The sequence below is a fragment of the Triticum aestivum genome, chromosome 2B (assembly GCF_018294505.1).
Source record: "Triticum aestivum cultivar Chinese Spring chromosome 2B, IWGSC CS RefSeq v2.1, whole genome shotgun sequence".
Taxonomy (NCBI): Eukaryota; Viridiplantae; Streptophyta; class Magnoliopsida; order Poales; family Poaceae; genus Triticum; species Triticum aestivum.
The window spans coordinates 772,557,157-772,628,269 of record NC_057798.1 but is presented as its reverse complement, the minus strand read 5'-3'; the positions used below and the strand labels follow the sequence as shown (position 1 = coordinate 772,628,269).

The 71,113-nt window shown below is 48.1% G+C and overlaps 4 protein-coding genes, 1 long non-coding RNA gene and 1 pseudogene across 5 annotated transcripts; 4 read left to right on the top strand and 2 right to left on the bottom strand.

Moving 5' to 3' along the window:
- The first annotated feature begins 2,002 nt into the window (after positions 1–2,002).
- On the top strand, positions 2,003–3,601 carry LOC123042643 (BTB/POZ and MATH domain-containing protein 1-like; annotated as a pseudogene).
- A 15,939-nt stretch (positions 3,602–19,540) lies between these two features.
- On the bottom strand, positions 19,541–21,148 carry LOC123042642 (ervatamin-C). The gene is made up of 2 exons (XM_044465061.1): positions 20,627–21,148; positions 19,541–20,283 (listed from the first exon to the last, which is right to left on the bottom strand). The coding sequence occupies exons 1-2, from the start codon at positions 21,108–21,110 to the stop codon at positions 19,712–19,714; spliced, it is 1,056 nt and encodes a 351-aa protein (XP_044320996.1). The 5' UTR covers positions 21,111–21,148; the 3' UTR covers positions 19,541–19,711.
- Positions 21,149–38,392: 17,244 nt separating this feature from the next.
- LOC123042641 (uncharacterized) lies at positions 38,393–41,837 on the top strand. Its single transcript, XR_006418852.1, has 9 exons — positions 38,393–38,737; positions 38,807–38,866; positions 39,462–39,553; positions 39,882–39,962; positions 40,059–40,256; positions 40,338–40,511; positions 40,584–40,949; positions 41,033–41,438; positions 41,527–41,837. It is a non-coding gene; the product is annotated as an uncharacterized lncRNA (long non-coding RNA).
- Positions 41,838–44,461: 2,624 nt separating this feature from the next.
- On the top strand, positions 44,462–45,495 carry LOC123042640 (BTB/POZ and MATH domain-containing protein 1-like). Its single transcript, XM_044465060.1, has one exon. It carries the CDS (start codon positions 44,512–44,514, stop codon positions 45,493–45,495), a length of 984 nt encoding a protein of 327 aa, XP_044320995.1. The 5' UTR covers positions 44,462–44,511.
- Positions 45,496–47,755: 2,260 nt separating this feature from the next.
- On the top strand, positions 47,756–49,110 carry LOC123042639 (probable inactive carboxylesterase Os04g0669700). The gene is made up of 4 exons (XM_044465059.1): positions 47,756–47,961; positions 48,062–48,114; positions 48,202–48,325; positions 48,412–49,110. The coding sequence occupies exons 1-4, from the start codon at positions 47,799–47,801 to the stop codon at positions 48,819–48,821; spliced, it is 750 nt and encodes a 249-aa protein (XP_044320994.1). The 5' UTR covers positions 47,756–47,798; the 3' UTR covers positions 48,822–49,110.
- A 14,065-nt stretch (positions 49,111–63,175) lies between these two features.
- On the bottom strand, positions 63,176–65,418 carry LOC123039618 (uncharacterized). The gene is made up of 4 exons (XM_044462703.1): positions 65,325–65,418; positions 65,135–65,210; positions 63,969–64,575; positions 63,176–63,908 (listed from the first exon to the last, which is right to left on the bottom strand). The coding sequence occupies exons 1-4, from the start codon at positions 65,416–65,418 to the stop codon at positions 63,771–63,773; spliced, it is 915 nt and encodes a 304-aa protein (XP_044318638.1). The 3' UTR covers positions 63,176–63,770.
- Between the last annotated feature and the right edge of the window lie 5,695 nt (positions 65,419–71,113).

Below are 71,113 nucleotides of genomic sequence, written 5' to 3'. Positions count from 1 at the left end.
ACATCTATCAAGGGCCTCGTCCCAAGCCTGGCAACGGAGGCATAGGTCCAGCCTGGTCTCTCTAGGATGGATGCAAAGTAAGTAACTGAGCCTTGTATACTAAGCAAAGCACACATGTCACTTGTCAGCACAAAACAATGGACAGTAGGATATGAGTTTTCCATGGCACACTCTCTCGGACACACAAAGGTGTACATTGCAGCGTGAGTTTTTGTCAAGAGGGGGGATTTGAAGAGCATCGTGGATCACATCTCTCGGGCAGGCAGGTGCAGCGTGAGTGTGTTGGCAAGAATGGCACGAGGCCCTTGACAGAGATGCGTTATCAGAGAGTGCACTTTCTTGTATACGGTAATGGTATATGTATAATTTAGGATACTATTATAGTTGTCAAACACAGATTTGGGATTAGTCTAACCTAACAGGGTTTAACAAGATTAGCTAACATATGTATTTGAATCTAAACTAACACAACCTTAGAGTTGAATAGTTCACACTTCATTAGTTCTCTAATCTCAATAATAATAATGCTCTCTTTTGACTTTAAATGACACATCCCTTTCCACATTTTTTTATTACAAGGTATCTTAAACTACCAGGTTACCTGGTCAATTCGTTTTATTGGTCCCTTCAAAAAATCCCGCTCGTCCTCCCATGTCGCTCTCAGGGCGGCCCCGGAGGCCCCCAATCCTAGGTCTCGAGCACCTCCCTCCAATCTCTCTCCAAAGGAACCCATTTTCCGCCTCGTAGCTAGATCAGGGCTACCACATTCTCCGACGGAATTGACTAGTGAAGCGCGTCCCTCTGTATCGATGGACCTTCGCTTAACAAAGGAGGGCCAAGGGCGAAGGTCAATAAATGACATCGTAGAAGGAGTCAAAATAAAGATGAAACTAGATACATTAAGTGTTGATCATGTTTCCTTGTCTCCCCCTTTGAAAGGAAGACTTGGGCGGCGACCGTTCTGCCACATCTCCGTCGGCATGGTTGTGTGTCCTCTACCCCTATGGCTGTCGCTCTGGCGATGGAAGGGGACCCCCGACATTGCTACTCTGATGTGTAGTTGGCTTTGGAATTCGCAGAGGCATAGCGCTGGTGGCGGGATCTTCACCGTGTCAGAATAATTTGGCCGGCCCTGTTTCTTGCCCACTCCGGCGGCTCCAATGAACGATACTGGAAAGCAAGTGGCCTTTTCGTCTCGTCGGGCATCGGATTTGGCGGAGTTAGGCTGTGTCAGCTCCCGTTCGGCTAGCTTTGCCGCTGGTGGAGCTGGGGGCATGGCAGCGTCTGTGGGGTTTTCGAAGCGGGATGTGCGGATGCCAGTGCGCGGCAACATCCATTTCTCCAATCGCATTGGTTGAAGTCGACGCCGTTAGGATCAGACAGACACGGGGATAATCCCCGGCTGTCATACCACAAAGACTCGGCAGAAAAGGCAGCTTTGTTTGCGATGGTGGCGGTAGTTCTCATTTCTCTTTGGAGAAGCAACAACGGCGGCAAAGTCCAATTTTGTGACGAGGGTAGGCAAGGATAGATGCCCAAGGACTGTGCTAGAAAATTTCTTGTTTTTGGATCATTCCTGCAAATCTTTCGATCCTTTTTTGTTTTTGTTTTGTGAGGTTGCTTTTACAATTTTCATGTCTCGGCATCTGTTTGTGTGTAAGGGTGTATGCGTATGTATTATGTGTACCAAGTTTGTTCCATGAAGTACACGTGGCAACTTCTTAAAAAAAAGCAGGAATTACAAGCTATGATTGTTTTGGATCAAGAAACTGAACTCTTTTTTTTAAGTTGATCAATCAAGAAACTAAACAATAGCCTTATTTTTTTAGTATCAAGAAACTAAACAATAGCTAATCGTTCGTTCGTGGCAGCCTCCGGTAAGCCCATCGTCCAGGCCCAGTGGTAGCAGCCCATCGTCCAGGCCAGCCAGAGGCCGAGGAGATTTCATCTTCTAATAAAACAGAGGAGAGTCGCTGAACAAACCCTATTCGCCGTCGTCGCCCTAATTTCCCCTCCGCAAAAGAATAGGCAATGGCGGCGGCACTGCAGATGCCTAGTACGACGACTACGGCGTCGGCTTGCGTCCCAGATACGGCGCGGGGCACGCACGTGTTCACGATCGCCAGCTACAGGCTGCACAAGGGCCTCGGCGCCGGCAAATTCATCCGATCCGCCACCTTTGCCGTCGGCGGCTATGACTGGTGCATCCGGTACTACCCAGACGGAGACCTAAACCAGAAGGACCACGTCTCGGTCTGCGTCGAGCTCCAGAGCAAGAACTCCGTGGTGAGGGCGCTCTACGACCTGAGGCTGATCAACCGGGCCACCGGGCTGTCGTCATTGATCTTCTCCCGGCCATCGTCCCTCCCGGCGTTCGACTCCTTGAAGAACGATCATGTCAGGGGTGCTTACAAGTTCATGAAGATCGACCTCCTGGAGGCATCCCCGTACCTGCAGGATGACTGCCTTGTGATCCAGTGCGACATTACCGTTCTCCTCAAGGAAATACCGGCCGTGGCGACGGTTGCCAAGCCACCTGAGATTCAGGTAACACCGTCAGACTTGTCGAACAATCTTGCAAAACTGCTGGAGGGCAACAAAGGAGCGGACATGACGATCAAGGTTAACGGTGAGGTCTTCCATGCGCATAAGATTGTGCTCGCGATGCGGTCTCCCGTCTTCGACGCTCAGCTCTACGCCAATGGGGGACAGCGAGAAACAGTGCATACAGATTGAGGACATGCAGCCAGCTGTTTTCAAAGCATTGCTTCACTTCATGTATACAGATTCATTGCCTGTCATGCACGACCTTGACAACCATGACAACAAGGAGATGATTAAGCACTTGATCGTGGCTGCAGATAGGTATGCCATGGAAAGGATGAAGTTGATCTGTGAGAGTATGCTATGCAAGAGTCTCGATGCTAAGAGCGTTGGGGCCACATTGGCTCTAGCTGACCAGCATCATTGCAGCATCTCAGAGAAGCATGCGTTGAGTATATCAAACTCTTCTCTTAGCTAGAACAGAGGATATATGTACGTGATGGCAAGCAAAGAGTCTGATCGCCTGACTATAGATGATATACTCAAGAATCTGATCGCATGTTAGGGGTGCAATAAAGTTTCGCTAGGTTTAGAGTGCGGATCCGCGCGTACTAGTTGATTTGTGAACATTTAGTTTGATGGTCATTTGCAACATAACACCTTTGATCATGTTGCCTAGTCCTGAAGTTTCCGCAGATAATTGGCAGATGAGTAGGTTTATCAGAAGAAGTGACCACCTTAGACCAGGTTGTCTTGTCATATTTAGTCCTTTTAGAGGTATTTTGGTGGAGTTTGGTTGATTTATCAGAAAATATGTTTGCTAAACCTATATATGAATCCATGCTAGCTCACTAGTTTTCTTGTAAATGTGTTGATATTCTGTCTAAACAATATATTTACCATCATAATTTCCCCTTTTGGTGCATCTTTTTATTTCTAATTATCAATGAGCAGCACTGCCAAAACCATCTCCATTGTGAATTGTATTACTGTACAATAGTGTAAGTAGTAACATTGCATTAGTATGTTGTGTCATGCAAACAATTATCGAATTTCAGTCTATGCAAAGTGCTAACTATACCTCACCAAAAATAGTGCAAATTATACACTATTATAAGCAAATAGAACATTTATGTCAGAGTGCCCAAGATGGTGCTCGCAGCTTTGTTGTACAAATAGGGGTATCTAGTTTGAATGTTGTTACCGGGGTTTTCCTTTCTTTGTAGATTTGACGCAGCAAGAACTTTGGATCCTGGGTTAATTTTGGAGGAATATGAGCTTTGGGCAACCAAAACATGTGAACTCAAAATGCAGCTCATAAATTACTAGTACTTGTTTGTAGATAGCCTATTGTTGCTAGCTAGCTGCATTGCGTACCTGCACCATCAGGTGTTGTGGTGTTGTACCACAACACCTGTTGATCCTCGGGAATTTGGGCAAATATCTATCGAAGCTGAGTTCCGTTCTCTCAAAGTTTCTCTGTTCCAGTGTTAAATGACATTGACCAGATGGACGCTCTGGCGACTGGCGACGCCCCCGACGCGCGGGCGCCGTGGCCGCCCGGCCGCCCCCTCCGCCGCCCCGCCCTCGAGCCCCGCCGCCCCCCCCCCCCCCCCCGCCGGCGTCCGCCCAGTGGCGGAGCCAGGGGTATTCCTGGGCATTCCATGGAATACCAAAGAATCTGGCCCAAAAAAAATTGAGTATACATGTTATACACCGAAGCCCACTAGAGCAGCCCATCCAGCCACGCACCAAACGCCAACAACAGAGCAGGTCTCCGTCTCCCACTCTTCCTCTCTCGATATGCAAATCTCCAAACCTAGCTGACCGTTGACGGCGCCGGCGCCATCGCCAGCAAGCGAGGTCCGACGAACGAGGTGGGCCCTCTGCCCCTCTGGCCGTCTCCCTTCCCTCCCCTCCGGCCTCCATGGCTGTGGTCCATGCGGGGCAGCGCCGCTGCGGGCTTCCTCCGGCCTCCGTCGCCGTCGGCAGTCACCGCTTCAGTCCTCCAGCCGACAGGCTAGAAGGAGAAGCCACCCAATGTCCAATCCATCTAGTACTGCATCCATCTACAAATTACCAAGGTAAATTTCCTCTGTCTTTTAAACAAATCTGAAGCTTTTTTGATAAATTTCCACTGCTAGAAGCCACTGATCTGCCACGGATTGATTGCTACTTTGTTGATTTGTTCTTGTATAAATTGTAATTGTTTGTACAATTGTCCATCAGTTCATACCACTGATTGCTACTTTGTTTGTCCATTCAGTCCATGCCACATTGCAACTGCCACTTATTTCTACTTTGTTTGTGTGATGTAGATGAAGAAGTATGTTGGCATATTTGAATTGTGGGACATATCTTCAAACTAAGGCAAGGAAAACAATTTCTACGTCCACATTTGTTGTCTGTTCTATTATATTGCTTTGGTCCATTTTTTTTTGCTAGTATTATTGATGTATGGTCATCGAGTCATTGATATTGTCACAATGTTATTTTGTGGCATCGATGTATGGTCATCGAGTCATACCTATTATATTGTTGTTAGAGATATTGTCACAATGATATTTTGCTACTATTATAAATGTATGGTCATCGAGTCACTGATGTTACCATCTTAACTATATATTTGTCGTTCTATTATATTGCTTAGGCAAAAAAAAAAATTACAAGAATACCCACAAGCAAATTCCTGGCTCCGCCACTGGTCCGCCCCCTCCTCGCCGGCCCCTCCCGGTTCGCCACGGCTGCTGTGGGCCGACATCGCCGAGGCCGACGACTTGGCTGCCGGCCGCCCCGTCGTTTGCCGGGACCGGGTCCCCCCCAAGGCCCAGCCACGGCCGCCACCTGACCTTGCCGGCGGCCCTTCTCCCAGGGGTGGGAGATCGGCCGCCCGCGGGTCGGATCGGCGCCGGCATCTCTCCCTGGCCGCCTCCCCGGATCGGGTGACGAAAGGCACTGCCTTTGGGTCTGGGCTGCCCCCCCGGCGGCGTCGCGCTAGCAGCTGGGGAGTTGCCGGCCGCGCTGACCGGGGCCCGGCGCTAGCCTCCTGGAAGCCCCCGCCCGTTGCCGGCCTCCCCTCGGCTCCGACCTCGCCTGCACCGGCCGGCCCGTCCCCGGCGTCCCCGCCTGCGCTCGCTCCGGCACCTCCTTGCCGGAACCCCTTCCGCCCCTTCCTCCCCTCCGGTCGGCCCGCCGGACCCCTTCCCCACTGCCGTCCCTCCGGCCCGCCTCCCCCTCGCCGCCCCCGTGCACCCCCGCCGGCGGCCACCGCGGTGGTGCTCGGGGAAACCCTAGCGCCCCGCTTGGTCACTCCGGGGCGGTCGTTTCGGGCTGCGGTGATATTGGGCCGGCCCACGGACCTAGTTCCTGGGCCCCCTCTCGGGACGGCGACTGCGGGTGCGGCCCATGGGCGACCGTCCTCGGTGGTTCGGTGGGCCGGCTTGGCAGGCCGGATGGGCCCCGCCTGGCCCGTTCTCGCCCCAAGGCGTCCGCAGGCCCACCGACGCGGTCCATTTGGCCGCCGGTAGGGTTCCCTCGCCCTCCACTCCTCCCCACCCCCGCGCCGCCTGCTCCCTGCCTCGCCCCCTCGGCCGCTGCCGTCCCGCCTCGTCTTCCCCTCGCCGGCGCTGCCGGCCTTCCCTCGCCTCCTTCCCCCTCCGCGCCACCCATGCCTCGGGAATGGGGGGACGACGCGGGGCGCCCCAAGCGTCGGGCGGACGACCGCCGCGACCCCCCACGCCCCTCCCCCGACGGCCGCCGGCGCGAGGACGACCTGCGGCAGCAGCTCTCCTCCCGGCCGGCGCGGTCCTCTCCGGCGCGCGAGACCCGCCTCTCGCCTTCTCGCCCCTCGCGCCGCTCCCCGGCCCGCGGCGACCGATGCTCCCGCTCGCCCTCCCGCCGTTCTTCACCGCGGGGGGAGTCGCGTGACCGTGGCCGGTCTTCGGCTCGGGAGGCTCGGCCGCCCCCTCGGCGTCGGTCCCCCTCGCCGACCCGTCGCCGGGTCCGGTCCCCTTCTCCGCCCCGCCCACTCCCCACCAACAACGGCGCTGACGCCCCTCCCTCTAGCCGCTACCAGCCCCCCCACTCCCAGGCTGCGTTTCCGCCATCCAACGGCGGCAACGGCAACCGGGGACGCCCGGGATCCAAGAAGAAGAAGAAGAAGGGCCCTCCGCGCCCCCAAGCCGCCGCCTCCACCGCAATCGCGGCTCCTCCTCCGGGTACCACTGCCTCAGCCGTGGTCCAGCCGTGCTTCAACTGCGGCTTGACCGGACACTTCTAGGTGGCGTGCCCCAACCCACCGACATGCTACCTGTGCAAGGATACCGGGCACCCCGCGATTCTCTGTCCGGACCGCCCGGTGACTGAGGAGCTCATGATGTATGGGCACGGCATCGAGGACTTGGCCTTCTTCCACATCGAGGTGCCCGAGCTCGCCCCGCCATCCCCCTCGCTGCTGGCTTTGGTGACGGTTGTGGGTGATGCCGTCGCCACCCCGGAGCTGATTGAGGCTGAGCTCAACCACTTGTGCAGATGCACGTGGGACTGGCAGGTGACCCCCACGGCTCCCAGCGCCTTCTCAGTGGTCTTCCCTGACGCGATGAGCATGGGATTCTGCACGCGCAGCAACAACATCACCCTGGCTCTCAACGACATCGTGGTGAACATCTCTGAGCCGCAGTGGGATCCCAGAGCCGTCGCTACCCTGGACACGGCTTGGCTCCTCATCTCCGGCCTCCCTGATGTTGCCCGGTCCGAGCGGGTCATCCGCAGTATGTCCAAGATCCTGGGCAGGGTGGTGGTGGTTGACGAGATCTCCCTGCGCAAGGAGGAGGAGGTCCGGGTTAAGGTGAAATGCCTGGACTCCTCCAAGCTCCTCGTCACGATCCGTGTCTTCTTCAACGATGACGGCTACGACCTCAAGATCCGCCCCGAGCCTCCGTCCCACGTCGGCCGCCCCCGCCTCTCTGCTGGCAGCCTCATGGGGGGGCCCGCTGATGCTGACGACTCCCACCACCGCCGCTCGCGCTCCTCCCGCTTCGACGACCCTGCCGAGGACGAGGATGAGTCGGAGCACTCTCGCTCCCCGTCTCGGGACCCCCCAACCCTCCAGCGGGTCGGGGCGGGTCGGGGTCGGGGCGTACCCGGGTGTCGGCCGCCGATCTCGCGGTGGCCCTCCGCCTGGCCACCCCGCTGGCTTCCTCCCCGTCTCCGTCGGCGTCGACCGGCGACATCTCCAGCGTGAGCCTCCTCGTCGCCCCTCCATCGTCGCCCCGCTCCCCCGGCGCCGCCTCTGCCCGCCGCCTCGCGCCGCCGGGGGCTGAGCCCACGCCCTCCGCCGGCTCGCCTTCTCCGGTTTCTTCGGGGTTGGCGGTGTCGGGGCGTCTCTGGGGCCGTCTGATCCACCCCCCGCGCCGGTGCCGTCGGCTACCACCTCGCCTCGCCGGCTTCCCCCGACGCCTCGGTGGCGGTGGACGTCTCCTCCCCGGCCTCCGCGCACCCCCCTCCGACGGTGGCGTACGCCAGGAGGCCCCGCTCCACCTCGACGCCGGTGACGTCCTCTCGCCGCAGCGCCCGCCTGGAGGCGGCGCGGCCGGGCGACTCCCCTGCGCCTTCCGTCGCCGAGCGGGCGGAGCTCCGCGCCGCGGTCCGGAACCTCGAGTCAGGTGCGGACCCTGCCCCTCCCGGTTCTTCTCGTTGCTCCTTTTCTGCTCTCGAGGCCGCTCCTCTCGGCCACCTCGCTAAGGTGGCCAATGACTCGGCCATTGTCTTCAGGGGGGAGGTCGGTCCCCCCTTAGATCAGATCGCGGCCATTAGGGCCCGGGAGATCCTCGACGGCAGGCTGGCTGAGACTCGTGCCCGCCTGCTTCGGCCCCCGGAGGGCCCGCCCTCCACCCCCGCGGCTCCGGCTCCTCCGGTGGCCGACGGGATTATCCGTGGACGCACTCGGTCTCGCACGGCCGCCCTTCGCGCGCAAAGCGCCTCTCGTGTCTTGGGGTCAAGCAGCCCCCCGATGGGGGTTTAGATGCGGGCCCTCTTCTGGAACCTCCGCGGCTTCGGCCATGATGGTCGTCGCCGCCAGCTCATCGAGTACATCCGGGAAGAACACATTGACATCGTGGCCATCCAAGAAACCCTTCGCTCCGAGTTCACCCTGCCGGAGCTTGAACACCTGAGCCCCCACCTCTTCGCTTGGCACTGGCTCCCTTCTAGTGGGACCTCAGGCCACTCGGGTGGCATCCTCTTAGGGGTTAAGGATGCCACATTTGAGGTGGGAGGCATGGATAGAGGGGAATTCTTCGTTAGTATGGAGATCTTCGAGCGTGCCCTGAACTTCAAATGGGAGGTCATTGTTGTCTACGGACCGGCGGATCACCGCCGCTCCCCGGCCTTCCTTGACGAGTTGCAGCTGAAGATTTCTAACTCCCCCCTCCCTGTTTTAGTGGGAGGCGACTTCAATCTCATCCGATCCCCGGATGAGAAGAATAATTCCCGGATTAATTTTCCCCGGATGCAATTATTCAACGATTGGATCGCGGAGCTGGGGCTCCGCGAGCTTGACCGGACAGGTGCCAGGTTCACTTGGACCAACCGGCAATCTGTCCCGACACAATCCGTGCTGGATCGTGTCCTAGTGTCCCCGGAGTGGGAATTGCGTTGCCCCTTGGCATCGCTCCGGGCGGTCACCCGGATTGGCTCCGATCATGTCCCCCTTCTCCTCTCCACCGCCGACGAGCGCCCCCCCTCCCCGCCGCGGTTCCGGTTCGAGCTCTTCTGGCTCAACCAAACCGGCTTCCGGGAGGCCGTCGTCGCCCGCTGGATTTCCGCTAGGTCGGCGCCCCATCGCTCCATGTCCGCTGTCGACTCATGGCACTTTTGTGCCAAGCTTGCCCGCCAGTTCATGAAGGGTTGGGGGGCTAACCTTGGCCGGGACCTTAGAGAGCGCAAGAAGACCATCCTGATTGCTATTCAAGCCCTGGATGCTCGCGCGGACTCGACCGGGCTCTCCTCGGATGAGTGGATGCTACGTTACGACCTGGAGGACCAGCTCTCCACCATCTACACGGATGAGGAGGCCTACTGGCGCTTGCGTGGTACCCAGAGGTGGGTGCTACAGGGCGATGCCAACACCGCCTATTTCCAGGCGGTCGCGAACGGCCGGCGCCGTCGCAACTCCATCCACTGCCTGTGGGATGGAGACTCGCCGTTAGTTCTCCCCGCGGCCATCCGCTCTCATGTGGATGGCTTCTATCGAGCCTTATTTACCCCCACCCCGCGCGGTGGGGCTAGTCTCGCCCCCGACATTTGGTCGGGCGCGCACGTAGTCTCGGATGAAGCCAATGCGGCTTTGGTTGCCCCCTTTAGCGAGGACGAGGTCCTCGCTGCCATTAAGGGGATGAACCCCTCCTCGGCCCCGGGACCGGACGGTCTACCAGTGTCTTTCTTCAAGACGTTCTGGCCTACCATCAAGCTTGAGGTCATGGCTCTCTTTGAGGAATTCTACTCGGGCTCCATGGACCTGGGGCGCCTTAATTATGGGGTTGTGACCCTCATCCCCAAGGTCCCGGGCGCCTCCGATATTCGCCAGTTCCGCCCCATCACAGTGCTTAATGTGATTTTTCGGATCCTGGCTAAAGGGTACGCCAATAGGGTGACCCTCCTTGCGGACTCAATCACCCACCCGAACCAATCCGCCTTCATTCAAGGCCGATTTATCCTGGATGGGGTGTTGGTGTTCCACGAAGTCCTCCACGAGGTCCGCCTGAAGCGCCATAGGGCGGTCTTTCTTAAGCTGGACTTCCACAAAGCCTACGACACGGTGCACTGGCCGTTCCTGAGGGAGGTCCTGCTCCGCAAGGGCTTCGATGACCGTTGGGTGACCCGCGTCATGCAGCTCGTCTCCTGTGGTCGGACTGCGGTGAACATCAACGGCGACATTGGGCCCTTCTTCCCTACCCTTTGCGGGGTCCGGCAGGGAGATCCCTTCTCGCCGTTCTTGTTCAACATGGTCGTGGATGCCCTGGCCGCCATCTTGGATAAGGCCACGGCTGCTGGGCATATTCGAGGCCTTGTCCCGCACCTTGTTGGAGGGGGAGGTGTTTCCCTTCTCCAATACGCGGATGACACCATTATTATGGTCGAGGGTTCCGCCCTAGAGATCTCCAACCTGAAGTTCCTTCTTCTGTGCTTCCAACAAATGTCGGGCCTCACCATCAACTTTGATAAGAGCGAAGTGATGGTACTCGGTTACCCCTCAGAGGACGCACAGTCCATTGCCGACCGGCTTAACTGTCGGCTGGGTTCTTTCCCCACGACCTATCTGGGGATCCCCATTAGTGACACGCGCCTCACCGTGGCGGACCTCCGCCCCACGGTGACCCGTATGCAACATCGCGTAGAGCCCTGGAAAGGGCGTTGGCTGTCGAAGGCGGCGCGCGTGATCCTTATCAACTCCTCGCTAGCTAGCCTCCTGTGGTTCCTCATGAGCTTCTATAGCCTTCATGAAACGCTCCATCAGGAGGTCGCCAAATACCAGTCCAGATTCTTCTGGGCTGGGGAGGAGGGCAAGCAGAAATACCACATGGTCAGCTGGCCAGATATCTGCAAACCCAAGGACCAGGGCGGTCTTGGGATTCTGTCCTCTCGGCGCATGAACATCGCCCTCTTGACCCGCTGGCTCTGGCGCATTGCCAATGGGGATGGAGGCCTCTGGCTCACTATCATCCAGAACAAGTACCTGCGTGGACAGCCACTCGCGTTCTGCCAACGCTCTGGCGGTTCCCAGTTTTGGCAGGCCGTCGTCCAGCTGCTGCCGGTCTTGCGTATAGGCACATCCATCTCGGTGGGCACTGGAGCCTCGACCTTGTTCTGGCTGGATAGATGGCTCGGAGATGCCCCTCTAGCCGCCCGGTTCCCCATCCTATTCGACATTGTAGTTGACCCTCGGGTCTCAGTCGAGGCGGCCCTTATTGACTTAGGGCGCCTCGCGTTCCGCCGCCCTTTTGGCCCCGCTGAGGTGGCTGCCTGGGATGTCCTCCTCCAGGACATCGCCCTCTTACCTATGGACGTGGCCGACTCTCCGGACGCCATCTCCTGGCGCCTAGATCCCTCCGGCTGCTTCTCCACTAAATCCCTCTACGCGGCTATTGCCCCCTCGTCAGCCCCGGAGCCCTTCGGTCTGATCTGGGACATCCGCCTCCCCCTAAAGATTCGGATCTTTCTTTGGCAATGGATCCGCGGCCGCCTCCCGACCGGCGTTGAGGTTCTTAAGCGCCATGGTCCTGGCGATGGAATGTGCCCCCTGTGTGGCACGGTAGAGGACGCTAATCACATCTTCTTCTCTTGCTACACGGCACAGTTCCTTTGGTCTTGTTTCCGCGAAACGGTTGGGGGACAGTGGTGCAACACCAACTTCCCTGACTTGCTTGCGGAAATTCAAGCCTCCCCCCTCGCTACAGACATATTAGATGGCTGTGCGTCGGGGTTCTCGCCTGGATGCTGTGGACGGTTCGCAATAAGCTTGTCATTCAGAAGGTGCCCCTTCGGCGTGCTACTGACTCCATCTTTAAAATGTGTGGTTACTTGCAGCTCTGGCGGCCGCTTAGCCGCCCTCAGGACCGGGACGCCATCAACAGACTCCTCACCGACCTCCGTTCGTTGGCCTTCCGCCTGGCGCCTCCGCTCCCGCCGCCACCCCCGGAGCCCGACTAGAGGATGTTTCCCTCCTGGCGCGTGTGCCTTTTTGTGTGTGTGTGTTGGGCTTGTTGAGCTGTGCCCTCAGCCGTAACCCTTGGTGCTTGCTTTTGTTTGGACTCTGTGTGCGTGTGGACTTTGTGTGTGTGTGGACCTGTTGGATGTTGGCTTTGGCATTGGCTTTATATATAAAGCGGGGCATGAGCCTTTTTCGGTAAATGACATTGACCTTTGATGACATAAGATGTCCTATATATATTTCTGAAGTTTTTCTTTATGGTATTTTATTTCAGAACTTGCACGAGCAAGGGTTGAAAATCCAACTGTTTTACTGTATGGAATTTCTGTTGACTTCCGAACATCTTTGGGTTTACCACCGAATTATTGGAGGTGGCGCCAAAATTATTCTTGGAGGTCGAATCTTGTGATGAGAAAATAGGCAGTTTTCGGATTAAATTAATCCATGAATAAATCATGAGCATGACATTGACAGCATTGATAACACACTAGTTACGATCTAATAGAGCATGTACTACGCATATAGTAGAAACATCTACGCATATCGCTAGTACTGCTACAACAGAAAGAAACATGAGAGGGATAAACGATGTATGCCCTCCAATCGGCCATGCGGCGACGGTGGCGGCAGCAGTAGCCGCGGCATCCTCGGCGGCCTTCTTGTCGGCCTCGGCCTTCTCAGCGGCAGCACGGTCGGCGTCGGTCGACATGGTGATGACGAAGGTGATGCAGACGTAGATGAGCAGAAGCAAGCAGTCGCGTAATCGCTTCCAAAAACCTAATATGTGTAGGAGTTTTTCGAATTCTGGTTTTGCTGCTGCACTAAAACCGTCGCCGTTTATGAGGACGTACTTTAAGCATTAGCAGACTAAAACCACCTTATGGCTCACTGCCATGAACGTGTTCTGGGTCGCCGGTGTGACTCCCACATGAACGATCGCTCCTGATCAGGAGAAGGCGTTCAAGGAGGCCACTGTCGTGTTCCTCGGGGCAGTTCTGAGCGTGATTGGAGATAAGCTGGTTGACGCATATTTGCATGTGCGGTCTGCCAAGGACTTGTGGGAGGCGCTCGAATCTAAGTTCGGGGCTGCCGATGCAGGGAGCGAGATGTATATTATAGAGCAGTTCCATGATTACAAGATGGTTGAAAACCGTCCTGTATTGGAGCAGGCTCATGAGATAATATGCATTGTTAAGGAGCTTGAGCTTCTTAAGTGTGAGTTACCGGGCAAGTTTGCCGCGGGCTGCATAATCGCTAAGCTTCCCAATTCCTGGAGGAACTTTGCCACCACTCTGAAACATCAGAGGCGTGAATTCTCTGTGGAGGATGTCATTGGCCATCTGAGTGTTGAGCAGAATTCAAGGGCAAAGGACTCGCACGGAAAAGGGGTCGAAGGAACTTCTTTGGCCAACATGGTGCATCAGAAGAACTCAATTCCCACAAGCCCAAGGGAAAGAACGGTGTCCAACAGAGTGTCGACTTTAAGAAGAAGGGTAAGAAGACCTTCAAGAAGAACAAGAAGGATGAGGGCTGCTTTACTTGTGGTTCGCTTGAACATTGGGCCAACAAATGCCCAAACAAGTATAAGAAGCAAGGGCAGGACTCCAAGTCTGTCAATATGATTGTGAGCAACAATGAGAGTGGTGCATCTGGGTACGGTAATTTATTTGTTGTATTTTCAGTTTGGCCGTTCACCGATTGGTGGGTCGACACAGGTGCAGGTGTTCATGTGTGTGCTGACATTTCATTGTTTTCTTCTTACCAGGCCACAGGTCATGGGTCCGTACTGATGGGGAATGGCGCGAGTGCTTCTGTTCTTGGTGTTGGCATGGTCGATCTGAAGTTTCCTTCGGGAAGGATCGTGCAGCTGAAGAACGTGCAGCATGTCCCCGCCATCAAGAAGAACCTCGTTAGTGGCTCCTTTCTATGTAGAGAAGGGTTTAAGTTGGTATTCGAGTCTAATAAATTAGTTGTTACGAAATATGGACTATTTGATGGAAAGGGTTATGAATGCGGAGGCATGTTCCGCCTTTCTCTTGCAGATCTATGTAATAATGTCATGAACAATATTCATTTGAGTGTTGATGAATCTGAAGTATGGCATTCACGTCTTTGTCACATTAGTTTCGGTGTTATGACGCGGCTAGCAAAATCGAATTTAATCCCGAGTTTCACTTTAGCCAAATGTTCTAAGTGCCATTCGTGTGTGCAATCTAAGCAACCTCGCAAGCCTCACAAGGCAGCAGAGGAGAGACACTTGGCGCCACTAGAACTCATACATTCTGATCTTTGTGAGATGAATGGTGTGTTGACTAAAGGTGGAAAGAAATATTTCATGACTTTGATAGATGATTCCACTAGATATTGCTATGTGTATCTGTTAAATGCTAAAGATGAGGCTCTACACTACTTCAAAATCTATAAGGCAAAAGTTGAGAATCAACTTGAAAAGAAAATTAAACGAGTCCGGTCAGATTGTGGTGGAGAGTACTTCTCGAAAGAGTTTGATGCCTTTTGTGCGGAACACGACATTATTCACGAGAGGACGCCTCCCTACTCACCCCAGTCAAACGGGGTTGCCGAGCGGAAAAACCGTACTCTAACTGATTTGGTTAACGCCATGTTAGATACGTCAGGTTTATCCAAGGCATAGTGGGGGGAGGCTATAATGACATCCTGTCATGTCCTGAATAAATTTCCGACAAAGGATAACGAGATCACTCCTTACGAGAAGTGGACCAAGAGAGGGACAACACTCTCGTACTTACGTACCTGGGGCTGCTTGGCGAAAGTTAATGTGCCGATCCCCAAAAAGCGTAAGCTTGGACCAAAGACTGTGGACTGTGTTAATTTGGGCTACGCTATGAATAGTGCTGGCTATAGATTTCTAGTAGTGAAATCTGAGGTACCTGACATGAAAGTCGGTACAATTATGGAGTCTAAAGATGCTACATTCTTTGAGGACATTTTTCCCATGAGAGATGTACAAAGCACTTCTAGACAGGAATCTGAGGAGACTCCTGAACCTGCCATTCCGATGGAATATTATAATCAAACACATGATGAAAACCTTGAGGAGGATAATGAGGAATCCCTTGGTAGGGGCAAGAGAAAAAGGACTGTAAAGACCTTTGGTGATGATTTCTTCATATACCTCGTGGAGGATAATCCCACTTCTATTTCAGAAGCGTATGCATCTTCAGAAGCTGACTACTGGAAGGATGTGGTCCGTAGCGAGATGGATTTCATCATGGCTAACGGGACTTGGGAGCTTACTGAACGTCCTTATGGTTGCAAACCATTGGGATGCAAGTGGGTGTTCAAGAAGAAGCTTAGGCCCGATGGTACGATAGAAAAGTACAAGGCTAGGCTTGTGGCCAAGGGCTACGCCCAGAAAGAAGAAGAAGATTTCTTCGACACTTATTCACCTGTGGCCAGACTGACCACCATTCGAGTATTACTCTCGTTGGCGGCCTCGCATGGTCTTCTCATTCATCAGATGGATGTTAAGACGGCTTTCCTGAACGGAGAGCTAAAGGAGGAAATCTATATGCAACAGCCTGATGGCTTTGTGATGGATGGTCAGGAAGGAAAGGTGTGTAAGTTGGTGAAATCTTTGTATGACCTGAGACAAGCGCCTAAGCAATGGCGTGACAAGTTTAATGAAACGTTGACATCTGTTGGCTTTGTTGTTAATGAGGCTGACAAATTTGTATACTATCGCTATGGTGGGGGCGAAGGAGTTATACTGTGTTTGTATGTTGATGACATACTGATATTTGGGACTAATCTCAAGTTGATCGAGGAAGTTAAGTCTTTCCTATCTCAGAACTTTGAGATGAAGGACCTTGGAGTGGCTGATGTTATCTTGAACATCAAGCTATTGAGAGATGATGAAGGTGGGATTACACTTCTGCAATCTCATTATGTTGAGAAGGTGTTGAGTCGTTTTGGATATTCGGACTGCAAACCATCTCAAACACCATATGATCCTAGTGTGATGATTCGAAAGTCTAAAGGCACAGCTATAGATCAATTGAGATACCCTCAGATTGTTGGTTCACTCCAGTATCTAGCGAGCGCAACGAGGCCTGGCATCGCATTTGCTATTAGCAAACTGAGCAGATTTGTTTCCAAACCGGGTGATGTATACTGGCGTGCTCTTGAGAGAGTTATGCGCTATCTGAAACGTACTATGAACTATGGACTTCACTATACCGGATACCCGTCGGTACTTGAAGGGTATAGTGATGCAAATTGGATCTCTGATGCTGATGAGATGAAGGCCACAACTGCGTATATATTTACTCTTGGAGGTGGTGCTGTTTCCTGGAAGTCTTGCAAGCAAACGATCTTAACAAGATTGACAATGGAAGCAGAATTAACAGCATTAGACACATCGGGTGGCGAAGCAGAATGGCTTCGAGATCTGTTGATGGACTTGCCAGTGGTTGAGAAGCCGGTTCCGGCCATCCTTATGAACTGTGACAATCAAACAGTTATTGTCAAGGTGAAGAGTTCAAAGGACAACATGAAGTCCAACAAACACATAAGAATGAGATTGAAAGCTGTCAGATAATTGAGGAACTCCGGAGTGATAGCGTTGGATTATATTCAAACGGCTAAGAATCTGGCAGATCCTTTTACTAAAGGGCTATCACGTGTTGTGATAGATAACGCATCAAGGGAGATGGGTATGAGACCCACATGAGTTGCCATGGTAGTAACCCAACCTATGTGATCGGAGATCCCATGAAGTAGGACCTGGGAAAACAAGCCAGTGGTGAACTGAGGAGAGTAACTTTACTAACCCACTCCGTTGGAGATGCAATACTCTCTGAAACTGTATGGAAGGATGACTACTGTCTTAATGTGTTCCAAGGCTTATATGCATAAGCAAGATGCTATCCTACAGAGCGATTTTTGGAGGAACACACCTATATGAGCCCGACTGATGGTCACAGTCTATGAGATTGGGGTGATCTCTAGAAAGCTCATGAACAGGCCAGGAGTGTGACTAATATGCTCCACCCGAGGGGTCGGCCTTTGGCAGCCTCGTATCAGTGAGACTTGTGGTGAAACTTCTTGACGCCAAACTGACAATTCAAGGCATAGTCCATTGTTCAGTTGTGAAGGAGTGTAACTACTTGGTCTAGGCGGAGCTCAACCTTAATCGGTCTCCACTGAGATGCTGGTATATCAAAACAGCGTTTGGAATAAAGGACAAACTGGGCCCCTGAGATTTGGTGGGGGATTGTTGAAATATGAGATGGGCCTAGAGCCCATATGAGAATTTCAGATTTGATCTCTAAGGGCCCATGTAGGTGGCATGACAAGGTGGTGGGAAGTTTAGTCCCACCTTGGAAGTGGAAGGAGAGTTGGAGTGGTTTATAAGGGATTCTCTTCCTCATGCTATTGGAGCTTGAGAAGAGATGAGGCCCTCGCGCACTCCTCCTCCTCCTCCTCCGCTCGCCGCGCCGCGCCGCGCCGCGGGTTGCGGGATTGAGCCGAGCGTAGATGTTTCTACTATATGCGTAGTACATGCTCTGTTAGATCGTAACTAATGTGTTATCAATGCTGTCAATGTCATGCTCATGATTTATTCATGGGTTTGCTAGCTCACTAGTTTTCTTGTAAATGGGCGCTCGCGACTCCCCTAGGGTTTCCCAGCACCGCCGGCGGCTCCCCAGCCGCGCGTCGCCGCCGCCGCGGCCGGCCCACGCCGGCCCTTGCCCTCCCCTACCGCTCCTCCACCCCTCCTTCCCCCACTCCCTCCCCCGTAACCCCCGCGTCGCCTCACCGAGCGACGCGGCCGGAGACCTCGTCCCCGACTCCCCTCCGCGCTCCTCCTCGTTCTTCCGTCCCCCCGCCGCCGCCGGGCCATGCCTGCGTGGTGCTGGCGGCGGCGGGCCAGCCCTTTCCTGCGCGCGGTCTCCCCTGCTCGGGCGGTGGTCGCAGTGATTCGTGTTGTGGCTGCACGGGCTGGGTGCGCGGGTACGCCTTCGCCGGCGCCAGCTGGGCCTTCCCCACGGCGGCCACCGTACCTGTCATATGCAACCGTACGTACAGTAACACATCGTACATCCTTCAGTTTCATTGCAACTGGCTTCTTGACACTTACGTGAATGTCTGTCTGTCTTTCGCTTGCATCAGGTGGCATGCTGATCGATGCCGTCGTGGTTCAACATCCACGACACGCCCATCACCTCCGTAAGCCAAACAATCAATCCTCCCCACGAGCTCCAGTGCTGCGAGCAGTGACCCGCCGGCGGGGGTTGTGGCTCCAGCGACGACACAGAGAAGCATTGACCGTGTGGCGTCCCGAGGACCAGGCGTTCCTGCAGCTGTGGCTTCGGCTTCTTCTCTCGGTCGTAATGCGCCGCGGATCGCCGAGCGGAACGAGTTTTTTTTCCCTTCCCTTTGGTACTGAAAATGGTCCAAGCATGTATCCTTAAAAAAAATCTGGCTAGTACCAAAGGTGGAGATTGAAATCTGACTAGGGATCACACATTTTGGTTTTCTACATGGATTTCTTGCTACATCACACTAATATTAAGCACGGGTAACATTTCTACCACTAAAGGAACATACATGCATGCATGAAATCAACATGTTTCCACATGAACTCCTAAAAAACAAAACTCCTACTGGTACATGATTTGCAAAATGAATGAATACCAAACTCGCATGCAAGTTCACACTTCCAGAATGACATCCATAGACCCTGTATATATGTATGCTTTCAACAGCTCGACTGAAGGAAAAACTGCCGCAGATTGGAGTGATAATCCTTGCGAGTGTGCCATGCTAGCCTTAAATTTCTTCCTTTCACCACTCAATGTATTTGTCAGATCTGGGATACTGGAGGGAAACAAAGACACAAGATGGCATTTCATCATTTTTCTTCTCGGTATTTGTACCACGCAAGATTATTCATGTGTTGTATTGCATGTGACTTTCCAATCGTTGCGGCATTGCCGGTTGAGAAAATGACGTGTCATCCCGAAGAAAAACTATTGTCATTTTAAACTATATCATTTATTCCTGTTGAAAACCTTTATTTTTGAGCCATATCTAATAGTTATTTTAAACGCTATTTGAGATATAGCACGTTATTGGCATGCTATATCATGTATAGCATCTGGAGGAGGCGGCCGCTATTTCGCTTAGCATGCTATATTTTACCTTGCACAGAACTAGCAAAAAAAAAAGTTAGACACAAAGACTTTTTGCAGCCCTTTTGCTTGGGGACATTTTCCTTTTTTAACAAGAGAACACGCATGATAGTTTATTGTTACACGTACACACACCACATACGTATAATAGCCTCGCGATGTAATCGACGACATAGGTTGAACGTCACAAATGCACGATGGAATACTGGTAGGGCAGATGCCGCTGCCTGCCTGCGAGCTTACTTAACTCGGAACGTACTTAGGTGCGCTTGCATGATGGACATCACATGGTCGGGTAAGCGGTGTCGAGCGCGATGCCGCAGAGCCCCCCGCCTCCGACGTCGCGGCGCATACGGATGTAGCCGGCCTCGCCCCATGTCTGGCCCCACGAGTTCTTGACGAGCCAGTACTTGAGCCCCGAGTAGGCGTCGGTGCCGTAGCCGACGGTCACCACGGCGTGGCTCATCTGGATCCCACAGGGGGCCGAGAAGACCCCGCTCTTGTAGAACTGCATGCTGGTTGGGACCTCGATGGCCACGCCGATGGGCTGCCTCGCGACGGCGCTCTGCAGGGCCAGTTCATTCTTGGGGACCGCCGCGTGCCCGGTGATGGTGACGGCGGGCTTGGCGCGGATGCAGACGCCTCTCACCGCCTTGTATGGGTACAGCGCCGCCGTGGTGAGGCCGCCGTTCTCCATGATCCACTGGAAGGCTCTATGGTAGTAGCCTCGGTTGCAGCCACCGTCGTACTTGTCGCAGTCCACCAGCTGCTGCTCCGACAGGGTCACCAGCGTCCCCGTCTTGATGAAGTAGAGACTCTCCATCATTGCCACCGCCGAGAACGCCCAGCAGCTGACTGCATGCACCCGGTCCGGTCCGGGCACAGAAATAAATTAGTTAAAAGAGGCCAGTACTTACATAGTTGAAATGAATGAGATTCCTCTAACGAGCTCTAATGATAAGTGTCACCACGAAATAACATCGCTCTGACTGAACAACTAAAATTGTTATCTGGAAAAAATCCTAAAAAAAATTAAAACTGGCCATCCAAACAAAAAGTTGACATGCTTCATAAATAAAGTTGTCATCCTCAGATAACTAAACATGCCTAAAAAACGTCAGGGCAGAATTTCTTCATGCAAAAACGTGTGACACTAACCAGGGTCTAAAAAAGGTTAAAATAATTGGTGAATACGTACAGCATTGCGAGCCTTGGTTCTTGACCGGCGTCACGGCGCCTTTGGCCCTCCAGTCCACGCTGGGCGGAAGCGGAGCCTCCAAGGAGTCGTCGCCACCGCCCGACGACCAGAGGCCGTCAGCCTCAGCGGCTGTCGTGATGACCGAGCCAGTGCCACCGCCGGCTTCGTGCGACGAAGCGTACCTTGCGACGAACTCCTCCCCGGTGAGGTCGGCGAATTGGTTCTCTCCGAGCTCGTAGGTGAGGTCGCCGCGCCGGTTGGTGGCGTCGATGTACTCCACGTTGCTGCGGTACACCTCGAAGCGCCGCAGCCTCTCCTCCGCGCTCAGGTACGAACGGTTGTGGGTGGCCTGCCACTGGCGGAACCTGTCCATCATCAGCATGTCACGGACGTCGACGTGGCCGCCGGACGCCGCAGGGAAGGCGGTGAACAGGCCGCCCACTAGCAGAGCTACTGCAGGGATCACCCCAGGGGACAAAGCCATATCGATCGATCGAGCTACACAAGCTTCTGCTTGAGCTTGAGCATGAAGGTGTAGACGCGCCGAGCGTTTATATAGAGCGCGCGCGGGAGCATGTCTTTAGACTTTAGGCAGTGTCGGCCGGCGACGGACGCATGCATGCAGGTCGATGCACGTACTAGCTAGTTGAGGAATGGTAACCATCTGCGTTTTCTCTTGGTGCCTTAGTTGTATCAGTGCACTATGTGCATGCATGCATGCCTTGGCACAGGATCGAAAGAAGATCGAGTTGGTTAGGTTGCCTTGCCCTGCACACTAAATTATCAGGGCCGGACACCGGTTTGTATACTAACTAATGCACCTTGTCACCTTCCCAATTCTGTCAACATTTTCGTCTTCTAGCACAGTGAGCGCATACCAAATATCAACTTAGCCGTGTTTCAGGCTTTCAGCTGCCAGTGTTGATAAGTTCAACTGATTGGCAACATGCAGGATTTACCAACACAAAAGCTTACAGCTCGAGTACGCTTTTAAGATTATTCTTTATTTTCGAGAAACACACTACAAGCGCGGACACCTGCTCCCTCCAGTCATTTTTACTCCGCGTATTAGATTTGGATCAAGTCAAACTTTACAAAGTTTGACCAAATTTATATCAAAATATATCAACATCTAAAATACCAAATCTTTACCTAATAATAAAGCAAATTGGATTTCTTTCGTCCGTCATCACATTTTTCAGAAAAGTCCCTCTATTTCAGTGAATTCAACCCGCGGTCCTGTTTTATGTTAAAATGAAATATATTTCTTTTTCATATTTTACACAAAAGTCCCTGTGTTTTCTTGAAGTCAACCCGTAGTCCGGATTTAAGTCACATCCGAACCGTTATTTTACATTTGTCGAAAACCCCCCCTGATGTTTTAGATAATTCATCCGCTGATCATATTTAAGTCAAACAATGCTTTTTTTAAATCAGCCATATCTTTTAAACCGTAACTCCGATTTGAACATGTTATATGTGAAATTTGATTAGAAAAATATGTAGAACATGAATATAAGATTATTTCTACATGTTTAGTATTTTTAAATATTATTTTGAAATATATTTAAGTCAAACAAGTGCTTTTTTAAATTATATGTATCTTTTAAACCGTAACTTCGATTTTAACATATTATATATGAAATTTTATTAGAAAAATGTGTGGAATCTAAATATGATGTTAATTTACCTGTTAAATATTTTTAAAATACTAGCAAAAGCCGTGCGTTGCAACGGGAGAGAAAACATAACACACGCTCTTAACTCAACAACCATCACTCAAAACCACAATAGGTTCATCTCCTTTATTTTTGCGAGGCATCATATTTGTGTTGCCGCTTATCCTCCTTTCACCCTGGCAGGCGATGGCCTCGGTGTTCACACAAAACAACAAAAAACATGTGTTGAATATGGTTAATCCTAAGGCGTCTCTCCCTCTCTCCCTCTCTCCTCCCTCTCCCTCTCTCTCTCTCGCTCGCTTTCTCTCACTCTCGCGATGAGAAATCTGTTGTTTTCCCCTGCGATATTTTTCAGAGGTATGCATGTGTAGTTATCGATGTTTTCTTTTCCCTATATGGTTATAGTGGGGTGTTTATTTGCAATCTGGATCGCCATGGGGTGCTAGCAAAAGAGCCCATGCGTTCAACGGGAGAAAAAACACAACACACACTCTTAACCAAACAACCATCACTCAAGACCACAATATAGGTCCATCTCCTTTATTTTAGCGACGCATCATATTTGTGTTGTCGCTTATCCTTCTTCTCACCCTCGACGGCGATGGTCTTAGTGTTCACACAAACCAAAACGTGTTTGAATGTGGTTAATTTGAGTCAGTGGTCTTAGTGAACACCGAGGTCATCGCCGGCGAGGGTGAGAAGGAGGATAAACGGCAACACAAATATGATGCCTCGCAAAAATATAGGAGATGGACCTATTGTGGTCTTGAGTGATGGTTGTTGGGTTAAGAGCGTGTGTTATATTTTCTCTCTCGTTGCAACGCACAGGCTCTTTTGCTAGTTTATATACTATGAAACTACATTTCATAATGAATCTAACAATATTGATTTGGCATCATGAATGTTGATACTTTTTCCTATATGTTTGGTCAAAATAATAAAGGTACTTCGACTCCAAAGAAAATTTATATGCAGACTAAAAGGGACCGGGGGGAGTACACACACACACGTACATTTATCTCTATAAACGCTTGCATGCAGAATCTGCCCCTACGAGCACCTCCAAAAGATTGAGCCGACGTGTCAAGTCCTATGGTTGACGAAGTCATCACATACGTCTTGCTATTGACGGGAACGCTGCCTCCCACTTAAAAAATATTCCACCCATATGACACACAAGTGTCCTGTGGCCTGTGATACAATCATCCTCCTAACCATCCAATAAAGATTTTTTCGAAAAGGGGAACATGCCATGGTCCCTGCATCAATAATGCACAAACCATATTATTGCAAAGTTCAGAAAGATACAAAAGAAATAATTCCAAGGCAACATGCCTCGCAACAGTACATCCACTAGGTTACCATTAACTCTATGCTAAAAGACCAAAACCACTAAAAAAATACACAGCTTTTATGCAAGGCCTAAAATAAGGAAACGCCGCACTTGCACCAATGATGACAAGTCCAACCTAGGGTCGAGCGAGAGATTTTCATCCCAAAGACAAGCTTCGGGCCACCACCTTCAGTAAGGGAAAAATGCAAGCACACGCCAACATTGCCAGAAATGTTTTCACCGAAGTGTGCAAACCAGATGCTGACGCTTTTACCATCATCACCCGTCTGGCCAACGGCTCATCGCTAACCAGATGTCACTAGAGGAGAAATTGGAAGTTGGTGATGTCCCATACCGCCATGCCTCTAGTCACTGTTGCACCACCTTTGATCAAGCAACAACAAGCATGTCATCACACCGCGGAGGAGACTTCCTACATAGCACCTGCCAGGATCGTGCATGACTTGATGCTTCCGTATGAGACGTCATGCATCGCCACCGTTCACCCTTCGCGGAGCTCCTAGTCGGTTTGGTTTCATCGCAGTGGAGAGCATGGGTGTCGCTATAGTCGGCGCAAGCGGGCGCACCGCACACGCCGACTGTAGAGACTGAGCTAGTCAGGACAGGAGAAGACACCAACAGGAGGGTCTGGCTAAGCTCTCGCATGCGGGCGGGGGCGTGCCGTAGTCTGCCGCATGATGGTAGCCCCGAACGCGCCCTTGGTCCACCCGTCATGCACATGCAAAGACTGTAGCAATTGTGCACCCTCACTCCACCCGTCATGGACCCTCCAGCCGGGTTGCCCGGTTCCGAGCCATCCGAGCAGATCGGATAGCCCAGAGATTCCCCGAGAGACTCCCGCGGCAAGCCACCCGACGACTGACAGCCAAGAGTCTCTGGACGTGCGCGGAGAGCCCAAGAAGGCCGGTACTCCTTCATACTTTATAGGAGTAATGGTCTTGGCCCATGAAGATTTCCATATGTTCCTAGCGCAATTCACAAAAGCCCATGAACAAATGGCAAGAGATGATTCTAAAGTCCAGTTTGATACCGTTACTGGAGAAAGTGTAAGACCTATTTATATAGTGGGTTCTTTCCACTACACTATGTGGTGAGTATGAGGAGAGAAAGAGAACACCTTGCATGGGAGGGCGGAAGGGCATGGTCATGCGACATGTGCGTGAATGGTCCGCCAATATACAGTCCATGGCCTTGCAGGAGTGCGACATCCTTTTTCTGTCATATTTTTGATGTCTTGGTGGACAAGTTGATTGTTTTCTTTTTTGGAAAGTTTGCGACCTGGAAACTAATGTCGGTTTGAGATAGTCACCATGGTACAATGCTGCCTTGGTCCTCCTATACATATGACTTACTAGCCACGGCCAAAGACACACCAAAAACATGTTAGAGTCTTGCCTCATCTCGCAATTGCACCGCCATCGCAATCTACTCCATCCCGGATGCCTATGTGCACCGGTGAGCGGGAGAGTAGGTCTCCAGAACCCTTCGTCCTTGTGATGCCGCACCAGGAAAGGACGGATTAGGTTTTTGTGAAGCGGTACATGCGACTGCTTAACTTCATCACCACAAATCGTCTTCCATCCAAGTCGGGCGGCGTCGTGTACCTACGTCTCCAATGTTGTCTACTTTGACTAGTCTTAACCAACATCACCGTCAAGAACATCGCTCCAGCAATAGCTACGGCTACAAACGAACAATATGTGCCATAATGGTATGTGTCATGGTTTTCTCATGACAGATGTCCTCGAAAAAACACTTAGTCGTGAGGCCATCGCAACTAGGTGGTGGCTGGAACGGGGTTGGTCAGAATCGAGAGACGCGAGTTTTATCCAGGTCCGGCCCCTCGCAGAGGAGGTAAAAGCCTACATCCTGCTTGATTGCTATTGACTATGATGATGATCTCGATTACAAGGGCGGTGTTTCGATACCTCTATCTTCAGAGCTACTAATTTTTTCAGTCTCTAATGACATGTCTCTCCCCAACTTGTCCTTTGGATGACCCAGGACCCCACTTTATATAATAGCTGAGTCCCCGTGATTTAATATAGGTCTCCAGGTTCTACCCATAGTCGGAGTCCTATTCTAAGTCTTTGTAGGTCTTGTGTGCCTTCCAAGTTAGGAGGAATCCATCTTGTGCACGAGTTGTAAAACCGGTAATAGCGCCGGGTCTTCTCTTCCGAATCAATTAACCCAGGCCAGGTTTGTCCGCCGCCAGGTCATGCTTCCTCCGCCTAGTCTTGCTTCTCTTGTCGGGTCTTGATATTCCAAGCCGAGTTCACTACTAGGGAAAAGGCTAGCAGTAGCGTCGAATTTAGGTATATCGGTAGCAGGGGTGGCGCATTACTAATACGGCGCTACAGCTAAAGTGTATCAGTAGCGTGTGTTGGCCGCGCTACTATTATACCTGCTTAGCAGTAGTGCTTTTGATAGAGAGCGCTACTGGTAGTTACTAGCAGCGCGCCTCCCTACCCGTGCTACTACTATTGTTGCTTATTTCTATTTTGTTTTATGTTGTATTCATACGCTATTATACAGGTTATCATACAATAGCAATTTAAATATTGTTTTTACATCAAAATGATTTATTACATCGTTGGGTGAAAGAACCATTGGTCACTTTGGATCCATCCACTTGAAACTAAACCGTGGTTCTTTCATCCAATGACATAATAACTCATCATCATCATTATCATCATATCATTAACAACTTATCATCATAATACATCATTGTCATATAACACCTCCTCATGATCATCATTTTTATCAATGAGACATCATATAGCAAGTTGGTCAGTAGTCACAATCACAACTCCTCATCATCATCAATTCTAACACATTGTACCACATAATAACACATTGGACTTAGGACCTATACTTCTCTCTCATAGGACCTAGTATGTTCTCTTAGGTAAAATAGCATAAAACAAGATAGGCCCTGACTCTCCATTATGGAGAATGGAGATTATCCTGTCTCCAATTCTTGCCCTTCGCCTAATGATGCTCCCAAGTAGCTCCCTACGAGTGACCATACATTTTTTCCAATCTTTGATTGTCATGTCTACATTGGTTTCAGAAATCCGATATGAATAGGAGTAATTCGTTGGATGACCTGGCCGTATATTCAAAACATCAAGGCGACCTTTCTGAAAGATCAAATGAGGCACACACTCCTGCGGGATTATCTGTTGAAAAACATAGTAACAACTTCGTAGTTAGAAATGTAGTTTAGTTTTAGAAATAATTTATGCAAAATATGCACAGATGTCGTAATACTAAAAAAATCTTACCATGACATCTCCATGGATGTTAGCATAGTTTAACACGTGCACTAGTGGCACGTATTGACCATAATGTGGAGGAGTTTGATAATACATATTGTAATTCTCAAGATCAGTAATAAATGCAATCGAATGATTTTTCTCCTGATAAGTTAATTCTGAGCCATCGGTGCAGTATATTTTGTCTGCCATCTTCCGTACATTCTTTGAAGAATGAAAATAAGCTATCAATGGAAATAAGCTGTCAGCTATTTTGAAACAAACAATATAAATTACTTAATAACTATGTTTGAGAAACTCACATAGCGCTAGAATTGGAAGCGTATCAACAAGGACCCCAAATGTCCAAATTGTCTTCCTCGATGTCAGGATCACCAAGATCCATGGTGACAAGCATACCCTCATGAAAATCATACATCTTGCAAAATGTTTCTCAATTTGGGCAACCAATATGGGATACGCTCTCAGAATTGTATAGATTTACCTCAAAATTCATACCATGATGGGTCCTTATGTGAATTTTCTTTGTTTCCATACTCTCATGATCTTCAAAATCCATCCTCTCCAAGACATAGCGTCTTGCATGGCATGGGATAAGTTAGTAGAATTGTAAAAGACGAAAATTACATGTTAAAGTACTAGAAGTCGAGCTTAATTACGAAAAAAACACTTTGTGTCGTAGCGTACCGTTTCAACGTCGCAGGTCTCCTCGAGCTTAATGCTGGAGCGCCGACCTTCTACCAAGTAAGGTCTGTCGCAGAAAACCCGGTTGTCGCTGCACCAGGAGCACTCCGCGAGACTTTCTTCCGACGACATTTCCTATGTTCATAATTCAAACTTCTAAAATTCAATATATGTACTACAAAAACTAAATTAGATCATTATTATTCATCACGGGTTGACTATTGGTCCGTCGAGTCTTTTTTTTTTCTGAAAACTCTCAGCTCACATGGTGTATATATTCGACCATTGGTGATGGCGCTCCTCCCTTCGTCCCCGAGTGCATTAAACCAAAATGTCTCGCACAGGGGAATGAAGGAGAAGCGACCCCCACGACAACAGTCGGCATTCTTCTTCTCTCATATATGGTGGACACACTCATTGGTTTTTCGACCGTCGGTGATGGTCGTTACTCCTCCTTCCCCTAGTGCCTAACAAAGGTTTAGCACAAGGAGAAGAAGGAGAAACGACCCCCACGACAACAGTCATTTTTTGATTGTCATGTATGGAGCCTCGATAGACTTAAAGTCAACCCGAAATGTCATTTAATTATCTTTATAGAAAATACAGGCCACTTGATATTTCCTACATATTCTAGCACAAGTCATGCCAAAATTCACGGAAAAATCTGGCATGACCTATGCTAAAAAAGGACATATCGAGCACCTGAAATTTGCCAAAACGGAAATTAATCAACACTTCGGCAAAACATAGGCCACTCGGAGGTGTTACTTGCAAAAATGGCCACTTAGACAATCACATATCCTATTTGCATTCAAACTTGATGGTCATTGCATTCAAACTTGATGGTCATTGCATTTCAATGGTTGACAATATGAACAAAAGCATTTCAAAATATCTTATAGGACTCATATTGACATGGAGATTTGGCTAGTATCACCTCGAGGTCGGAGGGGGTCTGTGACGGGGACGACGGCGGCGGCGACATGGAGATTTGGCTGCAAAAACAAAATAGTATTCAAAATAGTGCTCTCCAATTTGAGCATTCAAAATAGGAGTAGTTCTCCGATTTAAGCATTCAATAAGCAAAACTAAATCATAGAATAAATTAGTATTCAAATTAGTATGCATTCAATAAGCAAAACTAAATCATCTCTTGCATCCGTACATCATTGAATATTATCACTAATACATCTCTAATAGTCTCATACATATAACCTTACTAACACAACTAAAACCCTAGCGAACGACGGGTATCGGCATGGGCGGTGGACACCCTAAGAGAAGGAACCATCACAGGATCATAGCTTCAGTGAGATCCCTGAAGAACCTGCCCTCCAACGCAACCATGTAGCGACAGATGTGCTCGTCCTCCTCGCAGACACGGTGACGTACCACCTCCACGGGGTCCTCAAGCCTCCGCACTGCCACTAGCCCACGAGACCGCCACCAAATAAGGTTCGGGTCAACGACGGGGTGGCTCCTCACCATGATGCGCCTCCCGGAAGGTAGCACATCCCAGTACCATCCTGGCGGAGCCTAGTCCCGGACATGGCCCCTCTGATCAAGCAGGCCTCCTCCGCCGAGTCGACGATGAGGATGCAGGATAGGCATCATCGGCGTCGATGCGGGAATAATTGCTTTAACTAAAAAAGTTAACTAGTTTTAATAATTTTCATACTAAAAATAAAATAGTTGTATTAATTAAACTAGTTCAACTAAGCACTTACTATAAATAAAACTAAACTAGTTCTTACTAAAAATAAACTAGTTCAACTAGTTCTATTATTTTTCACACTAAAAAAACTAGTTTTATCAATTCAACTTGTTCTTACTAAAAATAAACTAGTTCAACTAGTTCTATTAATTTTCTTACTAAAAATAAACTAGTTCTATTAATTTAACTAGTTCTTACTAAAATAAACTAGTTCAACTAGTTCTATTAATTTTCTTACTAATTCTATTAAACACTTATTAAAACAGTAAAAAAACTATATTGAATTTTTTCTCTAAACTAAACACTACTGCCCTAGTTAAACCCTACTGCCCTAGTTCTTAAGAATCTACAAGTACTAACAAATTAGATGAACCCTACCTAGATACTTAAGCATCTACAACTACTTAAGCACCCATTGATGAACCCTAGGAATTTTTCCTAAAAATTAATTAAGCATCTACAACTACTGCCCCAATTAACATCTAGTTTACAATTAAGCATCTACAACTACTACCCTAATTAGCATCTAGTTTGACGAACCCTAACTAATTAGATGAACTCTAAAGTTTGATGAACGCTAGGAACCCTAGCTAAGCAGAGGTAGGGGAGGAGGAGGAGGAGGTGTAGGCGTGCTCACCTCGGGTGCCGGCGGAGTTAGGGAGCGGCCGAGGGAGGGACGCGGCGTCAAGGTCGGGGTCGGGATCAGGGTCGGGCGCGCGGCGGAGGATGGCGATGTAGGGGGGCGTCGAGGTCGGGGTCGGAGGCACCGTCGAGGTCGGAGTCGGGGGCGGTGTCGAGGGCATGCGGAGGGTGACGGGAGACCGTGCGGCGGCCGACGGCGATGCAGGGCGATGACGGCGACGAGAGCACATGATACATCTCCAACGTATCTACTTTTCCAAACACTTTTGCCCTTGTTTGGGACTCTAACTTGCATGATTTGAATGAATCTAACCCGGACTGACGCTGTTTTCAGCAGAACTGCCATGGTGTTAATTATTGTCCAGAAAACAAAAGTTCTCGGAATGATCTGAAAATTCATGGAGATAACTTTTGGAAAATATACAAAATACTGGCGAAAGAATCAAGTCCAGGGGGCCCACACCCTGTCCACAAGGGTGTGGGGCACGCCCCCTCCCCCTGGGCACGCCCCCTTCCTCGTGGGCCCCCTGGAGCTCCACCGACCTCAACTCCAACTCTATATATTTGGTTTCGCGGAGAAAAAAAATCAGAGAGAAAGTTTCATCATGTTTTACGATACGGAGCCGCCGCCAAGCCCTAATCTCTCTCGGGAGGGCTGATCTGGAGTCCGTTCGGGGCTCCGGAGAGGGGGATTCGTCGTCGTCGTCATCATCAACCATCCTCCATCACCAATTTCATGATGCTCACCGCCGTGCGTGAGTAATTCCATCGTAGGCTTGCTGGACGGTGATGGGTTGGATGAGATTTACCATGTAATCAAGTTAGTTTTGTTAGGGTTTGATCCCTAGTATCCACTATGTTCTAAGATTAATGCTGGTATGACTTTGCTATGCTTAATGCTTGTCACTAGGGCCCGAGTGCCATGTATCCACTATGTTCTGAACCTATTATGTTTTCATTAATATATGTGAGTTCTTGATCCTACCTTGCAAGTCTATAGTCATCTATATTATGTGTTATGATCCGACAACCCTGAAGCGACAATAATCGGGATACTTCTCGATGATGACCGTAGTTTGAGGAGTTCATGTATTCACTATGTGTTAATGCTTTGGTCTGATACTCTATTAAAAGGAGGCCTTAATATCCCTTAGTTTCCACTAGGACCCTGCTGCCACGGGAGGGTAGGACAAAAGATGTCATGCAAGTTCTTTTCCATAAGCACGTATGGCTATATTCAGAATACATGCCTACATTACATTGATGAACTGGAGCTAGTTCTGTGTCACCCTATGTTATTACTATTACATGAGGAATCACATCCGACATAATCCATCACCGATCCAATGCATACGAGCTTTTCACATATTGTGCTTTGCTTATTTACTTTTCCGTTGCTACTGTTACAATTACTACAAAACTGCTATCATTACTTTTGCATCTGTTACCATTACTATCATACTACTTTGCTACTAAATACTTTGCTGCAGATACTAAGTTATCCAGGTGTGGTTGAATTGACAACTAAACTGCTAATACTTGAGAATATTCTTTGGCTCCCCTTGTGTTGAATCAATAAATTTGGGTTGAATACTCTACCCTCGAAAACTGTTGCGATCCCCTATACTTGTGGGTTATCAGCACACGAGTTGGATTTTGGGGAAGTGGTCGTGGGGAAGAAGAATCGCGCGTGGTTAAGTCAAAAGTAGCAGTAGCGCGTTCCAGAAAAAGCTCTACTGCTACATCAGCTATAGCTAACTTAGCTATAGAGCTGGATGGCAACACGCGCTACTGCTAAGTTAGCTATAGCATCTGTCGTGAAAGCACGCTGCTGCTACGCCTTTCTCCTTTATTTTCCTTTTTTCATTTATTTTCATTCACTTTTTCTTTTTTTCCTTCCTCTTTTTCTATTTCTTTCATTTTCATTTATTTTCTATATGTTTTTTCATTTTATTTTATTTTCATTAGCAGTAGCGCTTTCTGCATAAAACACGCTGCTACAACAATCTTAGGAGCAGCGCGCTTCGCTTAAGCACGCTACTACTATTGGTAGCCTGGCGAGAATAGTAGGAAATTTTAGTTGTAGCGCTTCTTCCACGAGACGCGTTACTGCTACAAACTTAGCTGCAACGCATTTCGTTGACACGCGCTAGTGGTATATTGTAGTAGCGCTTCTTTTTGGCCCGTGCTATTGGTAAGTTTCTGTGTACACTACTAGGAAAATGCTTATAGGTAGACATTTAGCAGTAGCATTGGTTCAATACCCCACGCTACTGCTATTTAGCAGTAGCGCCAGACAAAACCAGCGCTGCAAGCGCCTGTTAACAGTAGTGGTCGGTTTCCCGCCTAGCGCTGCTGCTAATGGGCCACGCTCTCGGCCCCTTTAGCTGTAGCGCCGGGCCCCCTCCACCACGCTGCTGCTAAGCCCACCTCTAGTTCTCCCCGTGCCGGCCCGCGCGCCCCTCTCTCTCACTCACTCACAATCATCCTCACACTCTCCCTCCTACGATGGCCACGCCTACGCCGGCCCTCCTCCCCTGCCGGCCGGCCGGCCTCCCCCGCGTCGACCCTCCTCCCCCGACGGCCGCCCTACCCCATGCCGGCCCTCCTCCCCCGCCGGCCGCCCCCCGCGCCAGCCCTCCTCCTCCACCGAGAGGTACTCCCCCTCCCTTCCTCCTCCTCCCTCCCTCCCTAGTTATAGTTATTAGAGAGTAGATATTTTGAACCCAATGTAGTTGAAAAAATGTAGGTTCTTAGAATAATGTATGTTATGATCGAACCCTAGCTAGGACAGATTAGTTAGTATGAACCCTAGGTTTTTAAATTAGCTAGTTTTATAAATTAGGACAGAAATTTAGCTAGGTTTTTAAATTAGGATAAAAATTTATCTAGGTTAATAGAATTTAGGTGTTTTAGGTGTATTTAACAGAATTCTAGGTGTTTTAGTTGTTTTATGTGTAGTTAACAAATTCTAGGTATTTATTTAGTTAAAGCAATTGCTGTTATTTTTTTAGTTAAAGCAATTTTCCTGTTATATGAAAATTTGCAGTGGACGTGTCATATTTTGAACATGTCACATTTTGGATATGTCATATTTTTCCGAGTGGACTATGTTTTGCCAGAATGTCGATTCCTTTACGTTATGGCAAATTTCAGGCGCTCAATATGTCCTGCTTTTAGCAAAGGTCATGCCGAATTTTGCTACTGTTTATTAATTTTGTTTTCATAATTAAGCATTTGTTCTCGACGTCGATGATGCCTGGCCCGCATCCTCGTCGTCCACTCGGCGGAGGAGGCTTGCTTTATTATAGGGGCCATATCCGGGACTGGGCTCCGCCTGGCTGGTACCGGGAGGTGCTACCTCCCGAGGTGCGCAACTTGGTGAGGAGGCAGCCCGTCGTTGACCCGGACCTTCTTTGGTCGCGGTCGTGTGGGCCAGTGACGGTGGGGAGGCCTTCGTCCACCGCGGAGGTGGTATCTCACCGTGTCTGCGAGGAGGATGAGCATGTCCGTCGCTACATGGTTGCGTTGGACGGCAGGTTCGACAGTACCTGGATGGTTCTTCAGGGATCTCACTAGAGCTATTATCCTGTGATGGTTCCTTCTCTTTGAGTGTCCACCGCCCGCGCCGATACCCGTCGTTCGCTAGGGTTCTAGCTGTATTAGTGATGTTATATGTATGATACTATTCGAGATGTATTAGTGATAATATTCGACGATGTACGAACGCAAGAGATGATTTAGTTTTTTATTGAATGCATGCTAATTTGAATACTAATTCATTTTATGATTTAGTTTTGCTTATTGAATGCACGTCTGTTTCAGCCATATGAACATAGGAAATGTCTGACGACGATAGTGAAAGGGAATTCGGTATGTGCGAATACTGCGCAGACGAGCGCGGCCTGTGCAACAGGCCTCACCCAGTTGGTGGTAGGCGCTTCAGCATCAAGCTGGATGAGAACTTCGACGTGCATACAGTAAGTTACAATGACAAGTCTTTTTTCGTAATTAAGCATGACTTCTGCTTCTTTTGCTTCAACTTATACTTTAATTTTTTTACTATTTTACTAGCGTATCCCCTGCCATGCAAGAATATATGTCTTGGATAAGATTGGTTTCAGTATAATGAAAACTACGGAGGTAAAAAGAGTTAACTTGAGGACCGAGCATGGTTATAGTTTTCTCGGAAAATTGTACAATACAGACACCTACACCCATTTTGAATGCAAACAATGGAAAGCACTATGCAAGGCTTATGCATTTGAGCCTGATATGCTTATCACATTTGATATTCGTCCGGAAGATGATATTGAAGATAATATCGACATCTGGGTCGATGTGCAGACGCCTCCAGTTCTACCATTATGAAAGTTTCTCAACCATATTTATGTCTTGGATATTATTTATTCAAAAATAGTTGTTAAGTAATTTCTATTGACAGCTTATTTCCATTCAAGCAAACATGTCCGACGCTTGGTAGACATGACCTACTACTGTTCCGGGGCTGAACTAAACTGCAAGGAGACAAGTCATTATGTTTAATTGCTTGAGGATCTTCATACTGTTAAGACAAATTATTTTCCTGGACTTAGAAATCTTAGTACTCAAAACGTGCGACCAATAGTGTTCGTATTGAACTACGGTCACATCTTTTTAGGAAAGATGGTTAGATTTTTACTATTTGTCCTTAGTGCATCTTTTGCATGCATTATTTTTTAAGTTTTATTGCTAAGTATGTTACTACGATGTTCTTCAATAGGAACTCCCGATGATAGTTGTGCCTCAGTGGATCGAAGCTAAAGGTCGCATGTCCATGATTAGCATACGGCCAAGACTTCCTACATTGCATATGAGTGCATTCAGGATTTCTAGAAGCGAGCAAGTCTTAATAGTCAAAGACTGGAACAAAATTGTGAAGGATCGCAGAGAAGTACCAGGGGCAGCAGTCAGAAGCGTAGCCCACAATTAGGAGACATGTTCATCTGGATGCTTCAATATGATGAATCAGGAACGCTCCACATGTTCTATGCTATTTTACCTGAGAGAGAGCAGTAGGAGTGATTAGCTAGCTAGAATGAATTTCAAGATGATGATGATGTGCTACACTATGTAGCTATGATGATTAGACAATGTTGGTGGTAATGACTAGCTATGATGATTATTAGCTAGTGTTGGTGGTAATTTTCCCTTACTTGCAACTCCTATGCTGAATTAGAGGCTATGTTGATGCTACTACTAATCATTGTTGGTGAAGCAAATGCATCTGAATTTCCATTCATGAATACTGCATTTGAATTTTATTTTATTTTTATTTCTAATTAGTTAGCTGTAGTGTGGGGTGGAGAAAGCAGCGCTACTAGTACATACGATAGTACACTACAGGAAAATTCGTTTTTCCTGTGTGTTAGCCTATAAGCCGAATGCTATTTTTCGGGCACCCGGCTTATGCTCCTCTAAGCCGAGTACAGGGAATAAAACACCCGGCAAAAATGAAGAACTCGGCTTATGGTCATCTATAAGCCGAGTGTTGCAAAAAAGCTCTCGGCTTATAGCACACACTCGGTATCTACTCGAAAAAGCACCCAGCTTATAGCACACACTCGGCAAAGACAAACTGTCACGTGTCTGCAACGGAGGTTGCTGACGGAGCTGTCACGGAGCACCCTATAAGCCGTGTGTCCGAAGTAGGCACTCGGCTTACAGGACATATAAGCCGTGTGCCCTGCGCAAGCATTCGGCTTATAGGCCATATAAGCCGCGTGCCCGATGAAAGCACCAGGCTTACATTTTTGCGGATTTTTTTTCAACTCGTATCATTTATGCAAAATTGATTTAAGATGGTTTTCATTGCATTTATATTACTACTTAATTAGTATTATTAATCTCCCCTATTTTTTGTCGACTACTCCCTCCGTTCCTAAATATTTGTCTCTCTAGACATTTCAACTAGACAATAACATAGGGATGTATGTAGACATATTTTAGAGTGTAGATTCACTCATTTTGCTTCGTATGTAGTCACTTGTTGAAATCTTCAGAAAGACAAATATTTAGGAACGGAGGGAGTAGTTTTCATAGGTCCTATTCGTGAAACTCTAAATTTAATGCCACCTTAATATTTAGATGACACTTTTGACCCCTAGCGTATCCATATTATGATGACATGCAAAACCAACTACTGAAACCTCACTCTACGCCGAGTGCTTTGCTCTTTGTCCAGGGCCAAGACACGGGCACTCGGTAACGCGAAGTAAGGAATGGAGGCGAGGTAATTTTGCCCCCCCCCTAGTGGCTGGGCCTGCTTCTCCCTCCGTGTCATTAGATGGGCCTCCTTTGAGAGCACGAGAAGTTTCGAGGCCAATGGAGCAACATAGCCCACACTTCCTTCTCAAACCCGACTCGTTCCCTCTCGGTACCCAGAGACTACATCGGAGATGGTGTAGTTTACAAGCAGCCGCAGGTGAGCCCTACTCAAAACACGCCCAAACTTGTACCACACCCTACAGGGGCCATGTTATGACACCGTGCCAGCTCCCGAGGATTTCCAGCATCATACAATTTTCCGAGGATTTAAACGGTAGGATCAGGCATGGCACCGAGGTAATTTTGCCCCCCCCCCCCGGTGGTTGGGCCTGCCCCTCCCTCGTCTGCAAAAGGCCTACGCATGTCGCCAAGACATCACATAGGAATTTACATGCCGCTTCTGGGCATGATTTCATGTGCCACCTTGCAGATCTGCAATTTCCGGCGCCGAAACCCTAGCAGTGCAATAAAATGTCTCAAATATTCCAGGCGGGTCTGAAAAATGCGTGGGCCTGCATGTGTCATTCGATGGCCTCCTTTTATAGCACGAGAAGTTTCGAGGCCAATGGAGCAACAGGGCCCACACTTCGTTCACAAACCCGACTCATTCCCTCTCGGTACCCAGAGAGTACATCGGAGATGGTGTAGTTTACAAGTGGCCGCAGGTGAGCCCTACTCGAAATGCGCCCAAACTTTTACCACACCCTACAGGGGCCATGCTATGACACCATGCCAGCTCCCAAGGATTTCCGGCATCATACGATCTTCCGAGGATTTAAACGGTTGGATCAAGCATGGCCCCAAGGTAATTTACCCCCCGGTGGCTGGGCCTGCCCCTCCCTCGTCTGCAAAAGGCCTACACATGTCGCAAAGATATCACATAGGACTTTACATGCCGCTTCTGGGCATGATTTCATGTGCTGCCTTGCAGATCTGCAATTTCCGGCGCCGAAACCCTAGCAGTGCAATAAATGTCTCAAATATTCCACGCGGGTCCGAAAAATGTTGGGGCCTGGCACGTGTTATTCAATGGCCTCCTTTGAGAGAACAAGAAGTTTCGAGGCCAATAGAGTAACAGGGCACGCACTTCCTTCACAAACCCGTTTTGTTCCCTGTCGGTACCCAGAGACTACATCGGAGATGGTGTAGTTTACAAGCAGCCGCAGGTGAGCCCTACTCAAAATGCGACCAAACTTTTACCACACCCTACAGGGGCCATGTAATGACACCGTGCCAGCTCCCAAGGATTTTCGGCATCATACGGTCTTTTGAGGATTTAAACGGTTGGATCGGGCATGGCCCCGAGGTAATTTGCCCCCCCCCCCCCGCCCGGTGGTTGGGCCTGCCTCTCCCTCGTCTGCAAAAGGCCTACGCATGTCGCAAAGACATCACATAGGACTTTACATGCCGCTTCTGGGCATGATTTATTATGCCGCCTTGCAGATCTGTAATTTCCGGCGCCGAAACACTAGCAGTGCAACAAATGTCCCAAATATTCCAGGCGGGTTCAAAAAATGCGGGGGCCTGACACATGTCATTCGATGGCCTCCTTTGAGAGCACGAGAAGTTTCTAGGCCAACAGAGTAACATGCCCCGCACTTCCTTCACCAACCCGATTCGTTCCCTCTCGGTACTCGGAGACTACATCGGAGATGGTGTAGTTTACAAGCAGGCGTAGGTGAGGCCTACTCGAAACACACCCAAACTTTTACCGGAATATTGGCCGATATTTTAAAGAGTAGAAATAATGAAATATGGGGAGAGGGTATCATTTATAAAAACAATGAATTGAAAATAGAATAAAAATACAATAAAAAGAAAACTAAAATAAGTACCATAAAAATACAATAAAATGAAACACATAAATTATTAAAAGTAAAACTAATAAACTTTTTGTATTGAAATAAAACAAAAATAAAAAATATTTTTTATAAACCGTGTGTGTTTTCCTATAGCACTAGGCTTACCCTTCTGTACTAGGCTTATCAGTGAGAGCGGGACTTGCGAAAATAAACCCACGAAGAGCTCATTTTGGCCCAAATCGACCTGCCCCACTACCTCTTCCCCGCGCCTCCCCTGTCTCTCCCACGCGCCCTCTCCTGTCTCTGCCCCCACGCCGCTCCTCTCTTCGCGCCGCCGCCCACCCTCCACCCACCGGCCGCCCTCTCCTCGGCGCACATACCCCCCTAGCCCCGTCCCCTCCCCGAGCACGGGGAGCCCCGAGCCGGCCCTCCCATCGGCGCCGCTGCCCCTCCCCGTTGGCTAGGGTTCAGGCCGTCCGGCCATCTCCGTCGCCCCACCCTCCCTCCGCTGGCGCATAGATCCCCCCCTGCCCCCTCCCCGAGCATGGGGAGCCCCGAGCTGGCCCTCCCATCGGCGCTGCCGCCCCTCCCCGTTCGCGAGGGTTGAGGCCGTCCGGCCATATCCGCTGCCCCACCCTCCCTCCGCTGGCAGGTCTCTCTCTCTCTCTCTCTCTCTCTCTCTCTGACCGCCTCTCTGACCGCCTCTTTCTCTGTTGACCAGGACCCGGCTCCTCAGGCGGTAAGGTGCTCCGGTGTGAAGGTGCTCCGGCGTGCTCAGAGCGTAAGTTAGCCTTGTTATTGTTCATGCTTAGTATGTTCTTGCAAGCTTGCTACTTGTTCTACCATGTCTACTGTAAACATCAACTAGAGTGTTTGACCCCTTGACGAATTCATTTATATTCAGTATCTAGTATCCTTCAGTAATAATGGGATTGCATGCTAGTTGAGTTAAAAATGGCTCTGTAGTTTCATCAAAATTAATTACTAGTATGTAATTTACTGGTGACAATATGATGGTGGCCACACCCCACACATCATTTTTTAGTGTTTACTTACTGATGAAAATAGCAGTTACTGACGAATTTCTCTCTGCTCTGTTCCAGTTTTTTTTAACGGTTTTAAAAATGAATATTTTGAATGGTCTCTGTTCCAGATTGTAGATTCCAGTTCACTAAGAATCTTGAAGAGCAAGGATAAACTGTCTTTGCGTCATTGTTTTCAGTTTCACTGTTGTTCGTAGCCTGTTGTGAGTTTCATCAATAGAGATTGATGGCCAAACTGTATGCGTGCCACACTACTGACCTTGAAGGCCTCTTTAGTCTTGAAGCGTCTGAATGGTCATATAAACTTATTGGGAATTGCCATGGTTTGTGCAGGTTTCCTCTGATTTCCTGCTCGTGCAACAACTGTTGATCTCCTGCTCGTGCAACAACTGTTGATCTCCTGCTCGTGCAACATGCTGCATCTGGTTTTGGTTCCCCTCCCTCCCGCAATTGCATCTTCAGAACACCTGCATCACACACAGTGGCGGATCTAGGATTTTGAAACAGGGTGGTCCATCCCATTTTTCTTACAAAAAATATGACATGCCAACATACTAATTAGTTTACCAATAGCACAATAGAAATTGATCAAAGAAGTCTTAATTTTGCATCAGAAAACATGCATACCTTGAAATGTTCAAAAAAGACTATGTGCATGTGTTCATTCCTTCATATTTGATACATATATGTAATTCTGTCATTCTGGCTTGTGTATGTGAATTATGTTTGATCTCAGTTTGCACTTTATTGCAGGACACGCATTAGTTTGATGTTGGGATCGTCGCCGCGGGGCTTCTTGCTGGAGGGACGATCTGCACCGAACATGCTTCGAGGGTAAAATTCTTTGTCAATTTTCATAGTTATTTCTTTGCCAACATTCAAAATCATTGCATTGATAGCTGTCTTATGCGTCTTTATACACTTTTGTAGGACTTCTTCACTTGCGCCGAGGGTATGGAGGATGAAGCTAATGAGGTCGTGGAGGCGATTGCCAAGAAGATTGTCCAAGACATGCCCTATGAGGGGCGCGTCGATGCCGTGGTGAAGTATTTCGCGCACGAAAGCAACATGCTTCTCAAAAAGCCACTAGCCCGGAGAGTGCATCTGACCCGTTCCATGTACTTGAAGGTAGTTTCCATTTATTTATGACTATCTGGATCAAAACAACTTAGTTTCATTCCTAACTTGGATGTGTTTGTTATACCTCAGGCGGTTCCCCCATGGTGCAACAACAATATTCCTTGCTATCAGCAAATCATATCCAGGTGGATAAACCCGGAGTGGAGGGCCGCACACAGAGCGTGTTCGGAGTAGCGTGCCATGATGGGTGGTCCAGTACACCTTCAAGGCAACCTCAACCTCCACGCTTACGTGCAGAAGAAGGTATTAATACCATTTGGCTTCTGAGCATGTGCCTACTTGTGCCCTTATTGGATATTATTGCTTCTATTGCAGAATAGGGAGAGAGGTGAGGGCGAACCGCGGCTCAATACCTTCACGGGATTATGTCTTTCCCGCACGTCAAAGAAACCTGAAGGGGGGTGGGTCAACCTAGGATCTGGCTTGAGGATTGATGCGTATAGTGGGAAGTTCAAGGAGCACAACGGGCCCGATTCTGATCCGGCCTCACAGGACATTGATGTTACGGTTTCCCTCCAGGCAGGACAAGGCAAGAAGGGTGGCCGGTTATATGTTGGTGATGGTGCCATCCGTAAGAAGGATATTCCAAAACTCGCCCACCTTCGTGCTACCACATCGAGCTCAGGTCCTGCTATAGAGCGTCGCCTACAGCCTGGGCTGCACATGATGCAACAATTTGAGGTATATTTTGCTTCATTGATCTTCCTTGTGATTTCTTCTTTGCATTGCAACGATGGTGAACTTGTTGTGATGGCATGTTGTAGGCCCGCCTAGAGGAAGAAGCCAGGTTGCTGCAGGAAGAAACCAGGTTGCGGAAGGAGGCTCAGGACAATTTCCTCCTTCAACAGGAGCAAGCCATGAAAATGCAGCAAGCCCTCTTGCAACAACAGGAATTCATGGCCAAACAATAGGCAGCCCTGCTTGAGACGTTCGCTCAGTTCAAAACTACTCCCTCCGTTCCTAAATATAAGTCTTTGAAGACATTCCACTATGGACCACATACGGAGTAAAATAAATGAACTACACTCTAAAATGCATCTATATACATCCGTATATGGCCCCATAGTGAAATCTCTACAAAGACTTATATTTAGGAACGGAGGGAGTAATATGCAGGGTTCTACTTTGCCGGATCTTCCTCCTCTTCCGCCTCTTCCTACTTTCAGCTTTGTAAGTGTTCCAACTTTTTAATTATGCATCTTACCATCATGCTTAAATATCATGCATCTTACCATCTTACTGTCTCATGCTTTTGAAGTGTTCTAAGTCGGGATAAGCAAGCCCAGTGACACCCACTAGGGCTTCGACCTCCTTGCAACAATGATCACTCGAGGTAGTTGTCATTGTGCTTCTGTTTGTGAACCTGGAACAATGCTTTGTGTGAACTTGGAACTCACGCTTTTGATTGTGAACCTGGAACAATGCTTTGTGTAAACTTGGAACTCATGAACCTTGTTGGATATGTACGCATGTGTGGACTTGGAACTTATGGTCCTTTCATTTGCGAACTATTGTTGCATATGTACGCATCTATGGACTTCCGTTGGATATATATTGTTGTTGTGAACCTTCCTTGGATCTATTGCTTGCTGGATATATATTGTTGGTCATTTAGATTGCTGGATATATGTTGTTGGTCATGTTGCTTGCTGGATATATATTGTTGGTCATGCTGCTTCCTGAATCAATATATTGCTGGATATATAAGCCATATTTCCACTGCTCGCTGAAGCATGCAGGGAAAATGCTATTTGGCCTATAAACCGAGTGTCCCAGGGACATGGCACCCGGCTTATAGGAATATTATGCCACGGGGAGCTGTATAAGCCGAGTGTTCCAGATGCCAGGCACCCGGCTTATAGGCCAAATAGCACCCGGCGTACAAATGCACCCGGCTTATATTTATAAACCGTGCAGCTCGTGCAGACACTAGGTTTATATTTAAACCGCGCGGCGTCATGAAGGCACTCGGTTTATATATAAACCGTGCGGCTCGTTTAGGCACTCGGTTTATATTTAAACCGTGTAGCATTTGTAGGCACTCGGTTTATAGTGACGGTGACACGTGGGCGTTATCTTCCGGCTGCTGTCATGTTACTTTAGTAAGTCAAGAGCCTCATGTAAACACACGGCTTATATATAAACCGAGAGTTTTCCCAATGGCACTCGGCTTATAGCGTATAAGCCGATCGAGTGTAAACCGTGTCATATAAGCCGTGAGTTTTACTCGGCTTATATATAAACCGAGTTTATATCGATATAAGCCGAGTTCTTTGGGTACACGGCTTTAAAGTTTTTTCCTGTAGTGGTAGTAGCGTGTGTGTGGAGAAAGCAGCGCTACTAGTACTTGCATATCTACAACGTTGGGTAAAAACGCGCTACTGCTAATATTTAGCTGTAGTGCCATAGCAGTAGCCCGGGCACCCACGCTATTGATATGCAAAAAACCCACACTACTGATAAGGTTTTTCCTAGTAGTGGTATAAGGTTTTCCCTAGTAGTGGTTCCTCGCAGCCCCCAGCTCATAGTGAGCGGTCCATATGGCTCCTTGGGCAACCCGGGCATAGGCCTTCTGGTCTAGCCGGGTTGTGTCTTGGGATGCCGGATCTTGCCGCGGGTAATTACCCCGACAGTATGCATATTTCACTATTCTTCTATATGTTAGACTGTTCCATGCTAATAATAGTTTTACTAGTTTGGAATTAATCATGAAATTGCCCATTTATGCAACATTGCAAACTCAATTTACTGACTCTCACTAAGTCACTAACTCTCCCTCCTTCACACAACTCACCACACAACACATTAGCACCTTACACGTTTCCCCTCCCCTTGCTCCTCCGTATCTCCCACTAATCCAGTTGGAGGAAGGTTCCTCCCTCATGGAATTTCGAGACAAGGCTCAATACCAAAACCACTTCCACCGTTGAACTCCCGGGAGACCATGAACTATCAAACCATAGGGAGTGGGTTCAGTGCCATCCGAGTAGGTGCCCACAAGTTGGATGTCAGTGATTTGTGGATTTTGATGTTGGATACAGTATATTGATACGCTCAAAAACTCGTGTGTTTTGCTCCAGCAAATACAAGGTGCCATGTTTTGACGAGCTTGGGTGTATATTGCAAATGTTGTTCCAGTTTGCAAGTGCTATTATGGTGCTGCAAGTGCTGACTAACGTGTGTGTGCAATGATTTTATCTCCCTGTGACTTTTTTGCGGCCAATTGGCAGTTGTTGCATACACACATTTTTAGCTGCATGGTTGTGCCGTGGCATTTTTTTTGAACATAGTACAAACACAAGCGCTCACGTCCGTACTGTGCCGTGACATTTTTTGTATGTATTTGACACACCATCAGGAAAATGTTGCAATGAAACGTTGCGGCCGAGGGTTTTTTGCTACGAGCACGAGTTGGTGGGGGCGAGGGTTGAACTCGACCGTGTTAGATGTTGGGAATTCGCCCTCAGAATCGATCAAATCAAAGTTGACGAACATGCACACACACAATATTTTTTGCTAAAGACAGGGGACGTGGCTCTTGTTTTCTTCTCACGCACCAGGACCAGCTAAACAAGTCTTAATCCTAGTACTAATATGACTCCTAATTACGAGCAACCTTGATCGCAATTAACCTAAGCCTACACGTACAAGAAACCTACTACGACACATTATCAGAACACGAAATAACCAACGCTGACTAATTAATCACCTAACATCCGAGTAGTGCAGGAATTAATCACCTGGTAGGATTAGTACTTGCATCCCCGATTCGGTTCGGCACTGGCCAGCCTCGCTAGGCAAGGACTAGCGTTTGGTACCGCTAAAAAAACCTGGCTTTTAGGGGCCAGCTAGCCTCGCTAGGCTAGGAAAACCTCGCCCGTCGCGGAGAGCCGAATCGGCTCGCTCTCAACGGCAAGCGAGCATGCACAAAAAAAGGTCCACGTTGACCCGCACGTACACGCACGTAACTGCCAGCAAAAGTGATGCATCCAAATGCGTAGCTTACGACAAGGCTGGCAAAGCTTAGCTAGGCTAGCCGGGCTAGCTTAAGTATAGCCCACCCAGCAATGCAACCAAACGTTATACACGATGTACACCACCTTTAAACGACAATTAAGTTGATTGAAAAGCAAGCACCTGCAGGAGGGTACGTACGTACTTGGGCATCTTGCACCGTCCGGTCGACCAGCTCCGTACGCGCGTGATCGCCGGAAAGAACTCCGCAGACGGACAAGCACCGGCTATGGCAGCACCGCAGACGGCTACAGCGTCGGCATGCATCCCGGAGACGGCGCGGGGCACGCACGTGTTCACGGTCGCCGGATACAAGCTGCACAAGGTCCTCGGCGTCGGCAATTTCATACGATCCGCCACCTTTGCCGTCGGCGGCTACGACTGGTGCGTCCGCTACTACCCCGACGGACACAGTGCCGACACCAAAGACTATGTTTCAGTGTGCGTCGAGCTGCAGAGCAAGAAATCCGTGGTCAGGGCGCTCTACAACCTGAGCCTCACCAACCAGGCCACCGGGATGCCGTCATTGATCTTCTCCCGGCCGAGGTCACTTCCGGCGTTCAACTCCCGCAAGAAGGACAAGGACATGCATGTCAAGGGGGGTGACCGGTTCATGAAGACGGAGCTCCTGGAGGCATCCCCGTACCTTCAGGATGACTGCATCGTCATCCACTGCGACATGACCGTTGTCCTCAAGGTCAAGGATATACCTGCCGTCGCCATGGCCACCACAAAGGCCCCGGAGATACAGCTGCCGCCGTCGGACCTGTCCAACAACCTCGCAAAGCTGCTTGAGGGGAAGAAAGGAGCGGATGTGACCATCAAAGTCAGTGGGCAGACCTTCTACGCACACAAGCTCGTGCTCGCTATGCGGTCACCCGTCTTCGATGCGGACCTCAACGGGCCAATGTGGGACAACGAGAAACAGTGCATACAGATCGAGGACATGCAGCCCGCTGTTTTCAGGGCATTGCTCCACTTCGTATATACAGACTCGTTGCCAGCTGCCATGGATGGCAACAAGGAGATGATGAGGCACTTGCTTGTGGCTGCAGACAGGTATGCCATGGGAAGGATGAAGCTCATGTGTGAGATTATTCTCTGCAAGAGCCTCGATCCCAAGAGTGTCGTGGCCACATTGGCTCTGGCTGACCAACATGGTTGCAGCAAGCTCAAAAAAGCTTGCATTGAGTATATCAAAATCTTCAACTAGCAGAACAGATGATGTGTACGTGATGGCAGGCAGTGTCATCTCTGATTGCTTGACTAGAGCATGTATTGGCTTCTTTATTGTTTTTAGATGATATGTGAATGAAACATGAAAGAGTCTGATTGCTTCAGAAGAACGTGTAACGTGTACTGCTGTCTTTATATATAGTTTATAGATGATATGTCGATGAACCTAATTAATTTGGCCAGCTTCAGAGTCCGGATCTGTGGTTGACTTGTAAACATTTAGTTTTTTCATCATTTTCATTTTGTTTAGAGGGATTGTTGATCATTTGCAATATATATTGTTAGAAATAAGTGGGCTTGGCCCATTAACAATTTCTGAAATCTCAAAGTGACCCACGTGAAAAATAGAAAGTGGTGGTTTTAAAAGTTTAGTCCCACCCCTAAAGCTGAGGGGCTGCGAGACATTTTTATATAGTGGGTTCTCTCCACCACACTAAATGATATGTTGATGAGAGAAATACAAGACAGACATGCGCGCTTGTCTTGTCCAGCATGGCTGGGGCGCATCTACCTTCACTAGTAGGAAATAGCCTACTAGCGGCTTTCCGAAAACATGTGATTACTGGCGCAGAGTGGAGGCGCCGGTAGTATAACACCAGTGATAAATCTCACTAGCAGCGTCGACATCCGCCACCGCTAGCTGGGTGGATGAACCTAATTAATTTTGCCAGATTCAGAGTCCGGATCCGTGGTCGACTTGTAAACATTTAGTTTTTTCATCATTTGCATTTTGCTTAGAGGGATTGTTGATTATTTCAATATATATTGTTAGAAATAAATGGGCTTGGCCCATTAACAATTTTTGAAATCTCAAAGTGACCCATGTGAACAATAGCCAGTGGTGGTTCTAAATGTTTAGTCCCACACCTCCAAAGTTTACTGTGAGACTTTTTTATATAGTAGGTTCTCTCAACCACGCTAAGTGATATGTTGATGAGAGAAATAGAAGACCACACGCGCGCGCTCGTCATGTCCAGCATGGCTGGGTTGCAACTTCCTTCACTAGTAGGAAATAGCCTAGTAGCGGCGTTCTGAAAACGTGTGATTACTGGCGCGGAGTGGAGGCACCGGTAGTATAACGTCAGAGATAAATCTCACTAGCAACATCGACATCCGCCCCCACTAGCTGGGTGGTTATTACCGGCGTTGGGGCCCAACTTTAGTGATATAGTTATTACTGCTAGCGCTGGGGCCCAAACGCCAGAGATATGTAACATGCATTGGGCTCTGACCGGACACCGTTGATGTATGCCGACGGTTTAAAAAAAAGGCTGCCCTAGGCAGCTTTTTTGTGATTAATACGTATGCTACTCTATATCCTGAAGAAATGTGACAAGTAAATCATAGTTATGCTTCCACATCAATTAGTAATTCATATTACGAGTAGTACTTGTTACCAACAACTAGAAAGACAACGGCATACCCCCGCCAAGAAAAATAATACAACGGCATTACAATCCAGCTAATATTGAAACAACACTTAATAGCATGGTGTCCTTAGACTTGAGCTGCTGCTTATGCATTCTATTAATCTTTGTAGACATTTTGTTTCAGAAGTTTTCATTCATGGCGTTTTATTTCTGAAGTTTTTCTTTATGTGTCAAAATCCTTTTTACGGACCCTAACTATATAACGCCTGAACGTCAGGTACAAGCACACGACAATGTTTTTTATGACAATTTAATTTAGGATGTCAATTTTAGTTGGCTAGCATTGGCAATTTTCATGCTTCAGTTTGTTTTTGGCAGAAATTTGCCGTGTGTCACTGAAATTTGCCATCCTTACGTGAGTGGAATTGCAATAGAAAAAAGGGAGTACCTAGAACTCATCTAGATGAGATATAATTTGGTCTCATTCACTTTGAAAACAAGAACAGATAGAACCCACGTCAGCACACACGCATCTTATAGCATCACATCCAATGACTATAAAAGGTGAATGAGACCAAATTATATCTCATCTAGATGAGTTCTAGCAAAACTGTAGAAAAAAGTCAGGGCCAGGACGCCACGCAGCTAACACGTGGCATTTATCATTTGAGTTTTCCATTCCAGCAGGAACCTGTTGAATTCATAAAGTGCTTGGGTTTACCACCGAATGCTTGAGTATTATTCTTTGTTGTTGGATCTTGACTGTGGCATCCCAGCCCAGGTCACAAGTCAACACGCGCAATGGAAGTCAGAAACTGCGGCAGAGCGCTTCCTATAGCTAGCCCACTAACCATTAACCATTAACTTTCCCCTCCCTGCTCTACTCTGCTCTGTCCTGCTCGGCCGAGAAATGGAGGAGCCCCCGCCGGCGGAGCCTCGGTCGCAGCGGTTCGTGCTGTGGCTGCACGGGCTGGGGGACAGCGGCCGCGCAAACGAGCCGGTGGCCGGGTACGCCTTTGCCGGCGCCCGCTGGGCCTTCCCCACGGCGCCCACCGCGGCCGTCAGATGCAACCGTACGTATATATCCGACTTCCTTCAGTTTCATTGCTTGCTTGCTTAACGCTTGACACGCATGACGCACCAGGTGTCTAATCTGTATGTGTTTCGCATCAGGTGGCATGTTGATGCCGTCGTGGTTCGACATCCACGACACGCCCATCACCTCCGTAAGCCAAATACTGAATCCTCTCGTACTCAAGTTTTGATTCGTATCTGCAGAACTGATGGCCCTGTTAAATCATATATGTGGGCAGAAATCCGTGAGGGGCGAGGCGGACGTGCTGAGGTCCGTGGAGAGCGTGCACGCCATGATCGACCGGGAGATATCCGCCGGAACAAGGCCGGAGGACGTCTTTGTGTTCGGGCTCAGCCAGGGAGGTACGCCCTGCTCGAACTTGCTTGCCTGCTATGTTAGTATACTTCGCTAGCACACTAACATACGAACGAATCGCATGCGCACGCAGGCGCGCTGAGCATCGCGAGCGTGCTGCTGTACCCCAAGACGCTGGGCGGCTGCGCGGTCTTCAGCGGCTTCCTCCCGTTCGGTGCATCCTTCGCGTCCAGGGTGACGGCCGAGGCCAAGAAGACGCCGGTGCTGTGGGTGCACGGGCGAGCAGACTTCCTGGTCCCGATCGAGGCCGGCAAAGACGGGACCAAGTTCCTGCGGGGACGGCTCGGGATGAGATGCGAGTTCAAGGTGTACGACGGGCTCGGCCACGAGCTGGCGCCCTACGAGCTCCAGTACTGCGAGCGCTGGGCCGACGGCGGGGGTGGTGGCTCCAACGACGACCCAAGGACAAGAAGCGTGGACCGTGGCGTCCCGAGGACCAGGCGCTCCTGCAGCTGCGGATTCGGCTTCTTCTCTTGGTCGTAACGGACCGTGGATCCCCCAGCGGAACGACTTTATTTTTCCCTTTCCCTTTGGTGCTGATTATTGAAAAAGGTCCATATTTCAAATGGTGGAGACTGAAATCTGACTAGGGATCACACATTTTGACTTTTCTACATGCATTTCTCGCCGCATCACACTAACATTAAGCACGGATAACATTTCCACCCTTCGAGAGTAGTCCTATTCACGATTTCTTAATGATCACTTTTTTTTTGCGAGAATCCTTAATGACCACTAAAGGAACATACATGCATGAAATCAACATGTTTCCACATGAACTCCTATTGGTACATGATTTGCAAAATGAATGAAAATACCAAAGTCACGTGCAAGTTCACACTAATCCTTGGGAGTGTGTCATGCTAGGGTTGCATTCTTCCTTTCCCCGCTCAATGTATTTGTGAACTCTGAGATACTGGAGGGAAACAAAGACACAAGATGGCATTTCACCATTTTTCTTCTCGATATTTGTACCACACAAGCTTATTCATGTGTTGTATCGTTTGTGCCTTTTCAATCCCCGAAGGCTTCTTCCTCGAGAAAATGATGTATCATCCTGAAAAATAAAACTATTGTAGAATCTGATGCCACTCATGGAAAGCCACCTTGGTTTTTCTAAATTCAGTATATATGTATAGAAGTGTCTTTGTCGAAAAAAAGTATAGAAGTGTCTACCCGACACAAGTAGCTTTATAGGCAACCTCAAATGATATAGAGTTAATTTCATCTTTTACTCCCAGATTCACCAAATTGACAAATTTTACCCATTTTCGAGAAAATCCTCGATTTATGCCCCCATTTTACATATTTGTGCCACATTTTATCCCTAATTGACTAGGCATGCCAAGTTAGGTTTTTTTATTCTATGTGGTATTGACTCTGTTTTTTTTTTCACTTTGCTCAGCCTTGTCCGCGCCGCACCATAGCTAATCCGGCCAGCACTGCACTACCTACCCGAGCCATTTGGTCTGGACCGCACTGCACCCACCCGAGCCGCACCTGGTCTCGTCTTCCCCTCGAATCCCTAGTTCCCAAATGGCCCCATCGCCCCTCCCCCGTCGGTCACAGTCGCTGGCGCCATCTAGCCCCCAATCGTCGCCTTCACCTCTTTTGCCATGTTGAAAGGATCGATATGGTTGACTAGAGTGGGGAGGGGGCGTGAATAGGCAACTACTCCCTCCGTTCCAAAATAGATGGCTCAGTTTTGTACTAACTTTAGTACAAAGTTGGGTCATCTATTTTGGAACAGAGGGAGTACCAATTTTTAGCTTTTCTTAACAAATTAGGGCTTACAACAAATAGGTTGTCTAGATATGCGACTAGGTGAGCAACCTATATGATGCAAGCAACACAAGCAAACTAGAGATGAAACACAAGTAAAGCTTGCACAAAGTAGTGGTAAGAAATAACCACAAGTGGAGCTGGTGGAGACGAGGATGTGTTACTGAAGTTCCTTCCCTTTGAGAGGAAGTACGTCTCCGTTGGAGCAGTGTGGAGGCACAATGCTCCCCAAGAATCCACTAGGGCCACCGTATTCTCCTCACGCCATCACACAATGCGAGATGCCGTGATTCCACTAATGGTACCCTTGAAGGCGGCAACCAGACCTTTACAGATAAGGTTGGGGCTCTCTCCACAACTCAATTGGGGGCTCTCAACATAACCACGAAGCTTCACCACAATGGATTGTGGCTCCGAGGGTACCTCTTCTGTCTGGGGTGTCAAAACACCCAAGAGTAACAAGTTGATGATGATGTAGAAGCCGGGGAACACAAATTGGTTTGGTGGAAGTGTAAATCGGGGGAACCTCCTATCCTCAAAGTATTCCAAAGTTTGCGTGGTTGAGGAGGGAGATCTCAAGATTTTGGTGGTTTGGGAATGGAGGAGCAAAGCTTGGGCAAAGGTTAGGGTTGGGAGGAGGAAGAAGAGGGTATAAATACCCCCACGGAGTATTTGCCCGTTGAGCAGCCGCCGCCTCGGGTACCCGGACTAAAGAGGCCCGTGCGCCCGGACAAAACAAAGGAAAACTGAGAAGTCCGGCCACCCAAGGGGGTCAAGGCCCCAGGCACCCGGAGTGGACAGGGGAGGCGCAAGGACCGGGACCGGGCACCCAGGGGTCCCATACCTCGGGCACCCGCATCGAGCAGGGAGGGGCAAGGTGGAGACGGGGAAGGGGCCGGGCACCCGCACCGAATAGAGGGGCGAGGTGGAGGTAGGGAAGGGGCCGGGCACCCAGGGGCCCTAGACCATGGGCGGAGGTGGAGAAGAGATGGAGGCGGCCCCTGCAAATGGAGAAACTCCCGATAAAGCCTGAAACGGATGAAATAAAACGAAGGGAGAAATATGAGTTCCCCAACTCCGAGATCATACCAACCCCTTAGAAAGAAACCGAAAAACTTCTCGAGGCGACAACGAACACCGTCTTTTCTCTTTTGGTCTTGATAGTGTTACCGACGTCCGTAGACGCACAAGAGGCGACAATGACCTGAAATAAACTTGACAACCGACATTAGTCCTCACAAATCATATTGTGATCAATCTTCAAATTGTAACTGAGTGACAATTGCACTTTCACATGTCCTCCTCCATCTTGATCCGGCCAGCTCTGAGCGGCTGCTCTATAGTGGGCCACTAATCCCTTGGCCTTACTACGGAGATATTCAAGTTCTACATCTCCGGCACTGAGGAGCGCAACGGTTGGGTGTTCCAAAAGTGCAAGAAGAACAATGTAAGTCATTATTTGTTTGTTGTCTTAGGTCGACATTTGATTTTTGTTAACTACAAATTTCTGAATTTTGTGTGTGCTTCATAGATAAACTGTGATTTCTGGCACTGAGAGATAGAGTATGTGGAGCACCTGGTTAGTACAAGAGATCTTGTGGGTGATGTTGTTGTTGATGCAATTGGCGCAGTAGATAATAGAAAGGGAAGACCTTGAGCAAGAAAGAGGTGAAAGGGGGAGGATTGCAGGTTTAGTGAGGCCAATGTATGCAGTCAGAATAATGCAGTTGTTATTACCAAGTAACAAGCAACTATGCTATTAGGATTAGGGAGAGAAGTGTTGTTTGTGTTGAAGCTATTGTTTGGAAGTGTTAATGTTGCCGAGTGTTGTGTTTGTTTATGGTTCTAAAGAAAGAATGAAATGGTTCTATTAAATGGTGCTACTTAGTTAGTCAGCACAAATAGTTATGAAGATATGCAACTTGTAGCAGCATAAGTACATTCTTTGCTATAGTTGTAAGGGGTGATCAATGGTAGTGTTAGTTTACAAGTATCAATGTTGTAAGTGATAACCAATGCCCCTTCTTTCTGTCACCTTCTTTTTGCCGATGACTCACTTATTTTTATGAAATCAACTGATCACAATGCAAATACATTGAAGATGATTCTAGACACTTATTGTGCTAGTTTAGGACTTCAATATTTTCTTCAGTCCTAACACTAGATTTTTAGCCAAGGAAGGTGTTTGTGACATTCTGGATGTATTAACTAAAGCTTTGTCAGATAAGTATCTGGGTCTCCCCATGATAGTTGGGGGTAGACCGAAGTGATTGTTTTCAGCATCGACTTGATAGAGTTTGTCAGTGGCTAAAGGGATGGAATGAGAAATTTCTATCAGTGCTAGGTAAAGAAAATTTGTTAAAATCTATAGCACAACAACAGTCCTATGTTATGTGTGTGTTTAAATTGCCTAAAGGAATCTGTAAATCAATTACTGATGAGATATCAGGGTTTTGGTGCAGAGATGGAGAAGAAAAGAAAAAAAATGCATTGGTTTGCATGGTGAAAAATATGCATTCCAAAGAAAAAGGGTGGACGGGGTTTAGAAACCTTGACAACTTTAATCTTGCTATGTTAGCAAAGCAGTGTTGGCGACTTCTTCAAAATCTCGATTCTCTCTGTGTGTGCAAGTGTCGAGTGCTAAGTATTATCCAAATGGTGATATATTAAAAGCAGGACGAAAGAAAGGTTCCTCGTTTATGTGGCAAATCATTTTTTCGGGAATTCAGACTTTCAAAAGGGGATGCATATGGCGAATGGGTTCGCGGTCACCTATCAATATTTGGGACGACCGTTGGATTCGCTTTAGGGTCGAGAAGAATCATTACCCCAAGGGGATGAACAATGTTGAATAAGGTGGAAGAAATTATTGATCCCCATATGGGACAGTGGGATGAGGTGCTCCTTGTTGGGGAACGTAGCAGAAATTCAAAATTTTCCTACGTGTCACCAAGATCTATCTATGGAGAAACCAGCAACGAGGGGAAGGAGAGTGCATCTACATACCCTTGTAGATCGCTAAGCGGAAGCGTTCAAGAGAACGGGGTTGAAGGAGTCGTACTCGTCGTGATCCAAATCACCGGAGATCCTAGTGCCGAACGGACGGCACCTCCGCGTTCAACACACGTACAGCCCGGTGACGTCTCCCACGCCTTGGTCCAGCAAGGAGAGAGGGAGAGTTTGAGGAAGACTCCGTCCAGCAGCAGCACAACGGCGTGGTGGTGATGGAGGAGCGTGGTAGTCCAGCAGGGCTTCGCCAAGCACCGCGGGAGAGGAGGAGTAAGAGAGGTAGGGCTGCGCCAATAGAGGGAGAAACTCGTGTGTTGGGCAGCCCCCAAGCCTCAAGTATTTATAGGGGGAGGGGAGGGGGCTGCGCCCCCTCTAGGGTTCCGTCCCCAAGGGTGGCGGCAGCCCCAGATGCCATCTGGGTGGCGGCCAGAGGGGAAGAGAGGGGAGGCGCGCCTGGGGTGGGCCTTAGGGCCCATTTGCCCTAGGGTTTGCCCCCTCCCACTCTCCCTTGCGCCTTGGGCCCCTTGTGGGGGGCGCACCAGCCCACCTGGGGCTGGTTCCTTCCCACACTTGGCCCATGCAGCCCTCCGGGGTTGGTGGCCCCACTTGGTGGACCCCCGGGACCCTCCCGGTGGTCCCGGTACGTTACCGGAAAAACCCGAAACTTTTCCGGTGACCAAAACAGGACTTCCCATATATAAATCTTTACCTCCGGACCGTTCCGGAACTCCTCGTGATGTCCGGGATCTCATCCGGGACTCCGAACAACATTCGGTAACCACATACATACTTCCTTTATAACCCTAGCGTCATCGAACCTTAAGTGTGTAGACCCTACGGGTTCGGGAACCATGCAGACATGACTGAGACGTTCTCCGGTCAATAACCAACAGCGGGATCTGGATACCCATGTTGGCTCCCACATGTTCGACGATGATCTCATTGGATGAACCACGATGTCAAGGACTCAATCAATCATGTATACAATTCCCTTTGTCTAGCGGTATTGTACTTGCCCGAGATTCGATCGTCGGTATACCGATACCTTGTTCAATCTCGTTACCGGCAAGTCTCTTTACTCGTTCCGTAACACACCATCCCGTGATCAACCCCTTGGTCACATTGTGCACATTATGATGATGTCCTACCGAGTGGGCCCAGAGATACCTCTCCGTTTACACGGAGTGACAAATCCCAGTCTCGATTCGTGCCAACCCAACAGACACTTTCGGAGATACCTGTAGTGCACCTTTATAGTCACCCAGTTACGTTGTGACGTTTGGTACACCCAAAGCATTCCTACGGTATCCGGGAGTTGCACAATCTCATGGTCTAAGGAAAAGATACTTGACATTAGAAAAGCTTTAGCATACGAACTACGATCTTTGTGCTAGGATTATGATTGGGTTTTGTCCATCACATCATTCTTCTAATGATGTGATCCCGTTATCAACGACATCCAATGTCCATGGTTAGGAAACCGTAACCATCTATTGATCAACGAGCTAGTCAATAGAGGCTTGCTAGGGACATGGTGTTGTCTATGTATCCACACATGTATCCGAGTTTCCTATCAATACAATTATAGCATGGATAATAAACGATTATCATGAACAAGGAAATATAATAATAACTAATTTATTATTGCCTCTAGGGCATATTTCCAACACTCCTTTGCAATGTTTTCTTACTTGTTGATGCATGTTAAAAGAATAATGCAAATCCCTCTTCATGTTAAAGTTGTAGAAGACTTTGTTTCTTGGCACTTCACAAGGTTAGGAACTTTTTCAGTTTATTAGGCCTATCATGTGGAATTCGATCATCAGTTTGGGCAGCATTACTTCAGACCGGACAATACAAGAAGTGCTCACATAAACATAGTTTGAAAAGACATATGACAGCTTTGAATCCCTGGGAAAATAAAACATTCGGATGGAAAGTGCGGTGCGTCCTTCACGTCCAGGGTCAGAGGCAAAGAAGACACCGGTGTTGTGGGTGCACAGGCGATCAGACTTCCTGGTCCCGATGGAGGCAGGCAAAACGGGACCAAGTTCCTGCGGGGAAGGCTCGGCATGCACTATAAGTTCAAGATGTAGGAGGGGCTTAGCCACAGAGTGACAGAGCTGGAGCCCTATGAGCTCTAGTAATCCGAGCGGTGGGCCGATGGCGGGGGTGGTGGCTTAGGTGAGCATGTTCAAGGGGGAATCATGGACCATGGCCTCCCGAGGAGCAGGGGCTCCTGTAGCTGTGGCTTCAGCTTCTTCTGCCGGTTGTAACGCCCCATGAACCGCCGACCAGAGCGAGATTTTCCTTCTCCTTGGTAGCGAAAATGGTCCATGCATGTATCCTAAAAACAAAAGGCCCATGCCAAATGGTCCAGCTGTTGGGAAACATTGCATGTAAAACAAAAAAATCTACGCACACACTAGATCTATCCATGGAGATGCATAGCAACGAGGGGGAGATTGTGTCTACGTACCCTCGTAGACCGGAAGCGGAAGCGTTTAGTAGCGCGGTTAATGTAGTCGAACTTCTTCGCAATCCAACCGATCAAGTACTGAACGTACGACACCTCCACGTTCAGCACATGTTCAACTCGGTGACGTCCACGCCTTCTTGATCCAACAAGACGTCGACGTAGTGGATGAGTTCCGGCAGCACGATGGCGTGGTGACAGTGACGGTGATGCTATATCCGCAGGGCTTTGCCTCTGCACTACGAAAATATGACCGAGCGTGTAAACGGTGGAGGGGGCGCCCCACACAGCTAAGAGATTGTTGTCGTTCTGTGTGGCACCCCCATCCCACATATATATAGGTGGGGGAGAGAGGAGAGGCCAAGGGGCGTCCCAAGTAGGGTCGAATCCTCCTTGGGGACTTCCCCAAGCCGCGCCCCACTTCCATATTTGAGTGCGGGCGGAAGGCATGCGGAGGAGGCGCCCCGCCCTTTGCTTTCTCTCACGAGGAGGGAAAGGCAGGAGGGGCCACCCCTCCCCTTTCTTTCCCCTAGGGATGGCCTGCCAAGGAGAGGGGCGCGCCAGCCCCCTAGTGGGCTGGTCTGTCCCCTCCTTTGGCCATTACACCCATACACTTACCGGGGGTGTTCGGAACCCCTTTCGGCGACCTGATGACTACCCGGTGCACTCCGAAACTCTTCCGGTGTCTGAATACCATCGCCCTATATATCAATTTTTACCTCTCGACCATTTCGAGACTCCTCGACATGTCCGTGATCTCATCTAGGACTTTGAACAACATTCGGTCAGCAAATCACAAAACTCATATAAAACTATATCGTCAATGGACATTAAGCGTGTGGACACTATGGGTTTGAGAACTATGTAGATATGACCAAGACACCTTTCCGGTCAATAACTAATAGCGGAACCTGGATGTCCATATTGGCTCCTACATATTGTACGAAGATCTTTATCGGTCGAACTGTTATGACAACATACGTAATTCCCTTTGTCTATTGGTAAGTTACTTGCCCGAGATTCGATCGTCAATACTCGAGAAATGGTACATGAATGAAACCAAGACTACCGAACGAGAGTCCCTCATGGTGAAAACCAAGGAAGAGTATTACTATAATGATATGACTCTGTATGTCGAGTTTACAGAACTGTTTCAGTTATTCAATTAAGACGCACTCGACAAATCCCTCGTCAGTTGCTATTGTCTATAAGTTATTTCTTTTGGTAATTTAATAAATAAGTCAGTAGCTAGCTCCAGTGCTTGTTGATCATTACCTGTAATTATCCTCACTATATTCTTTTATGTGGTATTATGCAGAATGAAGATGTATGAAATGAAAAAAAGTTGGACGCTATTGCATTGGGTTCATTGACCCAAATACCATTAATGAAGAGACATGGTCACAGGAATTCTATCGAAAAGAGACAGAGAAAAGCTTGCTAGAGTTCTTGAAGCGCCTAAATGCCTGTCTAGATATACTACTTCCTTACAACTTCGGGTGAGTCACACTGTCTTGTACTATAAATTCTGTTTTTGCTTACTAGCTAGATGTGAATAAGTGTATAGGGGGTTTACGGTAGTTGATGAGTTATGCACATGCCCGCTTAATTATACATGCAAACATGTGTGCATGTAGTTTCCACTGGATCTTGTTAATCACTAAAGTTGACAAGGGAACAGTTGAAGTACTCGACTCACTACTGAAAGAATTTTCTAATGTCACTATTGCACTTGCTACAAAATCATTGCTATCACTGTTACTGTTACTATTGTTGTTGCTACTACTATCAAAACTACCATACTACTTTGCTACTGATCACTTTGCTGCAGATAATTAATCTCCGGGTGTGGTTGAATTGATAACTCAGCTGCTAATACTTGCAAATATTCTTCGACTTTCCTTGTGTCGAATTAATAAATTTGGGTTGAATACTCTACCCTCGAAAACTGTTGCGACCCCTATACTTGTGGTTATCACGCTACTACTATCGCGCTACAGCTAAATGGTTAGCAGTAACGCGGCTGCACCCGCTACGACTAGCCTAACTACTAGTAGTGCTCACGTATTTCCCACGCTACTACTAACCTAACTACTAGTAGCGCTCACTTATTTCCCACGCTACTACTAACAGTTTAGGAATTAAAAGAAATAAAAGTTAGATGTAGTATTCATGGATGGCAATACGTCCAGTGCAAACGAAACCAACGTCACATAACATTCTCAAGTTTCCATTTAACATTAGAGACACACAACCATCATCAAAAAGTGGGTACCTTCCCTGGTGTTTCATCACCAACCTAAACAGACCACTTCCCTAGATGTATCTACCAAGGCTTGGAGTTTAGACGCCGATGGACCCGAATCCTCCCTCCCCCCTGGACGGTGGCGTCAAGGTCCTCCACCTCGGCCACCTCCGGCGTCGAAATCACCTGGACAATCATCTACACGACGTGGCCACCGGGCTTCACGGAGAAGTCCGCCTCCGAGTAGTTGAAGAGCACAGCGCCCATCGGCCGTGCTATGCAGCGTCGATCACCCCTGCGCCCACGTCGAGAAAGTGAAAACTTGTAAGAACGCAAATTGCATCAGTTCAACCAAACAGTATATTCCAATTCACAAGACCCATTAAGTTAAGATTCCTTCTCATCTACTCCCTCCGTCCCATAATATAAGAACATTTTTGACACTACCCAGTGTCAAAAACATTCTTATATTATGGGACGGATGGAGTAGGAATTAAAAGGGGCTCATGCCGAAAATATATGCTTAATTCCTCACAGGCTATTCAAACTAAATGGTCAAGGAACGCACATGGTTACCATGGATACCAGTCTACATTAGTACTTATTACAGATATCTTCTTACAATCTTAGATAAGCGAACAAGTTAAAAGATAAACACACACAATTTTTTTTGAGAATATAAACAGGTATGTGAAAACACCAACTCTTTACATAAAACGAAGATGGAGCATTTGGATATTCAATCATTACGTGGCACTCACCCTCTTGAGAATGCTGACTCGATCTTAGAATCGATTCATAGCTTGCTCATTCTCATGTTCATCTATCTCATGTGAAGAATAAGCTGGTGCTCGTATTCCACCTTCTTCAATGCCATCAAAGAGAGCAGTTATGGTGCTTCGGTGGCTATGAAAAGTGCAGAGAATAGTTATATAAGAATGCATATAGATTTGACAAGTGCAAAAACGTCTTATATCTATTCTTTTTTATTTCTACAAATGTACATAAATAATTGATTCAGTCTTTCCTTTGGAGTATTTAAGGAAATCCATTGTAATTCTTATAAGGAGGTCCATAGCAATCAAATGGGGAGGTGCTGACTTCCAATTTTAAAATATATACACCAGGGTGTTCAGTTATATTCAGAAAAGCATGATGCATGTTCAAATGAAATGGTTGCTGAAAAAGAAACTCACCTTGTTGCAGCAGAACATGTGGTGAATCTTAAAAAATTTACATGAAGCTATGTTGAATCTAGACAGTGCATAACTAGTTTTGGAATCTTGGTAACACACTAATTCTAGAAGAAGCAGACATGTATCCATCTAACATCCAAACTTATCAGGACATCAGGATGTTTTAGTTCAAACAATAAATGAACAGGCAGCCTATATGCTTTTTTCTACAGATAAAATCTCTTGTAGAAGCAATCCATCTATTTATTATGTTATCTATGCTTAACTGACCGTCAGCTATACTTTTCTACAAACAAATAGATGCACAACCAACTATACTTTTGCACAAACAAAACGTCTTGGAGAGGCTCCGAAAAGGCAAGACTGAACACATGAAAACTAGCAGAAGCTAATAAAATGTGCATCTACTAACATTCTTCTCATCAAAAGTTTTAGGAGTTCAAGGACGAATCACAGATGAACAAACGACATGCTTATCTGTAAAGAAAAAACACTAGTACTAGAGGTCCCCTGCAGACTACTTTCTTCTAGAGACCTGTGATTTTCCAAGACGAAATGAAAACAGAGAGGACAAGTCCTGTATTCAGTTTCAATTTCACAATGCCATCTTTGCCGAACTGGTTTTGGAATCTAAGTAACACACTAATTCTAGAAGAAGTAGACAGAAATATGCATGAACCATCTAACATCCAAACATATATCAGGAGGACTTGATGATTCTTTAGTCCAAACAGTAGATGACCAGTTGCCGATATGGTTTTCTACAAACAAAATGTCTTGTCCAAGACACAAGATGGAAAACATCAAAACTTGTGGATGAATGAATAATACTAGCACATATAATAAAAGATACTGGGCTGCAAAGTGAGAAGAGATCCCTTGCCAAGCTTGGGCTCCTGCTACTTTTGTCGCGCAGGACCCCTCCCGCCCCTCCTCCTCGAGCAGGGCAAGGTCGGTGCCCTCTTGCCGTCATTGTCGTCTCTACGCCATGGTGACCTGCAGCGAACGGACGGGTAGGAATAGAAGGTGAGGTAAGGAGGAGATGGTGGACCCAAGCAAGGAAGGACCTACCTGGGCAACGCCGGTGACGGATCCCGCAAGCTCCAGCCTCGCCATTGCGGATTGTGGTGGATTCCGGCAAGAACACGGGAGGCGCCCAAAACCATAGCCGCCGGCAAAGGTGCATGCCTTGAGGCACGGATCTAGACGGAGGGGAGGGATGGGTGGAGCTTGAGGAGCTTGGCACGTGTTGCGCGCGGCCGGAGCTCACCGCAACCGGCTGGCGTGGGTGGTGGCGGCGGTGAGGAGGTTGTGGGGGAGAGGAGGTCGACCGAGGGGGTTGGGGCTGAGGGTCGCGCGCGAGAGAGAGAGACAGAGTTTTTTTAGGATTCGTGAGAGAGAGAGAGTTTGGTGGGGGAGGGGGTGCGTGTGGTGTGGTGATGGACACGCTCAGTAGTAGCGTGAGGCATCTCAGCCTGCTATAGCTATTCGCTTAGTAGTAGCGCTGGTTTTACCACCCGCGCTACTGCTATGTCCGGTCCGCGGGAGATATTTACTAATAGCGCGTTTTTTTGCCATGCGATACTAGCAAATATTTACTAGTAGGGAGGGGTCAATGTGGCGCGCTGCTAGATATTAGCAGCAGCGTGGGTCAATATAATGCGCTACTAGCTAGTAAGCGCCTATCTATAAGCTATTTCCTAGTAGTGTGTACTGAATTGCAGACTTTGTTTGATTTGAACTTTAATAAGATGGTCGCATGCATCATTCTCATGCAGAGGCCGGGGGTCTTCCTCCTTCTAAAAAAACATTTCTCTATGTTCAGTTTTAAATAGGAATATGTTTGTGAGACACAATTTTTTACAAGGCAGTCCTATTAAAGGAACTTTGAATCTTTTCCACTTGGATCTTGCGGATAGTCCCACACCCTTGCCGGAACTTGCTTAGAGAATGGTTCTAGAGTCACAAGGCAGGGAGCAAGGTGGGGATATAGTGTGTGGTAAAACACTACCACACCCACCCATTCTCAGCCTCCACAACCGCATCCGTGCAACATACGCCTTTGAAGAGAGATTTTTTCCTCCCTCGTATTGTTCACCAACATAAACCTCGGTGTCACCTATTGATTGGTAGCTCCACCTGTTCGGATGGTGCCTCCCCCTGTGGTGGCGACAAAGTTTGCACTAGTCTTTCTAGTCAAACTCTAAAATGGAATCATAGCCTCCGTTGGTACCAAAGGTTTCTTAAGTTAGCAGAAATTGAAATATTGTTAGGCGTCCATGACTTTATGTGTTTCATGCATCACTTGTTTAAGTAACATGTATATCTTGCTAAACCCACAACCAACACCAAGCACTCGTTTCACATCATTGAAGTGTAGCTTGTGTTCATAATTCTTCAATGACCACAAAAAGAATATACATGAAGTCAAGTTGTTTCTACATGAGCCATTGTATAGTACATGATCCCAAAAGAAATGAATACCTTCCTGAACGATGTACCCATGCTATATATACATCCATGAACTTGTTTGGAAACAAAACTGCGTGTAGGTTGAGTGTGATGGTCCTCGCAAATGGGTCATGCTATAGTCTTACCTTTCTTCCCTTCCAATCTAATATATCTGAGCTATGAGATATTGGAGGAAAACAAAGAGACTAGATAGCATCTCCTTCGTTTAGTTTATTTGCATTTGTGCAAGGCGGTCTGGGTTACATGCTTTATCTATGATGCATTTTCAAGATATTATGATGATGTTATCCTGTTAGTTGATACTATGGTTCTCTGATAAGAAAACTTACGCTATATGGTAGAAACATGAGCCAGATCATAGCATGCAACCTCTCGGCATGAGCTCCACCTGCAGGCACAGTGAACAGTGTCCCCATGATCACCTGAACAGGCTCATTTCTCTAAGTTCAGCATTACAATCTGTGATTTACTATGAGACGGGAGTATCTTTGCAAGGCACTAGATTATAGGGAGTTAAATATTTGTGCAAAGAAGGGTGCGGTTACTAGCGTGTAATAAAATATTTGTATGAATGGAAATTTGATACTCGTTAGCACCTTCCATCGTTTAAAGACCAACTTACATATTTTGGTGTGACTTGTGCAAATATTGTAGGGGTGGCTTACCTCCTAAGGGCCACCTCGTGGTTTAGTGACGGAAAATAAGCAGTTTGTCTAATTCACATCTAGATGTTTTTTAAGGATGTCACATCTAAGCTCTCACAAATATATAATTCATTAACAAGAAAAAAAAATTAAACCACAAGCAAAGTGGACATCAGCTTAGATGTGACATAACTATATCACATCTAGATGTGTCCTAGAAAGATCCAGATAGAAAAGCAATGCAATCTGCGAAGGGACGCCGCCCGGCCGGCGCCCTTCATGGTCGCTCCCGCCCCACCGCAACGACAACGGGGTAGGGTGAGGGCATGTTCGGCCGCACGGCACGGCACGCTGCCGCCATCTTCGTCACGCAGAGCCCACGCCTCCCACGCCCTTACTCGTTTCCCTTCCCGCACCCTTCATCAGCACAAACCACCGTCAGTCAGGATGTCGCCTCCCTCTGCTGCGACGCCGAAGGGCGAGCTCGTGCTTTAGCTGCATGGCTCCGCCGAGATGGGTGAGCAGAGCCGCGCCCTACTTCTTAGCCGCCTGTCTTTCCCCACCGCCCCCATCACCTGCTATGGTACGCCCCATCACTAGTTGTTTCTGATTCGAGTGGGAACTACAACTGAGATCTCACCACGTTGCTCCATCGATTTGCGGTGTTGCTTCTGCAGGTGACGTGCTGATCAATTAATGCGTGGTTCGCCAACCGTTGTAATTCCCTGCTCTGTTTACACTGCAGAAATGCCTGCTTCCTGTAGCCATTTTTCCCGTCTGTATCATACTGTTGCTCGACAGCAGCCTTCGTTACTGCAAAAAAATTGGGTAGTTCAAAATATTTGAAGTCTGCTGCAGACTACGCATGCGTCTGAAATCAAGATTGGTTCACACCTCCAGCAAATACTCGGTAAACTGGAACTGCGAGTGATATTTGCATGTCAATTTATAGGACTATTACTAAGTAAACATTGTTGAAGACTAATGAATAAGAGTATAAGACTGTAAGGCACTTCTGCTTCAGAACAGCATTTTTTTTAGAGGAAAGGCATCGGCCGAGCCCAAGAGGAGGCTCGAACCTAGCCCGACTTTGAATTAACAAAGCCATCAACCGGTCAGGATTACATCGATCAACCACATACATGCAACATGAAAAAGAAAGAAAAGGAAGACACTGAGGCAGAACAACCTCAGGCGGCCGATACAAGGTGCAAAACAGGACAGTGCACAAACCAAAGACTACACAAGCAGCTACCAAGATGAAACTGAAGAACTAAGCTTGAGCAGTCAAGGTCTTCGTCCACCGAAGCAATCAGCACCGGACAAACATCAAACTTGTGGAAAGCAACAATGTGAAAGGAGAAGGCTCAAGTCCACTCCAGCATGATGAACAACCTGGGCATAATGAAATCCGTCTTCGTTGCCGTAGGAGGCCACAACCTTCTCGTCGTCGGCAGGCGAAGTGGTTCCCCAAGAACCCGAATTCACAAATGGCAACCAGATGTATCATGGGAGGGGCTGCAACAGACCACATTGTGCTCCACAAGAAACTTCAGTTGCCATGGCACAGCCACGAAGGAGACGCGCACTGCAAGATAGGAACGCGAACTAAATCGACACGGCGAGAGGTTGATGAAGAGCAATGCCGCCACTGCAGCCACCAATACATCCAAACTCGACATCCACCCCGCAGTACAAGGACGGCGCCTTCAGGAAGGGGAACAGTGCCGTAGCGGCGCCGTCGTCCTGAAATAGGACCAAGGTTTTCACCTAGATGCAGGGGCAGATGGGTGGGGGGTGGGATACCTCAACGAAGCCTCCAAGAAGTAGTTCGACGCCGCGGCATCGTCGTGGTTGTGGCCGCCGGCGGCGGCCAAGGGTTTCCCCCGGTCCCAGGAGCCCCACCGCCAAAACACCGGCAACCACCGGATCCGGCGAGCAGGGCCGCACCGGAGCTGAGATCGAACGGGAGAAGGTGAGGAGGGTGGATTTGGAGCTGGCCGATTCAGATCTGGAGGCCGACCGACGGAGGAAATCCGGCCACCGCGAGCTCCATCCACCGGGGCCTCGCCGCCCAAGCAAGCCGAGGAGCCCAGCCGAGCACCCGCAGCCGCCGTCCGCCGCAGGGAACAACGCTGCCCACCTTGACCGGGGCCGCCACCCCGGCACACCATGCCCTCCGCGCGAGGCAGGAGCGGCAAGCCTCGCCGCCACCTTCCTCGGCGCCGCGCGGGCTTGCCGGCAGCTGTCTCCGGTGGCGGCAAGGTCGGGAGGGAGGAGGGGAGAGGCCGGCGGCGGGCTAGGGTTGGGGGCCGCCCGAGTCGCCCCAAGGGAGCGACGCGGGGGCGGGTGAGGGAGCAACGACAAACTTTTTCCGCTCGCTTCAGTCTGATTCGCGTAATGGAGTGGGTTGCTTCAGAACAACATGACACCATATTCTCATCAATTTGATGTTTTAAAACATAGAGCAACTATCGAGCCCTTGCATTTCCACGGACCTTTTTTACCAATTAACGCTTTTACAATACTCATGACCACTCAAGCAGATCAGTGTACAAGTTACAACAGCAGAGTATTAGAACTCTAAATCGAAAGAAGAACAGATAAACTAACCTAACGCTCTACACATTTACAGGCTAATACCTCTTTTGCTATTATAGCATTCTTATTAGAGATGGAGGGTGGGTAAAGTGGTCTACTTTGCTCGTTGAGCCCAATTTGTTTCTTCGACCTTCTGTTGGAGATGATGAAGGAGTCCTAGAAGCTGTTGAGCATCTGAACGAAATGCTAGACAAAAAATTGTCTGCCAGAACATGTCCGACCGACATTTTAGTCTGTGGATTAAGCCAAGGAGGTCAAGTGCTGAAATCTGCATCTGATAATTTTTGGTTTCAAGACAGTACTTACTGACAGAATTTCTATTTTCCATTCTTTCTCCACAGGCACTGTAGCCATAGCAAAGTATTCTCTACCTCCAGACTTTAGGTGGGTGTGTTGTTTTCAGTGGTTCAGCTCCTCTAAGCAAATCATTTGCTGACAGGGTAACACCTGAAGCAAGAAAGGTAACAACAGCCCAACAACCATGGTTAAACTAAATATATTTCGTAGATGAATCCTCTTGCAAATGTGTTGTCTCTGAAATCTGAATCCTTGAAAACCTACAGACACCGGGTTTATGGTTCCATGGGATGATGGACGGGGTGGTACTGTTTGAAGCTGGGCACGCCGTGTATGCATTTCTGTAAGAGCTTGGCATGGCCTGCTAATTCATGGTGGTACACAAACATGCTCGATGCCATGGCTGATAAATTTCAAGATTGGAGCTTGATTTTTTACCTTGTCTGACCATATTGTTCTTTCTTGTTTTTTGCCCCGAAGATGTATGTTTTCAGACATATCCCACTCTTGGGCACTCACAAGTAGATGAATAGGTATAGTATTTTCGCCAATGGATATTCGACCGTCTAGGAATCTCTCATGAAACCAAAGCTGCAACACCATCGCGTTGTCTTGACCACAAAGATTTTCACTAGCTACTCAAATTCATGGGTACCATTTCTAGAGGCCACAGTGCTACTACATCAACTTGAGTGACCTGAATCTCAGTTTCTCTCGCCACACAAAATTTTGGAACATGATGTAGTGAAATGTTTATGAGAGTGCTAGTTGATTAGTTCTCTGGCATCTCAATTCGTGTGCTCATGACTAGCTCTGATTTGTTGGTGCTTTGATCAACTGTCACGTGGTGAGACTCGCAAGAAGGCTCTGGGCTCACATGGCTTTGACTTATCAGCGATTCATGTTATTGTTTGACCGTACCTACAGATTTAGCCTAATTCTATGGCAAATTATTTTATAGTTGACAGAACCGACAGGTCCAACTGAAAAAATGGGGAAATTTTATCTTTGCAATGGGCTTCAGCATTTCCTCCAGTTTGTAACAACCCGCAAGCGGAGTGTTCATATATATTTTCCCTTAAAAATGATCCATGTAAAATGGTTCCACGAGTCTACCGAGCCTGTTCAGAACTATGGTGTGTGAGTTTATATTTTGTATTGCAAGTCTATAGTCCTCGATTAGAACTACTTGGATTTGCTAAAACCGCATGTGGCAGGCCTGGTGGAGAATCTTCAAATCATTCAAAAAAAAAGTTTTGCTAATAAACTCTCGTTCTATTGCTTCCATAATTTCGTAGGACAATTTGACATGTACGTATTATGGGATTTGTCCCATTTTGAGCAAGGAAAGTTCTTTCTTCTTTCGAAAGGAAAAAATAGGCAAGTTCAATCAAGTTTGTCAGGATCTCTCAACCAAATTTGTGTCCCACTCGTTGGTGTCTAAGAGAATGCGATGGTTGGGTTCTCCACCACACCACCACCCAGGACGGGCAATAGTTGCAGAGCCACATAGCACACCAACAGAGTGATCACCCATCACCAAGCTAACAAAAAATCCTACACCCAGGGACACCATCTTTCATGGTTTTCTCATGCTAATGATGCATGCACAAAAGCATTTCTATTGGCTCGCCGAGGCCTCTCCACCAATTGCATGTGCCACCAGCTGAGTGGAATTGAAATCTAATTTGACCCGTGTGACTTCTTGTGTTTCATCATGCATTTTTACATACATTTCTCGCTACACCACAACTAACACAAATGCATCATTTCTTATCTCTTGACAACGTCAAACAAATAACACTTTTAGTGTGATACCCCTATACTATATATGTATGCCTTCATGCACTTGCTTTGAGAACAAAAATATGTGTAGTCCAAGAGTGATAATGCTCATATAAGTGTGTCATGCTTGGCTTACATTTCCAGCCCTAAATCAATATATCAGTGAGCTCTAAGATACTGGACGACAACAAAGAAACTAGAAGGCATTTTAGTCTCTCTTTTTTCGGCATCTTATACAATGAAAGCTTATTCACGTGTTGTCTTGTCAAAGATTTTTTTAATAGAGTAGCGAAATTGTTGTATGCCTTCCTAAATGGAAGTGCCACACGATTTATCCGGAAAAGAAAACCTGTGCATCCATTCCAATCCAAACTTTCCAATCGGCATCATATATAGCACTGGCAATGATGAAGATAGTTGGAACGTGAAGGCCGCTTTTGAGTATGAATGTGTTTGTAGAGCACGAGTATTTTTCCTTGTTTGGAAGACATTCCAATTGTCTCTACACACTGATTCAAGTCTTCGCTCCTCGTAATAGAAGAGATGTATGACAATCCCTAAAAAAATTGAAAATTTACTTGTAAATCGATGCTCGAGTACCATTGTTAGTGGTTTCCGTGGACAAATACTGACATATTTGCTGTGTGTGATGCAAGTGTGCTCGGGTCCTAAAGTGAACATCTGGTAGTTGGTTAAGGAAGTTGTTCCACATCACTCGCATGCTGCTGCCATCACTGTTCAACCCGTTTACCACACCCGCATAACCCACACCAAGTGGTCTTCCCACGCCATTCGGCAGCATAACCTACCACTGCATCACCGATCACGGCTCCACTGAGACGGGCAAGCGAGGGCTCGCGTGGATCACCCATACTACTACCCCACCCATTTCCCTCCCCCACACTTTGCACGCCAAGTTTCCCTGCATCAAGCGAAAAAAATCAGCAACCGCCGAAATATCTACCTCTCCCACCCCTTTCCGTCACCACCAAGAGCCACATTTTCTTTCTTTCCACCTCACTTCCTAAGCACTCTAGCCACTTCCGTGCTTTCTTGCTCGCTCTCCCCGTCTCGCATCCAAACGCCGCGGACGCCATGATCTCCAGGAATGACCCTCCAACGGTTCCTCCGACGACGACGAATCTCTCACCGGCCAGGTATTCCTGTCTCCTCTCTCTCGCTTACCTAGGATTAGGGTAATTGTCTGGAATTGAGGATTTTAACGTGGCAGACGATTTGAGCCATTTCTTCCTCTTATAGCTCCCTAGGACCATCATTTCCAAAGAATGTAGCGGGGTAGCTGAAGTCTGCCTGCTCTTCGTCAGCATTAATCCTCATGTGTGAAGTTAATGACTTTTGAAATTGTGGGCAGTGGGAGAAAGTTTTGGGCATGTGTAGAGAAGGTTAGTCCCAGCTTTGTTGTTATAAACCATTGGTTATATTAGATGTGATTCAGACATTGTCATTGTGCTATTTTATTCTGGATGTGTTGTCACAGTTCTATGTGAGTGCTATTTTAATTGATGGCATCCATTCTATGTTACAATATTCTGAAGTGAAATGATGACAATGCTATTTTAATCGATAACATAAGTTCTATGTTATAAAATTTTGTGCATGTACATATCGGTTAGTATTAATTTGACGTCATTCAAACACTGTCGTTGTGCTATTGCAGTTATATTTAGTTTTCTCATAAAATTGGCACTATATTATCACACATGACTAAGAAATTTACAACGCTGTTGAAGTTAATTTAGCATGTGATGTTCCTGAATTTCGTTGTTGTCTCAGTAGCAATTAATTCATTTGCACATTGAATTTTTTTAGAAGATCTGTCATAATTATTGTGTTTCTTCAGTTTTGCAAAAGCGTGTGTAGTGGGTAGCCTTATGTCATACAGTTTTCTTTACCGTGTGTAATATACTTAAATAATGCAAGTGCTTAACTGAGGCAACGAGTTTGTGATCGCCCCCCCCCCCTCTGTCACAGACAATTGATAAAGAAAGTTGTGTGTGAAAAGCTTTTCCAATGCAAATGTTTTTTCCAAATATATTGGTTGGGAAGCTACGCTGATCTCACATGGCTTGTCCGGCGCAATTGTCTGCGTTAGCTCTCCCGATCACACATGACCATATACGCTAAGCATGTCGGAATGAAAGAGATATCACAGATTGTAAATATATTTCTTCCAACGCCGTCCATTGGCAACCAATTAGAAGTATCTTGTATTACTATCACCCATCAAAATGAAATCAGCTTTGGATCACTCATAGTATTTGATCTCCTCTTCTCGTAAAAGATGGGCAATCTTATCATTAGATTGATTTTTGAATCCAATCTCTTCTTGAGATAAGGTGCACGCTCTGCAATTTTGTCCAGGTCGTCAATAATGGTAGAGACTCGTTGTTTTTCTTTTTTACATATCCCGTTGGTCTGTTCCGCCCATCCAGTGAGGTGTTTGTAAGGGCATACTTGTCCCTTAGTAGTTTTGGTGATTGATGACAATGCTTTTGCGGGCTAATCATGTGCATTGAGCTTTTCAGATATATCATGACTGAACACAAGACGATTTGATGCCCCTCGAAGATTATTGAAGACAACATTTCTCTACGTTTCTTTTCGGTGGAGTTGAGTCGTAGGAAAGCAGTACTATTAAGAGGGGATCCGCATTGGAAAGGTTTGGGTGGAATCTCACATACACGTTCCTTTTGCACCGCCTTTCCTTTGGCTCTTTGAAGTTTCCTCCGTCTCACCGTGTCTCTGCGAAATGAAGGACTCCGAGTGTTGCTATTCACAGGCTGGCGGTAGTACTGCTCCCCAGAGCGGTACTACCGCAGGCACCAGCGGTAGTACCGGGCTCCGGCACGGTAGTACAGTGGGTTCCCATGGTAGTACCGCTCCTCTTGAGCGGTAGTACCGTGAGCTCTGTCTTGGCACTGCTGCGCAAGCGGTAGTAGGGGCGGATGTAATTTTTTACATCCGCGGCCTACGCGGTAGTACCGTTCTCTGGCGCGGTAGTATCGTGACGCCTGGCCAGGCATAGCGGCATGAGTGGAAGTAGGGGCAGATGTAATTTTTTACATCCGCACCCTACACGGTAGTACCGCACCTGGGTTGCGGTAGTACCGTGTCGGATTTTTGCACTGATAAAATCTCACGGAGGTAGTCACAGATGTAAGTTTTTATATCCGTGCCTACCATGCCTCGGCCGTGGCTGCCCTGCGGTAGTACCGCACGGGGTCGCGGTAGTACCGCGCCAGCGGTTCTACCGCACCCTGTCGGTGCTCATCTGTTCAGGTCCAGGCTCTGCCGCGCCCAGGGTAGTACTGCGGGCCACCAAAAGCTCCATTGTTGCTCCAAGCTCCATTTTCGCCCGATCTCTCTCCCTAGCCAATCAAACTTGTTGATTTGCTCGGGATTGGTTGAGAAGGCCCCGATCTACACTTCCACCAAGAGAAATTTGATTCCCCCACTAATCCCTTGCGGATCTTGTTACTCTTGGGTGTTTGAGCACCCTAGACGGTTGAGGTCACCGCGGAGCCATAGTCCATTGTGGTGAAGCTTCATGGTGTCGTTGGGAGCCTCCAATTAAGTTGTGGAGATTGCCCCAACCTTGTTTGTAAAGGTTCGGTCGCCGCCTCCAAGGGCACCAATAGTGGAATCACGACATCTCGCATTGTGTGAGGGCGTGAGGAGAATACGGTGGCCCTAGTGGCTTCTTGGGGAGCATTGTGCCTCCACACCGCTCTAACATAGACGTACTTCCCCTCAAAAGGAAGGAACTTCGATAACACATCCTCATCTCCATCAGTTCCCCTTTTGGTTATCTCTCACCTTTACTTGCGCAAGCTTATATTGTGTTGCATCTCTTGCTTGCTTGTGTGCTTGTTGTTTTCGCATCATATAGGTTGCTCACCTAGTTGCATATCTAGACAACCTTCTTTGATGCAAAGTTGAAATTGGTAAAGAAAAGCTAAAAATTGTTAGTTGCCTATTCACCCCCCTCTAGTCAACTATAATGATCCTTTCAATTGGTATCAGAGCCTCGTCTCTTTATTAAGGACTTTGCTGTCTGAAGAGTATGGTTGACACCGTAGACGGTGGGGAGGTGCACTCCGGTGTGAATCCGAGCTCTACTATGGCTGATGGGGGAACCGCAGTCTCTCGTGAGGAATTCAATGTGGCTTTGGACACATTGAAAACCTCCATGACAACCAAGGTTGAAAGCATGTCTAATAAATTCTTAGAAGGACTTAATCTATCTA

Coding starts and splice junctions, on each gene's coding strand:
- LOC123042642 (XM_044465061.1), bottom strand. CDS start 21,110: ATGGCTTTGTCCCCTGGGGTGATCCCTGCAGTAGCTCTGCTAGTGGGC. Junction 20,284..20,626: donor GAACCAAGGCTCGCAATGCT/GTACGTATTCAC, acceptor GGGTGCATGCAG/TCAGCTGCTGGGCGTTCTCG.
- LOC123042640 (XM_044465060.1), top strand. CDS start 44,512: ATGGCAGCACCGCAGACGGCTACAGCGTCGGCATGCATCCCGGAGACG.
- LOC123042639 (XM_044465059.1), top strand. CDS start 47,799: ATGGAGGAGCCCCCGCCGGCGGAGCCTCGGTCGCAGCGGTTCGTGCTG. Junction 47,962..48,061: donor CGCGGCCGTCAGATGCAACC/GTACGTATATAT, acceptor GTTTCGCATCAG/GTGGCATGTTGATGCCGTCG. Junction 48,326..48,411: donor GTTCGGGCTCAGCCAGGGAG/GTACGCCCTGCT, acceptor ATGCGCACGCAG/GCGCGCTGAGCATCGCGAGC.
- LOC123039618 (XM_044462703.1), bottom strand. CDS start 65,418: ATGCCAAGCTCTTACAGAAATGCATACACGGCGTGCCCAGCTTCAAAC. Junction 65,211..65,324: donor GAACCATAAACCCGGTGTCT/GTAGGTTTTCAA, acceptor TTCTTGCTTCAG/GTGTTACCCTGTCAGCAAAT. Junction 64,576..65,134: donor CACCCACCTAAAGTCTGGAG/GTAGAGAATACT, acceptor GTTGTTCTGAAG/CAACCCACTCCATTACGCGA.